Source organism: Carcharhinus amblyrhynchos, chromosome 7, assembly GCF_965287045.1.
Source record: "Carcharhinus amblyrhynchos chromosome 7, sCarAmb.v2.hapA, whole genome shotgun sequence".
In the NCBI taxonomy this organism is placed as follows: domain Eukaryota; kingdom Metazoa; phylum Chordata; class Chondrichthyes; order Carcharhiniformes; family Carcharhinidae; genus Carcharhinus; species Carcharhinus amblyrhynchos.
The window spans coordinates 66,837,185-66,907,979 of record NC_137330.1 but is presented as its reverse complement, the minus strand read 5'-3'; the positions used below and the strand labels follow the sequence as shown (position 1 = coordinate 66,907,979).

The 70,795-nt window shown below is 41.9% G+C and overlaps 2 protein-coding genes across 3 annotated transcripts; both read left to right on the top strand.

Annotated features, from left to right (window-relative positions):
• The first annotated feature begins 14,325 nt into the window (after positions 1 to 14,325).
• On the top strand, positions 14,326 to 16,331 carry fabp7b (fatty acid binding protein 7, brain, b). Its single transcript, XM_080192525.1, has 4 exons — positions 14,326 to 14,829; positions 15,266 to 15,438; positions 15,734 to 15,835; positions 15,954 to 16,331. Exons 1-4 carry the CDS (start codon positions 14,688 to 14,690, stop codon positions 16,002 to 16,004), a joined length of 468 nt encoding a protein of 155 aa, XP_080048651.1. The 5' UTR covers positions 14,326 to 14,687; the 3' UTR covers positions 16,005 to 16,331.
• A 1,155-nt stretch (positions 16,332 to 17,486) lies between these two features.
• Positions 17,487 to 55,506, top strand: smpdl3a (sphingomyelin phosphodiesterase acid like 3A). Of its 2 annotated transcripts, XM_080192522.1 has the most exons (8): positions 17,487 to 17,600; positions 30,940 to 31,153; positions 36,314 to 36,458; positions 39,422 to 39,518; positions 41,988 to 42,166; positions 46,009 to 46,189; positions 48,018 to 48,142; positions 55,009 to 55,506. In XM_080192522.1, the coding sequence occupies exons 1-8, from the start codon at positions 17,495 to 17,497 to the stop codon at positions 55,312 to 55,314; spliced, it is 1,353 nt and encodes a 450-aa protein (XP_080048648.1). In that variant the 5' UTR covers positions 17,487 to 17,494; the 3' UTR covers positions 55,315 to 55,506. The 2 variants fall into 2 exon arrangements, with proteins under 2 accessions (XP_080048648.1, XP_080048650.1); XM_080192524.1 differs by lacking the exon at positions 30,940 to 31,153 and having other exon boundaries at positions 17,513 to 17,600.
• The last annotated feature ends 15,289 nt before the right edge of the window (positions 55,507 to 70,795 follow it).

Here is a 70,795-nt window from a genome sequence, read left to right as displayed (position 1 = left end):
CTGGCACTTCCCCCTTTATTACTGCATTCACCATTAACAGACATGCTCCACAAAAGTCCAATTCGGGCACTCCAGTTAGTAAGGAGGTAAGTGCTGAGCGTCTGACGTCTCTCTGCTTGAGATCAGTGGAGGGGTGGGAGGAAGGAAGGTCAGCTGCCACTTACCCGAGATCAGTGAGGCTGGGGGGTGGTGGTGGGGGGGGGGGGGGGTGGTGAGAGATGGTTGGGGGGGGGGGGACTGGGGGGTGCTGCTGCCACTCTGTCTGAGATCAGTGAGAGGGAAGGGGGGGGGGTCTGCTGCCACTCTGCCTGAGATCAGTGAGGGGGAAGGGGTTCTGCTGCCACACTGCCTGACACCAGTGGGGGAAAGGGAGGATCTGCTGCCACAGTACCTGAGATCAGTGGGGGGAAGGGGTGTCCACTGCAACTCCTCCTGAGATCAGTAAGGGGGAAGGCGGGGGGTGGGAAGGGACCACAATCGGTCTGGGTGGTGCAGAGTTGGGGGGATAAGGGGGTCAGTAATGTTGTGGGGATGGGGCAATGTCTGTGGGAGCCGGGAGGCCTTATCCAGCCTGGGAGCCATATGGCAGGGAAGCAGCATTCTATCATTTTTTTTGCGCATGCACAGTTGGAGGCATCAATTGGAGCAACAGGGTTTTGGGCACGTTAAGCCCCACCCACAGGCTTGTGCAGTGCGATTCAGAATTGCTGATATTTTTTCAGGCAGAGTGCGTAAGGGGCACCTGAGAAGGGGTCTAAAAATCGGATCTGAAACACTCCCAGTTTCAAGTCCACCTGGCACTTAGAATCAAAATGGTAAAATAAGGCCCATACCTTAAATACCAACTGATTCCTTAGGAAAACTATGTGGTGGGGTGGTATGGCGGGGGGAGAGGGAATGGAGGTCAAGGAAGATTTGGGAGATGGGGGGGTGTTGAAGAGTTCAGAAGGGGTCTAATGGGGTGGGGGGTGTGGGTCTTGGACTTCTCGACATTAAATCCAGACTACATGAAATCTCATAATTTCAAAACAAACATATATGGCGAAGGAAACATCCTGCTGGTTACAATCTACCTCGCTCAACTGATGAATCTCTCGCCACTTGGAGGAAGAACTGATGTAACAAGAGCACAGAATTTACTCTGGTAGGGAACTTCAATGTATATCCATCGCTGTCTTGAATATGCTCAATGACAAAGCATCAACAATTTTCTGCCAAAGGTAGAGACTAAATGTCTCTTTGTCGCAATCGTAAATAGCCAACCTTTTATTCTGAGACTATATCCTCCAGTTCTAGCTTCAGTTTGGGACAGTATTTTTTTTCTCAGCAACTACCCTGTCAAATCCCTAAAGAATTTTCTACATGTAAATGAAATTCACAGAATCACCTCTCATTGTCTCTTGTTCTTCTAAATTCTAGGAAATATGGAGCTCATAACTTCTGACTACAGGGTGGGCTGGAAGATTATACTCAATAGGTAGCTGAAGATGTGTTGGAATCCCCCACCTCACAGAGGTTCCCACCCAAGGACTCCCTGGGAAATTTAAACTTCTGATAGGCAATTACCCTGCACTGGGAACCATCTGGGATTCTTATTTAAATCGGAGATTTGGGATGGTTCTGATTGTCTTAACAGAATAGTTACCAAGGAAAGGTTATAAAAATTAAAACCATTTCTAATTCTTGATAACTATAATACTGACATTCCCTGACTATCACCACCCTCCCCCCCCACCACCCTGCCCTCCCAACCCTCCTTCCACCCTCGACCCCTCTTCCTCACCCCCCTAACCCACCAACCCCCCATGCTGCTCTCTCCACTGGAATCTCTATGCCTGATAATCCCAATCCTCACTAATGCATTTATGTTGGCATCAGGGCATGCTGACGTGAATCATGATACGCCTCCTATGGTGTGTACCTGGCAAGCAGAACCTGTCAGAGGAGTTCAGGTGAGTGCATCACTCATCAGAGAAAGGATCATGCCTGGCTATTGCCCACTGATCCTTCTCCCCCCCTCCACCCCACTTACATCCACTCTCCCCACCTCAAACGATGCACTTATCTGAACTCCTCTAGCAGGTTTTGCTCACCAAGTGCACACTGTGGGATTTCATACATACCTCTACTAATCAGAGTATGTCAACTATAGATAAATATGATCATCAAAATAACAAGGTGGAGACAACAAGATGCACATAGGTCCATTCAGTCTCTTTCAATCATTTTGTTACCTGATTATATGTCCCATTTCATTTTATTACTGCAAATACTAGTGACCAAATCAAACTCTGGATAATCTGAAGTTCCAAAGAGGAGTCATATTTAACTCAAAACATTAACCCTGTTTCTCTGATGCTGCCAGACCTGCACTTTATTTTTATTTCTGGTTATCAACATCCGCAGTATTTTGCTTTCATCAGAAGACATGGCTGAGTGGCTTTCACACATTCCATTAATTCCTCATCCTTGCCTTTGACGCAGGGTGCAACTAGAGGGTATACAAAATATGTCACGGCTTGGGGGCCTCAACTTGACAGATAAGTAAATAAAATGTTTCAAAAAAGTAGGCTTAAAAAGGTTACATTTTAGCTTCATTTGAAGCCATTTTTAAAAGCAGCATCTCAGCCTTTTGGCTAAGATGCAAATGAGATCAAGCTTTGGAGGAGGAGCTATGCCTACTCCAATCAGTTTGGATCATGTAGATCAAGCCCAAGACAGGAGGTGAGAGCCCTGTCTTATCAGCTTGGATCGGGAATGTCCCAACTTGTTGAGACTCTGAATTGGACTTGATTGGATTGAATTGGAATAAAAACAAAAGAAAAAATGAAAATGGTTCTATCTGAAAATATAGCACATAAAACATCATTTAGGTGTTAGCCACTGAACGCCACACTCTAATTGGCATTTTTCTCTCCAAATAACTAAATGATATGATTGCTATCATTTTATGGCACTTTCAGTCAGAGTGCAGGAATAAATATGATATGAATCCATTGAAAAACATAACCAGACATGATTAATGTTAAGAACATCCTTCAGGGGTTCAAAAACGAATCAAAAAAAATTCAAGAGGGTAGTCAGAAAAAGTTGAAAACGTTGATTACAATTGGGTTGTCCAATGCTTATGTAAGCAAAATGTCAGTAGTAGCAGCTCATGCATCAATTCTATAATGTTTCAAGTTTATTTATTAGTTACAAGTAGGCTTACATTAACACTGCAATGAAGTTAATATGAAAATTCCCTAATTGCCACACTCCAGCGCCTGTCCGGGTACACTGAGGGAGAATTTAGCATAACCAATGCACCTAACCTGCACATCTTTTGGACTGCGGTAGGAAAGCGGAGCATCCAGGGAAAACCCATGCAGACATGGGGAGAATGTGCAGACTTGGCATGTGACCCAAGTGACCCAAGCCAGGAATCGATCCCGGGTCCGTGGTGCTGTGAGGCAGCAGTGCTGACCATTGCACCACCATACCGGAAAAAAGCTGTCGCTAAATGATGACAGGGATGTCCACGGGGACACTAGCACTGAAGCTAGCATGGATAAGGTTACAATGGAGTTGGGGTCATCCGGATCAAAAACAATTCCCACCAATGTTAACAGTTAACAGCACTGAAGCTAGTATGGATGCTACAGCCACGAATGACAGTGGGATGAACGCAAACAGGGAGAGAATCGTTACCTGAAATTTTATCATTGTCAGTGAAGACAGCCAAGAAAGTCAGAGTTACAGACAGCCAGACATACTTACATGCTCAGCAGAAGCTGTTTTAGCTCATTATGTGCTGATCCGTAAAAAGCTTAGTGCAATTCGATTTTCAAGTTTGCTGACGACATAGTGGGACAGATCTCAAACAATGACGAGACAGAGTACAGGGATGAAATAGAGAATTTGGTGAATTGATGCAGTAATAATAATCTCTCCCTCAATGTCAACAAAATGAAGCAGATTGTCATCAACGGCAGGAAGCATAAAGGAGAAAATGCCCCTGTCTACATCAATGGGGACAAAATAGAAAGGATCGAGAGTTTCAAGTTTTTAGGTATCCAGATCGCCAACAACCTGTACTGGTCCCCTCATGCTGACATTATAGTTAAGAAAGGCCACCAACGCCTCTACTTTCTCAGAAGACTAAGGAAATTTGGTATGTCAGCTATGACTCTCACCCGCTTTTACAGATGCACCATAGAGAGCATACTTTCTGGTTGTATCATAATTTGGTATGGCTCCTGCTCTGCCCAAGACCGTAAAAACTACAAAAGATTGTGAATGTAACCCAATCCATCACGCAAACCAGCCTCCCATCCATTTACTCTATCTATACTTCCTGCTACCTCAGCAAAGCAGCTGGCATAACTAAGGATCCCGTGCACCCTGGACACTCTCTCTTCCATCTTCTGTCAGGAAAAAGATACAAAATTCTGAGGTCACGTATCAACCGACTCAAGAAGATTCTTCCCTGCTGCTGTCAGACTTTTGAATGGACCTATCTTGCATTAAATTGATCTTTCTCTACCCCTAGCTATGACTGTAACACTACCATCTGCACTTTCTTGTTTCCTTCTTTATGAACAGTATGCTTTGTCTGTATAGCGCTCAAGAATCAATACTTTTCACTGTATACGAATACATGTGACAATAATAAATCAAATCAAATCAAATCAAAATCATGTGAAGCTATTCCAACCTGACATCCTCAAAGTAGACAAGTGCAGAAGGTTGACAAAAGTTTTGATCACCCATCTGTATGATGGATTAAAAAAATCATTATGCTTCAGTGTTTGATTTACTGAGCAACCTATGACTCAATCTATCATATATTGCTCCCAACATCTCTGCTTGAGCAAAGAACTTCATCCATCACATTACTTAAGTTGGATCTGTGTATTGTACTTCATACATTTTGTACAATGCTTGGGTATTAAAGGGGTTAAAATAGCAAACTTGTATGCTGATTGGGGTGTGAGAGCCACTGGAAGAAAGTATAGAATTAAGTAAAGTTTGGGAACCTCTGAAAGTGAAAATGGCATTCAGCTGTATTTTCCAGTTGCCTCTACTGTTTTCTATTTCATTTCACAACACCACCATTGTTTCACATTTCTACCAGCCTTTTGAATAAAGAGATTACTTAGTTCAATTACTTAGTTCAATAAAGGTTTAGCACCCCAATCACCTGATTGCCTTGCCTGCCTTCTTGCTGAGGTTGAATCCAAAGCTGTGTATCTTCAGTCTCTACTTAACCCCGAAATGAGCTTCAGATTAATATTTTATCAATTACCAAGATACTTGCTACCTGTCTGGATGAGAATAATTATACCAGGACTGGGTATATACAGGGTATTTGAGTAAAATGATCATAAGTACAATGAGAGGATGGGAGTGCAGGCATGCATGGTAGTGAAAAGGAACAAAGTAATGATGGAAACAGTATAGTCATGGCAATAGGTACAGCACTATTATCTACAGTCATTAGCAGGAGTCTGAATGTTGTGTTGTCTGCAAAGCCAGGATTAAAAACATATTGCGATGAGAGTCAAATTTGAAGTTGGAGAGGGAAGGACCAGTTGCTGTGGTCCATCCAGGAATCAGTGACATAAGTAAAATTAGGAATCATTTTCTGTTGAGAGAATTTGAAAAGTAAGAGTCCAAAATCAAAAAGCAGAACCCCAGATGTAATCATTCGATTGTTAACTGAGCTACACACCAATTGACACAGTGATAAACTGTGTAGAAGTTTAAGTGAGTGACTGAAGGAGCGGTGTGGGGTAAAAGAATTTTGCTTTAGAGTCTCTGGCATGCACTGAGGAACGAGGGAGCTTTTTTTTGGGACAGGCTTCACTTACACCACACTGGCACGGTGTCCTGATGAATTGAATCACTTGGCTAGCAGAAAGGGAGGGCCTTGTATTTGGGTGGAGCTAAGAAACAAGAAGCAGAAAACACAGGAATCATTTCTCAAACCTGTACAAGTAATTGCAGTGTAGGACAGGTATAAATCAAACAGTTAGAGGCACATATAATGCAGGTAATATAGTGATCCGAGGGACTGAACAGAACTGTCATATTGTATACATAAAATCAAATCTTAAAAAGTTGTTTTTCTTCCATATTCTCTTGTTTAAATTCTGTTTTTAAAAATGGACAAAGATTAACTCATCAGCTTGTTGGAATATGGCACCCCTTGCATTATATGACAATTCCAGCCAAGCCAACGCAGTTGCTAGATGAGATGTCTGCACCACCCATCTCTAGACAAAGGCAGTGCTATTTGCGACTCCTCATCTCCTACGTTGTGCTTAAGGTTTCACAGGGGTGGCACAGTGGCACACATGGTTAGCACTGCTGCCTCACAGCACCAGGGTTCAATTCCAGCCTTGGGTGAATGTGTGGATTTTGCACTATCTTTCTGGGTCTGCGTGGGTTTCTTCTGGGTACTCCGGTTTCCTCCCACGCTCATTTCGAAGATGTTAGGTTAAGTGGCCATGCTAAATTGCATCTTAGTATCAGTGGACTAGCAGGATAAATATGTAGGATTACGGGGACAGGTCCTGGGTGGAATTGTTGTCGGTACATGTTTGAATGGTCGCCTTCTACACTGTAGGGATTCTATGAACATAAGAACATTATCTGCCTCAAATTACAATTGGGATTTAATGAGAGTTCTTGAAGTACCCCGTAGACTAGCTTAACCTGAAACCACTCTGTCACAGGACTGAGACTTGAGCTGTTTGAATTCCTTTAATTTTGTTTTTGGATTCTATCTTCAGTAGCCGTTTAACCTCAGAAGAGAAAACTGAACTCTAGGTTAACTCTGACCTCTGTCTCTCTCAAATGAATCCTGTATTTTATGTCTCTCTGTCTGTCTCTCCAGAATGAATCTGTATTTTATCTCGAATGAAGTAATTCCCTGAATAGAAAAATACTTTGCTGCATCTTCAACCATGTTTCGAGAAAAAGATCAGGAATTCAGCCCTGTGCTTCAGGACTAGCCACTCATCTAGTCAAGCTGTTCCTTTACAGCTCAACACTGACATCTACTTGACAATGTGGATATTTCCCAGATATGTCCTATCCACAAAAAAGGAGGACAAAACAAATTGACCAATTACCACCTCATCAGCATCCTCATGAACATTAGCAAATCATTAAAAAGTGTTGTCAACAGTGCTATCATAGGGCACTTAACCAGCAATAATTTTCTCACTGAAGCTCAGTTTGGATTCTGCTAGGGCCACTCAACTCTTGATCTCATTACAGCCTTGTTCCAAACATTGATGAAAGAGCTAAACTCAAGAGGTAAAGTGAGAATGACTACCCTTGACATAAAGGCAACATTTGACTGAAAGTGACCTGAATGAGCCCCATCAAAATTGAAGCCAATGGGACTCATTGGTTAGAATTAAACCAACACAAAGGAAAATTGTTATGATTTTTGAAGGTCAATCTTCTCGGGCCCAGTACATCAGGTAAGTAACATTCAAGTGCCAGGCAATAACCATTTCCAATAACAGAGAATCTAACCATCTCCTCTTGACATTCATTGGCATTATCATTTCAAAATCCCCCACTGTTAACATCTCAAGGTTACCATTGGCTAGAAACTGCACTGGACCAGCCATATAAATGTTACAAGACCAGGTTAGACACAGGGGAAAATGCAGCAAGTAACCCACTTCCAGAATCCCCAAAACTTGTTCACCATCTACAAGGCACAAGTCAGGAGTGTAATGGAATACTTCCCATTCGCCTGGATGAATGCTGCTTCAACAACATTCATATAGCTGGCTATTATATTGTTTCTCAGACTTTGAGGCAAGTTACGCGGAGAACCTGAATGCTAGCATTCCCATTGATGTCTCCATTCTTCCGGTAGCCTGGTGTTGAAGATTGATAATTCAATCCTGACTGTGCTTGTCCATAACTTGAACTGTACTCACTTTGACCGTGACCATGTACTGCTCATATCTACCATAACCCTGTGCAGCATCCCATAACTTATAACTTACCATCGAGGACAAAGTAGCCCCCTTGATTGACACTCCATCCATCACCTTAAACATTTATCCCCTCCACTAGTGATGCCAAGTGGCAGCACTGTATACCATCCACAAGGTGCCCTCCAAGCTTCCTTCAAAATCACCTTCCAAAGCTGCGACCTCTACTACCTAAAAGAACAAGGGTAGCACATGTTTGGGAACGTCGCCAACTGTAAGTTTCTCTCTAAGTCATACACCATCCTGACTTGGAACTATATTGCCAATCCTTCACAGTCACTGGATCAAAATTCTGAAACTCTTTTCCTAATAGCACAGTGGATGCACCTACACCAGATAGATGGCAGCGATTCAAGAAGGCAGCTCACCAACAGTAACAATAGGCAAATATGTTAACCTTGCCAGCAACATCACATTCCGTGACAAAATGTAAAAAAAATCTTTATCAGTTTGCCAGGGAACTACCCAAAGAACAGATTTGAGGTCTCGAAAACAGCTCACTTGCGTAGGGTGAACTTGCCTCTGTTATACACTTTTGCTTTTATATCTTCCCTTATCTGAACTGACCTTCTCAGGAGTCATTTTTAATTCATTTGTAAATTCATCTTTTAGAATGGAATTGTGAAATCCACACCCCATCTTCTGTTTTGAGCTTGTAACATTTTTACTTAAACTCTTGATAGAGACATAGAAACTAGAAGCAGGAATAGGCCATTCAGCCCTTTGAATCTGCTCCGCCATTTTGATCATGGCTGATCATCAAATTCAATATCCTGATTCCCCCTTACTACCATGTACCATAATCCCTTTAGCCTCCAGAGCTATACCTAATTTCTTCTTGAAATCAGTCAATGTTTTGGCCTCATCAATTTTCTGTGGTAATGAATTCCACACATTCATATTTCTCCTCACTTCAATTCTAAAAGGTTTACCTCTTATCCTCAAACTATGACCCTTTATTCTGCATCTCCCACTTCTGGGAACATTCTTTCTGAATCTACCCTGTCTAATCCTGTTAGAATTTTATAATTTCTATGAGATCCCTTCATTCTTTTAAATTCTAGTGAATGTAATCCTAACCAATTTAGTCTCTCCTCATATGACAGACCAACCGTCCCAGGAATCAGCCTGGTAAACCTTCACTGTACTCCCTCAATAACAAGGACATCCTTCCTCAGATAAGAACACTAAAACTGTACACAATATTCCAGTGTGGCCTCATAAAAGTCTTAAACAATTGCAATAAAACATCTCTATCCCTATACTCAAGTCTTCTCGTTATGAAGGCCAACATACCATTTGCAGTCTTTACTGTCTGCTGTACCTGTGCACTTACTTTCAGCAACTAATGCATGAAGACACCAAGGTCTCGCTAAGTATCCATCTCTCTCAATTTACACCCATTCAAGTAATAATTTGTCTTCCTGTTATTGCTAACAAAGTGGATAACCTACATTTATGCATCTTGTATGCATATGCCCACACAGTCAGTCCGTCCAAATTGCGCAGAAACATCTCTACGTCTTCCTCACAGCTCATCCCTCCCACTCAACTTTGTATCATCTGCAAATTTGGAGACAATATATTCAGTTCCCTCTTCCAAATCATTAATATATAACGTGAACAGTTGGGGTCTTAGCACAGAAGCCTGCCAATCAGAAAAAGGCCCATTTATGCAAACTCTTTGCTTCCTATCTGCTAACCAGCTTTCTATCTATCTCAAGACATTACCAGCAATCCCATGTGCTTTAATATTACCTAGTAATCTGTTGTGTAAGACCTTATCGAAAGCCTTCTGAAAGTCTAAATAAACCACATCCATTAATTCTCCTCGGTCAACTCTACTAGTTACATTCTCAAAAAATTCCAATAATTAATCAAGCATGATTTCCCATTTGTAAAACCATGTTGACTTTGCCTGATTATACCACTGCCTTCCAAATGCTAAGTAATGAAATCCTTGATAATAGACTCTGACACCTTTCCAGTGCCAACATTAGGCTCACTGGGCTATAGTTCCCTGTTTTCTCTCTACCTTCTTTTCTGAATGGCGGGCTTACATTAGCTACCCTTCAATCTATAGGAACCAGTCCAGAATCAAAAGAATTTGGAAAAAAAACACCAATGGATCTACTATTTCTAGGGTCACTTTCTAAAGTACTCTGTGATTAAGAATATCGGGATTCGGAGATGTATCCACCTTCAACCCCATCAATTTCCCCAAAACAATTTCTCGACTAATTCTGATTTCCTCCAGCTCCTCACTAAAACCTTTTTCTCTCAGAACTTCCGGTACATCATTCATGTCTTCCATTGTGAAGACTGAAGCAAAGTACAAATTTAATTTCTCAGCCATTTCTTTATTCCCCATTTTGAATTCTTCCATTTCTGACTGTATGGAGCCTACATTTGTTTATGTCATCTTTTACTTTTTACATATCTATAAAAACTTTTACAATCAGTTTTTATGTTCCTTGCTAGTTTACTTTCATACTCTATTTTTCCCTTATCAATTCCCTGATCCTCCTCTGTGAAATTTTATACTGCTCCCAATCCTCAGGCCTATTGCTTTTTCTTGCCAATTTGTATGCTTCTTCTTTGAAGCTGATACTATCTCTGATTTCCCTTGTGAACCATGGTTTGACCACAATTCCCTTACCACTCTTGTGCCAAACAGGAATAAACAACTTCTGGAGTTCAGCTATTCATTCTTTAAATGCCTGCCATTGCCTGTCCACTGTCTATCCTTTCAGTAATGTTTCCCAGTCCATCATGGCCAATTCATGCCTCATACCATCATAGTTACCTTTATTGAGATTCAGGACTCTGGTCTCAGAATCAATTACATCATTATTCACCTTGACAAAAAATTCTACTATATTATGGTCACTCATCCCTAAGGGTTCCCTCATGGCTAGATTGCCAACTAATCCGTTCTCATTGTACAACATCCAGTCAAAGATGGCCTATTCCCTTGTTGGTTCTTCCATGTATTGCTCCAGAAAACCATCCTGTATGCACTCCAGAAATTCCTCCTCTATTGAACTGTGACTAATTTGACTTTCCCAATCTATATGCAGTTTAGAGTCACCCATAATCACAGATGTTCCTTTAACACATGCATCTCCGATTTCCTGTCTAATGCTTTTCCCAACATTAGCACTACAGTTTGGTGGTCTGTATGCCACCCCCACAAATGTTTTTTGCCCCTTTTTGTTTCTTACCTTGACCCATGTAGATTCCACATCATCTATGCTAATATCTTCCCTCAGTATCGTATCAACATCATGTTTGATTAACAATTTAACTCCACCAGCTTTTCCTTTCTGTTTGTCATTCCTAAACACTGAATAGCTCTCAATGTTTAGTTCCCGTCCTTGGTCACCTTGGAACCCTATCTCCATACTGCCAACCAAATCATACCCCTTTACATCTATCATGTGCAACTAATTCATTCATTTTGTTTTGAATGCTCCAAACATTCAGATACAAAATCTTAAGATGAGCACTTTTAATATTTCTTTTCCCTTTCTACTTTTTATACTCAGCCTTTATCTTATCTTGTCTATCTATCTATCTATTTATCTATCTATGTATCCATCTATCTATCCATCCATCAATCTATCTATATCTATCCATCCATATATCTATTTTCTTTTTATCTATCTATCTATCTATCTATCTATCCATCCATCATCTATTCATCCATCTATCTAATTATCTATTCTATCCTCCATTGCCACTAACTTGCCTTAGATAGACATTTGTTTATAGCGTGGCCAGGCTTATCAATATATCAAAATACTAGTTCCACCAATTCAGTCGACCTGTCTCCACTACACTTTCCATGACACCTACCAGGACATATTCTCAATTGCTGGATTTTTGAATTGAGTGTGACATATCAAAGTTTGTTGTTGATATAAAGTTAGATGGAAAAGTAAACAGTGAAGAAGAGAAAATTAGATGAAAAAAGGGCAAGAACATGGCAGATTAAATATAATGTGATGAAGTGTTAAGTTATACACTTAAGTATGAAAAATAAAAAATAATCTTTTTTGAATTGTGAGAGACAGGGAAATGTTTGCATTCAGAGGGACTTGGGTGTCTTTGCACATGAATTATAGAAAACTAACATGCATTTCTGTGGAATCCTCTTTTAAATGTGCCAATCTATGTAACCTGCCACCTATTATAGCTCATTACCATTAGTTCCAAGAATGTCAGAACATTGACAATGACTTTGGTACAATTGTTATTTTAATCAAAACCAATTAAGTGGGTACTCTAATAAAAACAGTAACTACTGAAAACATTCAGTACTTCTGGCAGAACATTTGAAGGGAGAAATTGTCTATCTGGAGGAGGGATATCAGAGGTGAGACCAAGCTAGTGAAACTGCACACATCTACACACTGGCATTCGTGCATCTGAAGTTACAAACTGCTTCTCTTCGCAGATACTGCCAGAAATGCTGAGTATTTCAATTATCTTTGGTTATTTTGGGTTTTCTGCATCCACAGCATTTTGCTTTTTTATCAGTATATGTTCTTCCCATGGTACACTTATGAGCATGCGTACAAAGTATGCTTTATGCACCTCAGTTGGCAGCACTCCTAATTCCAAGCCACAACATTGTGGATTCAAGTCCAACTCCAGAACCTGGAACACATGTCTAGGCTGAAAGAGCACGGCACTATTGGTAGTGTCATTTTTCACATGAGATGTTAAACTACAGCCCTGTCGGTTCTCCCAGTTGAATGCGAAATAACCTGTGACAACACTTTTGACAAAGAGCTTTTCTTGGGATTTTGTTTGCATCAGATGTCAATGCTGAATCTTTTCTCTTGTTATTGTTTTTCAGGTGTTAAGCGCTACACCAGCCCTTTGTAAGACATTCAACAAGATAACCTATCATCTTCTGATTGGGCACATTACAGTCTTTCGGGATCAACACTGAGTTCAACAACGTCAGACTGCGAACTTTCCCCTTCTTCGTGACCTTCTGCTTTTTTTGTTTTCTTGGCTTGTCCCAATACAATCTCTCTCCTCCACGGGGCTATTTTTCACCTGTTCTTCAATTTTGCTTTCACTGAACACTGACCTTGGTTCTCCTATTAACACATTCTGCTATTTTAAGTCACTGTCAGCACTCCTTTAGTCCTTAATGTCACCATTAGCACTCTCTTTGTTTGTGTCCATGACACCTTTGTCTATATCTCCTTAGCTCTGACCGATGTCTGACCTTCTGCCCCACCTTCTCCACCACTCCCCCGCCCCATCTGTACAACCTATTATATTTCTATTCTCCTTCAGGTCTGAAGAAGTCATATGAACTCGAAATGTTAACTCTATGTTTCTTTTTCCGCGGATGCTGCTAGACCTGCTGAGTTTATCCAGCGTTTTCTGTGTTCCTTTTCTTTCATTTCAGATTTCCAGCATTTTACTTTTATTTCAGTGACCTTGACTCTCGGATCTGCAACATGGAATTAAAGTGGGTGGTGCACGATTATCAGCAGCCCCCTGACCCTGAAGCTGTATTTCCAGGGTCCGACTCCTTATCATGACATGAGCTCCCCACACAGCAACTACCGGTGAATGGGAACTCTTCTCCCACCCCAGCTCATTGAAGACTGGGGAATTCAATGCTTCAAATAGAGTCTGATCGAAGGGTCACTGATTATTGTAACCGGCAAGGTTTGCACAACTGTTCAGGCCTGCCCACAGAACAGGCTTCCCTCTTCCAGTTCTCTCCTCGCATTCATCCCCTTTTCAGTACCCTCTATTTTCTCCTTCACTGCCATGCGTTTCCTTTCCATCTCCCGTCCGCTCTGCTCTTCGGTGTTTTTGCTCATAGAAGTAAGTCCAACTATCTTGGACAGTAACTTCTGGTGAGAAATTCTGCCTACAGTGGACAATAAATATATTGTAGATGCATTCGAATGGGAAACAGGCCATGAGCATTACCGCCCACTCCCAGACGGTCCTTCCCTCTGATCTCGATGTTTTTTTTAAACTGAACAACAGGTGTCGCTTGTACTGTCACAACTGTCCCGGACTCTCATTCATTCATTCCATTCCCGTACTGGATTTATCACAACCGGCTGAGATTCGTTCCTTTCAATTATACATATACATAAAAAGGAACCTTGGACCCAAGCAATTGGATTCAATCGTTGCAAAAATAAAATGCTGCGTTTAAATTTAATCAAATTAAATGTCATCATTACTCTGAGAGAACAATTCCATCACACAATAATTGAAAATGTGGAACAGGTTTTTAACGTCAACACTCGGAACGGTAACTGTATTAAAATGTTCACGAATAAAGCAGAGATATTTCCTGAGAGGACAAGAAGGTTTTTATCACTTCATTTCCCACTTAAAACAATAATTAGTGAATTGGAATGATAATTTGTGACGATGATTACATGCAATGATTCGTAAAAGCAACGGAGACAATAATTGTGAACAGACTTTATTTTAAATTACAATCTCACTCCGCTTCCAAAGTTTTGCTCTTTGCCACTCTTTTCCCCCCTTCGAATTCCTTTTTGTGAATTTTTTGTGAAACCATTGCTTCGATCACAATCGATGAAATGATCATCTCTCTTCGCTACGCCCCGCCGTTAACTCCTCCCAGCCAAGGCACCGTATATAGGGGCTCTCACTCAACACTGGACCATGGGCTTTGCGGTTTCACCGTCAATAGTTCCTAACGTGAAATCTCTTCCTTTCTCCGGTACCGTCACCATGGTCGATGCTTTTGTTGGAACCTGGAAGCTCGTTGAAAGCGATAATTTCGATATATACATGAAAGCTTTGGGTAAGCAGCGCATTGTAAACCCGCTTAAATAGCTGGGGGAATCGGTCTAAATCTTAATATCAGCGGTCAGAGCCGTAAAGGATGGCCGAATCTTGTGGAGATATGTGTTTGTGTTTGAAATAATCGAGTTTAGGCTTTGATTACCGTGTCACGTGGTCCATATTTTAACAACTCAGCTACAGGTATGTCTTGATGTTGCTAAATATGCCTTTATATTAAGCTTAAATTTCTCCGTGTTTTTTTTAAACTTTATTCCAATCCAATTCAGAGTCCCAACAAATTAGGATATTCCCGATCCAAGCTGACAAGACAGGGCTCTCACCTCCTGTCTTGGGCTCCGTGTTTTTACGGAGTCTTTTTACTAAGTGATGAAACTAGCCGCTATCTCACTCTGTCCAGAGAGCAGCAACTCCTGTATTTTCTATCTTTTTGGTAGGTGTGGGTTTCGCGACTCGGCAAGTTGGGAATGTTACCAAACCGACGATTGTCATCAGTAAAGAGGAGGATAAAGTGGTGCTGAAGACCCTGAGTACCTTTAAAAACACCGAAATCAGTTTCAAACTTGGGGAAGAGTTTGACGAGATCACGCCAGATGACCGAAACTGCAAAGTAAGTTGAGAAAAAAATGGCTGTGCCTTGTGTACATGAGGAGTGGGTGCAGGCCATTCTCCCAGCTCAGCACAACAGCCCATTATAAAGGTTGGACGGTGCGAGGAGTGAACAGAGGTCGTGCTGTAATATTGCACATTCCACCGTTATACGGGAGGGAATATGTTCTCTTACCTGGACTGAAATATTTACAACTGCATTAACAACTGTGCTGGTTGGCAATGAGTGGCCGACTAATTCTTTAACTAACTAAATGTGTTTGGCAGTCGGTAATTCGTATTTTTGGTGTTAATAGACGACAGTGACGTTGGACGGTGACAAGCTTGTCCATGTCCAAAAATGGGATGGAAAGGAAACCACTTTCTCCAGGGAGATTAAGGATGGTAAAATGGTTATGGTATGTCAACCCTGCAGTCACTTTTTCCTGGTGTTTTGTTCTGTGTGTGTGTGTGTGTGTTTGTTTGTGTGTACCCCCCTTGAGTTGTGTTATTGAATTATTTTCTATGTTTAAACAGACCCTCACGTTTGACGATATTGTTGCCGTTCGTACCTACGAGAAGGCATAACGTTCCGCGGGGAGGGAGACCCGTGCCCCTGTCAGAGCAATCAGGTCCGATTTATTGGACTCAATGACAATATTTGAAATCTGGAGCGGTCCTTCCTCTGCCAGTTCTGTAACTTGCAGGAATTTCCATTGAGGGAAACCAGTCTGCCAACCTCTTTTTTTTAACAAAATACTGCATTTTATGTTGTAAAGCTTAACAGAATAACAATTTTGTAATATCTGTACATCACTTATCTACCTTTTTATTTTTTATAAAACGGAGTTCAGCTGTGGAAGACCTGTCTTTTAGCCACAATGACAAGTTGAAACGGTTAATAAAAGTGTTGCTCTGGAACTGGCAGTTGTGGTGTTTCTTATGTTGACACTATTTATATCAATTATTGATCGGGTCGTCATATCACCTTAAAGACGTAGTTTGTTTATCCATTTTTTAAAGGGCTCTGTAGCTTCATTTTCGAGAAGTAGGTTTCACGGATGTTGTATTTTAAGGTGGGTGATACACCGTAAGGTACTTAAATACATCAGTGTACAGTGTACTCGTTGTCAGCCACTCAACAGTTCCTTGGCCTGTCTGAGTCGAGCTGAAGAGGCATCCATGGGCCTGTTTGCTGCAATTGTGTAAACTATGTCTGAGTGGATCCAAAGCCAATCCCATTCAGTACAATGGTCACAGTGAGAGCAGATTGCGTCTTTATTCAAAGATTATTTGACAAATAACTTCGAAGAGCAAGAAATTGCTCCACGTTAGTTTAAACATATAAAATGAGCTTCTCTATTTGTCCTTGAAGAAATTGATAATGTGCTCAGACGGTTATGAAATTAACGTTGCCGACAGTCGAACATTGTTCACAGAAACTGTAGGAGAGAAGGGGGGAAACTTTTCCAGCTCTTCTCCCTGTTTGGTTTGGCCCACTGCTCAGTGGGTGGAAGCATTATAATTGGAGAAGGGTGGTGGGGGATTTTCAATCTAAATTCCTGGGAATACAACTCGCCCTCACCTAGTCTGTTTTAAAACCATTCTCAACACATTTTCCAGGGTGTGAAGGGGAGAAAAAGCTTGTTTAAAACTAGTGAGCTGAAACAGTGCACTAAATAACACGGCTGTTTAAGTAGTTGTAGTTTACTTCAACTGTAGCTAAAACAAATGCTGTTCTGCTTCTACAAGCGTTGCAGAGACAGCCTAATCCTTTACCTGTATTATAAATGAGTTCTGTATGTGTCGAATTCAAACTCAGAAGGGAAAAAGGTCTCGCAGATTTTACAATGCAAAATGTAACCTTGGTTTCTGCATTTGACTGTGTGAGAATTTCAATGACCACAATGGACTAGCGATTCCTTTCCTTTGGCCGCCAATGCTTTCTTAATGTTACCCTTGTTGGGTGACAGCGGGACAGTAAGGCTGAGCTCAGTGAAGACTCCCCCACTTGTTTAATGAACGTGTTCGCTATCGACGTCGGTGACGTGGTGCCGCTGGGTTGTATCTGGCCAGCGATGGAGGCAAGGCTGACAGTGCTGTGCCTCTGCTTCGCAGGCAGTTTGTGTGCCTTCACTTCAGCCGCTCCCTGCCACCGGGAAAGAATCGGAGTCAGGGCCGCTGGTGAGTTACTACTGTCCTGGGGACTGCGATCTAAAGGAATGGGAGGAGTGTGTATCAATTGCAGCGAAAGTGCATTTGCCTTCGTTACATTTCCCCTCCCCCCTGCCACTGCCTAGTTCAAACTCTGCTGAGCCAAGAGGAGCAAGGATCACAGCGTCGATCTATACCGAGTGCTGCAATAGATCGGATCTGAAGTTATGTTGGGAAAATGTTGCTGACATTATGTTTTGTAACATTAATGTAGCCGCAGCGGTAAGATGTGCTTCTTGTCTTGGGACGAGTCGTCATTTGCGGATTGCCGTCCGGTTTCTCACAAAATAATCCCAGAATGTCGCTATGCCCTTCTCAAACTTACAACAAAGTTTGTTGTTTCGAAGCTGATCCGGAAATAAAACATTGGGAAGGAGGTGTGTGCCAATGTATTTCAGTGACGCTCCAGCAGTTTGGAGAAGGGACGATGTTATATTTCCAGGGAATGGTATCCAGCACACCCAGCAGTCCCTTACATTCTCCCAGCCTTTGCTCAACACCCTGCACTTGTTTTCTCTTGAAGCAAACATCCAGTTCTCTTCCAAATGCATCACGCCCTCAGGCGGGGCATTACTAATTCTAACCAATCCCATTGGGAGAAAATAATCTTCTCATATCGCCCTTGATTTTTTGATATTTACTGTAAATCAGTGTCTCCTGTTTTTCCGAACCTAATGGAAACAGTTTCTTTCTATTTGTCCTGACTGTCTTCGCTCTCATCCCGGATTTTGAACATCTTCACAAAGGAGAATATCCATTGACTGTAGTCCCTCGTCCTGGAACCTTTCACAGACATCTTTATTTGCAACCTCTCTAAAATCTTCACACCCTTCGGAAAGGTGATGCCCAGAATAGGACACAGTACTCCAGTTGAGGCTGAACCAATGTTTCTGGAAGTCCATCACAGCATACTTGCTCTTGTAGTTTATGCTTCTATCTGTAAAATCTAAGATTCTATATGTTTTTAACCATTTCCACAACTTGCCCTGCCACTTTCAATAATTTGTGCCCAGCGCTCCCAGTTCTCTTTTATTCCCATTAGAAATGCACCTTTTATATTGCATTTCCTAGATTTTCCTACTAAAATATATCACTTCACACTTGCCTGCCTTAAATTTCAGCTGCGGCATGTCCACCTAATTCACCAGCCTATCTATGCACCCTTGAAGTCTATCACTATCCTCTTCATAAATTGGAATACTTCCAAATTTTGAAGTTGCACACCCAAGTCCAGATCACTAATATAGATCAAGAAAACAATGGTCCTACTACTGACCCTGGTAGTATCCACTGTATATCTTCCTCCAGTCTGAGAAAACAATCATGATTCTCTGCTTCCTGTCACTCAACCAATTCTGTGTTTATGCTGCCACTGCCCCTTTTATTCAATGGCTTTCAACATTGCTGACATGCCTGTTACATGGCACCTTATCAACTGCCTTTTGGAAATCAATGTGTACCACATCACATCATTACCTTCATCAACCCCTCTGTTTCCTCATCAGAATAATCAAGTTAGTTAAACACAATTTGCCATAGACAAATTTGTGCTTTCCCTTAATTAATCCACACTTGCCTGAGTGACTGTTAATCTTGACTCAGATTAACATTTCCCACCACCATGGTTAAAGTGATTGGCCTGCAATCACTACTTTTTCCCTTACATTTAATTTTTTGAACATTTGCATTTCTCCAGTCCTTTGGCACCACCTTCATATCTCAGGAGGATGAGTAGATTATAACCAATAGCTTCATAATTTCCAGCCTTCCCACCTGCAGTTTCCTCATAAGCATCTCACTCAGTCCTGTTAACTTATGAACTTTTAGTACAGCCAGCCTTTTCAATATCCTTCTTTAACCAACCACTGCCTAAACTTTCATCCTCTTTCATGTGACTTGGACAGCACTTTCTTCCTTTGTAGATAGATGCAAGTAAATAATTGAATACTTTAGCCATGCCTTCCACCTTGATGCACGGATTCCCTTTTTGGTCTCTGATTGGCATCAATCCTTGTGACCCTTTCATTATTAACATGTCTACGCAAGACTTGAATTTCTTTTTATGTTAACTACTAGTCCCTTCTCATATTCTCCTTTTGCTGTTCTTATTCCTTTGTTCGCTTCCCCTCTAAAGTTTGTATTCTTAGCCTCGTTCTCATATATTATCAACCTGACATCTCTCATTCATGCTTTATTTTTGCTTCATGTTATACTTCATCTCTTTCATCATCCAGGGAGCTCCTCCTTTGGTTGGCCTTATCTTTATTCCTAATTGGAATATATCACTTGTACTGGTGGGTGGTGGGTGAGTGGAATCGGCTGCCGTCGATGGTGGTGGAGGCGAACTCATTGGGGTCTTTTAAGAGACTTCTGGATGAGTACATGGGATTTCATGGGATTGAGGATTATAGATAGGCCTAGTAGGTAGGGATATGATCAGCGCAACTTGTGGGCCGAAGGGCCTGTTTGTGCTGTAGTTTTCTATGTTCTATGTTCTATGTACTCAAACTGTCGCTCCTTTAACAGCAGCTCATTGTCTCAGGTTTGTTTCACAATCTTCCAATTTGCATTGGCCAGATCTGTTTTCACCTCACTGAAATTACCTCTCCTATTAAATCTATAAGACCATAAGGTAGGGATATTGTCAGTGCAACTTGTGGGCCGAAGGGCCTGTTTGTGCTGTAGTTTTCTAACTTCTATGTTCTATGTACTCAAACTGTCGCATCTTTAACAGCAGCTCATTGTTTCAGGTTTGTTTCACAATCTTCCAATTTGCATTGGCCAGATCTGTTTTCACCTCACTGAAATTAGCTCTCCTATTAAATCTATAAGTCCATAAGAGCAGAATTAGGCCACTCGGCCCATCGAGTCTGCTCTACCATTCAATCATGGCTGATATTTTTCTCATTCCCATTCTCCTGCCTTTTCCCTGTAACCCCTGATCCCCTTATTAATCAAGAACCTATCTATCTCTGTCTTAAAGACACTCAATGACCTAGCCTCCGTGGCCTCCTGCGGTGAAGAGTTCCACAGGTTCACTCTCTCTGGCTGAAGAAATTCCTCCTCATCTCTGTGTTAAAGGATCATCCCTTTAGTCCGAGGTTGTGCCCTCTGATCCTACTTTTTCCTACTAGTGAAAACAGCCTCTTCACATCCAGGCCTCCCAGTATCCTGTTAGTTTCAACAACATCTCTCCTCATCCTTCTAAACTCCAACAAGTACAGACCCAGAGTCCTCAACTATTCCTCATACGACAAGCTCTTCATGCCACAGATCATTCTTCTAGTCCTCCTCTGGACCCTTTCGAAGGCCAGTACATCCTTCCTTAGATTTGGGGCCCAAAACTGCTCGCAATACTCCAAATAGGGGCTGACCAGACCCTTATACAGCCTCAGGAGTACATCCCTGCTCTTGTATCCTAGCCCTTTCAACGTGAATGCTAACATTGCATTTGGCTTCCTAACTGCCAACAGAGCCTGCACGTTAATCTTAATAGAATCTTGAACAATGATTCCCAAGTTCCTTTGCGTTTCTGATTTCCTAAGCACTTTCCCATTTAGAAAATAGTCTATGCCTCCATTCATCCTTCCAAAGTGCATAACCTCACACTTTTCCACATTGTATTCCAACTGCCACTTCTTTGCCCATTCTCCTAACCAGTCCAAGCCCTTCTTGGACTGCACCCTCTACCCCTTCCTATTTTGTATCATGCTTCTAGTCTCCTTCTTCACTTTCTAAACTCTGCTTGTAGGTGTAGGGAGATGGTGGAATAGTGGTAAAATCAATGAATTAATTATCCTCAATGACTATTGCTTTCCAAATCTTTCCACCACTATAGCTCAGTCCCTCATGGTGCCATGGACAAGTCTGCACTATCAACATATCTAGAATTGAATCCAGGGAGGAACACCCAGAGTGTGGGATCTCCCACACTTTCTGCCTGACCCTATTTGTCTGTTTGACGGACACCCATTCCCCCTGTGCCTGCAGGTCTTTCAGTTGTGAGGTGATAATCTCTATAAATCTGCTATCCAAAAAAACTCACAAGTCTTGTGGATAGACAACAGTGATATTAATTACTGCTTAAACACAAAAATTGAATTGGAGTTCCCACACAAAGCAGGGTATGCATTCCAGCAGACTGAGGTGCCTTGCCATGTCTCTACTTATTAAAATAATAATTCTATTAGAAATAAACCACAAGACTTTTAAAATAATTTAAAAATGAACTCTTTTTTTTGAAAACCCAAAGGAATTATTTTCATTCCTTATCAGAGATCTTTTCCTCAATACACAGCCTGAATCATAATGTGAGTTTTCTTGTGTTCTGTTGCTTCCTGCTAATAAAATCCTATCTTACACCTTTAAAAATTTCTGCCTGAGTTAAATTACTTATCTTCACACTCCACCGTCTGGATTATACTCCAAGATTGTTTATTGATTGTGGCAATTTTAGAACAAAGGAATTGCTAGACAAAATGTTATCTAGTGCAAACCTGTTTGGTTAAAGGAACCCTTTGCAAATTGATCTCAAATCAGACACCCCTCTTCAAAATTATAATACAATAAACTTTTTCTACATTTATATTTCTGAATGTAAACTTCATCATGTCTTGCTGAAGAACTTGCATGAAACTTTGCTGGTGCTGTCCAAGACAATGAATGCTTATTGCCTTTATGCTGAAGTGAAAATACAATCTTACAGGCTTAAAGACATGCCTATTGAGAACATCACAATAGCACTTTTCTTCCGAGAGTGAGAATTGGTTTGGTGTCACTTGTCAGGTGAAATGACACTATTAGTTGTAATCCTCCATCTCCTGCCTACTCTTTGCTCAGCTGCTGGGTGTTTTCCCCCTCCTCTGTCTTTTACTGGCTGATCTGCACTAAATATCCCTGAAATGCTGTCTGGTGTGTGTCATTTCTACCATTGTGACAGTGCCAGTAACTTGGATAACTCACAGCGTGTACTAGACCCATACCATTCCAGCAACGGTGCCTATTCATATGATTTTGGTGACCCTTGTAAAGTCTCTTTGAACACATAAGAATCCACAGACTCTACTTTCCAAACCACTGATCTTACCCATTGCGAATCTTCAGCAATAATCAAAGCACTTTGCACATCTCATTTTCTCTTTTCCAGTGTGAGTATATTCCATCGAGATAATCACTTATAATTTTTCTAGTTTCTCTTTTCTTTATCCCTTCATTATCCAATATCCATATACACAAGTGCAGCCACACTAGTGATTTATAAAGGCACAGGATTATCTCACTCATCCACTTCAATAAGGGCCATTTGATATATAACTTTAGAAGTGAGTATAGTGTAAAGAGAAGAGTGGTCAGGAAGCCTGCTCTACTGTTCACTTGTTTTGGTCCATTTTACAGGTTTTTTATAATATCATATATCACATTTTTTAGTGAGCCTTGTGAAAGTGAATATACTTTGAGATGTAAGATGCCATGCTCCTAACTGACCAAAAAGAAAAAATTGCTTGCAGAAGAGTGACTTGAGCTCAACATAATTAGAATATACAACACAGTTGCTCAGCAACATGGCTTTTCTTCAAATTCTGGTTCAAAGAGCTATCTCTATAACAAACTGACAAGTAAAGCACTACCAACTGAACGGCTGCTGCATATAAATGGCAGGAGAATAAGCCCTTCTGCCACTCCTGAAGTCAGCAATTGCAAGAAGTGTTTTTGTAATGTAGAAAACCAGTAAAAAAGAATGAAAATCTGAATGGAAATTCAAGGTTGAAGGCACAAAATTGTGAGAGTTGTTTTAGGCTGATACTTCCTATTTTTAAATTTTGCATTAAAATTCCTTATAAGTCGCTTCCATATGTAGCTCTCGTTTTATTACACAATCCAACTCAATATCTACTTACAATAACTGTCTCTCCCTCTTCAATAGAATGTCTAAAATTGTAGATTTGTACAACAATAGTGATTGGGCCACCTTTTTAAACACATTGATGCATGCACCATAAATAAAATGCATAGATTCACCAGGATGAGGTCAGGGAAGGGAAACTAATTGCAGCAAAATACTGGAAATGTCTCATTTGGACTGATATTTGCGAGAAGATTTTAAAATTATGATGGAGCTGTTTTCAGGGTGAATGGAGAAGCACTATTTCCTCTATTTGAGGACTTAATAATGAATTTAAAATCACCACTGAGAGGGAGTGTGGGAGAATTTTATGCAGAGAGATGGACCATGGAATGGTTTGCAGCAGGCATTGGTTGACATATATTTCAAGTGACAAATGGTTAATTTCAGTGGAAGCAGACTCTGGGCTGTGGGGAGAGCATGGACAATGGGATTAATCTTTGGATTGGTCTAGCTAAGAGCAAACACAATGGGCTAAATAGCATCCTCCTGTGCTGTGAACATATCTGATGCTATTGAAGTAGTATCTGCAAAACATACCAGAAAGGTCAAGATGGGGGAAAGGAGAGGTTGCCTATCATACAGGACTTACAGATATATTTGCATTTTTATAGCTCTGAATAAAATATCCCAGTTGTATTGAATTTAGGTTTTATTAAAAACTTCTAACTGGAAAAGAGTTGCTGAGCCGGATTTTAGTCTATTGAAAGCATCTCTATCAATGGAAAAGATGGGTGAATGAAATTTTAAAGAGGTGACATAAACTAAGTTCAGGGTACAGATTTTGAGGATAATGAACAGTTACATTGAATTGCCAGTACAGAAATAGGCAGTGCATCCTAACTGGTCTATGCTGGCATTAATACTCCACATAAGCTTCCTACAATCTCTTCATCTAACTGTAGTAGCATTACCTTCCATTGCTTTCCTCATGTGTTTACCCAGCTTTCCCCTCAACATATCTCTGCTGGCAGCCTTAACAATTACGTGTAGTAGTGAGTTGCGCATTTCTGTAAGTAAAGTTTCTTTTGAATTCCCGATTGGAGTTTTTTTTAGTCTTATTTTTATTACTATCCAGCGTTATGAAATAGAAAATTGGGTCCAGAAAGACAAATTGAAGTCCAGAGAGCAGAGGGTCAAACAAACAAGGCAGGAAGAAAGCTTGAGTGGGGTCATAAACATTGAGCAGAATGGAGCAATGAGGGAAGGTTCTTCTTCAGGACCACAAGATTCACAACAAGCTGGAACCTCACTCAAAACAACAAAATTATTATGCTCATTTGGTGTTAAATAGAACACAAGAATGTGGAGTTTGCACATTCTCCCTGTGTCTGCATGGGTTTCCTTTGGGTACTCCAGTTTCCTCCATCCAAAGATGTGCAGTTAAGTGGATTGGCCATGCTAAATTGCTCTTTGGTATCAAGGGGACTAGCTAGTGTAAATGCATGGGGTTACCGGGATAGGGCCTTGGTGGGATTGTAGTCAGTGCAGACTCAATGGGCTAAATGGCCTCCTGCATCGTAAGATTCTATGATTCTATGAATTACATACAATTACACTAAATATAGCAATTCTGAGAAAAATTTTCCCCTGCATATAAATTTGTACTGTTAACAAATCCTGAATCCATGCCAGTGTATTATCTCCTATCCCATGTGTTTTAATGTTGTTAACCAACCTCTTATCAAGGACTTGGTCAAAAGCTTTCAGAAAATCCAAATATACACCAACTCCCCTTTTATCAAGTTTTTTATTAACATGCTCAAAAAACTCCAACCTGTCTGTCAAACATGATTTCCATTAAAAAATCCATGTTGACTATGTCCAGTCATCATTATCATCTAAGTGTCCATTTATCACATGCTTTACAATAGATTCTAACATTTTCCCTGTTACTGATGTAAGGCCAACAGATCTGCAGATCCTTGTTTTCTTTTTTCCTTCCACTTAAACATTGGAAAAGAACATAAGAGCATAAGAAATAGGAGCAGGAGTAGGCCATCTAGCCCTTCGAGCCTGCCCCGCCATTCAATAAGATCATGGCTGATCTGAAGTGGATCAGTTCCACTTTCCCGCTTTCTCCCCAAAACCCTTAATTCCCTTGTCTATCAAAAACCTATCTACCCGTGACTTAAATATATTTAGCAAGGTAGCCTCCACCACTTCAACAGGCAGAGAATTCCAGAGATTCACCACCCTTTGAGTGAAGAAGTTCCTCCTCAACTCTGATCTAAACTGCCCCCCAGTCTTGAGGCTGTGCCCTCTAGTCCTGCTATCCTTTCTAAGCGGGAAGAATCTCTCTACCTCTACTCTATCCATCCCCTTCATTACCTTATACGTCTCTATAAGATCCCCCCTCATCCTTCTAAACTCCAACAAGTACAGACCCAGTCTATTTAGTCTCTCTTCATAGTCCAACCCCCTCATCTCCGGTATCAGCCTAGTGAACCTCCTCTGCTCTCCCTCCAAGGCCAATGTACCCTTACGCAAGTGCGGCGACCAAAACTGCACACAGTACTCCAGCTGCAGCCTCACCAGCGCCCTGTACAGTTGCAGCAAGACCTCCCTTCTTTTATATTCTATCCCCCTCGCTATAAAGGCCAGCATCCCATTCGCCTTCTTGATCACCTGCTGCACCTGCAGACTGGATTTTTGCGACTCGTGCACAAGGACCCCCAGGTCCCTCTGCACCATAGCATGCTGCAGCTTTTCGCCTTTTAAATAATAATCTCTCCTACTATTATTTCTGCCAAAGTGGATAACCTCACACTTGCTAACATTATACTCCATCTGCCAGATCCTCGCCCACTCACTCAGCCTATCCAGATCCCTCTGCAGACTTTCCACACCCTCCACGCAATTTGCTTTTCCACTCATCTTCGTGTCATCAGCAAATTTCGTCACCCTACACGCAGCCCCCTCCTCTAGATCATCTATATAAATGGTAAATAGTTGAGGCCCCAGCACCGATCCCTGCGGCACTCCACTAGTCACCAACCGCCAACCAGAATGGCACCCATTGATACCAAGTCTCTGCTTCCTATTAGACAGCCAATCCTCTATCCACGCTGATGCCTTACCCCCAACTCTGTGCCCCCTAACCTTCTGTAGCAACCTTTTATGAGGCACCTTATCAAACGCCTTTTAAAATCTAAAAACACCACATCTACCGGTCCCCCTCTGTCTACCGCACTAGTCACATCCTCATAGAAATCCAATAAATTCGTCAAACACGACTTCCCCTTAACGAATCCATGCTGTGTCTGCTCGATCAAACCATTCTTTTCTAGGTGCCTTGCTATTTCTTCTTTGATGACGGATTCTAGCATTTTACCAACTACAGATGTTGAACTAACCGGCCTAAAATTCCCTGCCTTTTGTCTGCTAACTTTTTTAAACATGGGCGTAACATTAGCCGTTTTCCAATCTTCCGGCACTTCCCCGGAATCCAACGAATTTTGATAAATAATTACTAAGGCATCCATTATCACTTCTGCCATTTCTTTCAGAACCCTGGGATGCATTCCATCCGGTCCTGGGGACTTGTCCACCTTCAGTCCCATTAGTCTATCAAACACTACCTCTCTAGTGACAGTAATCGCATTCAGACCCTCAACTCCTACCATCCTTCTATCTTTAAGATCCGGCAAACTATTCGTGTCCTCCTCCGTGAAGACCGAGGCAAAAAACTTATTAAAGCCTCAGCCATTTCCTGACATTTGCTAAGTTCCAATTTGAAGAAGCCATTCCTGAATCTGTAGAATTTTGGAAGATGGTCCCTAATGCATCCACTTCCTCCATAGTAAGAAGTCTCACAACACCAGGTTGAAGTCCAACTGGTTTATTTGGAACGACAAGTTTTTGGAGAGCTGCTTCTTCACTAGATTCTCCTGATGAAGGAGCAGTGCTCTGAAAGCTCATGATTCCAAATAAGCCTGTTGAACTTTAACCTTGTTTTGTGAGACTTCTTACTGTGCCCACCCCAGTCCAACGCTGGCATCTCCACATCACGACCTTTTCCATAGATACGTCTTTCAACATTTGGGGACAGAGGTTGTCAGAGAAAGGATTTAACAACCTTTAGTCCCATTATTTTCTCCAACACAACCGGCTTAGTTCTACTAATTTTCTTTGATTCCTCATTCTCCTGATCTCTGATTTACCCTGCTAATCCCCCTGCCACTAAAGGTCAATTTAGCATGTCCAACCCACCTAACCTGCACATCTTTGGACTGTGGGAGGATACCGGAGCACCTGGAGGAAACCCACGCAGATACAAGGAGAATGTGCAAACTCCACAGAATTGAACCTGTGTCCCTGGCACTGTGAGGCAGCAGTGCTGGCTGCTGTGCCACAGTGCCAGCTGCCCCCAAACATTGAAATTTAAAACATTGGCTCTATTCCCTCTCCGCAGATCCTGTCAGACCTGCTGAGATTTTCCGGCATTTTCTGTTTTGTTTCAGATTCCATCATCTATTTTGCCTTTATTTTAGGAAACCATTACAGTTTTGTTTTAGAGGATTTGATTCGTTCTTCTTGGTGAATAGCATACATAACTGGTTAGAGCTTACTTCTGAAATTATGACAGTTCTTAATTTCCATTCTTTGCATTTAATATGGTTAAATCGGTAATAAAAAAGCTTTGAATTTCATCTTACTCTACAATATACAACTTGAGTTCATTCGCAAATTTGGGCGGCACAGTGACAGTGGTTAGCACTGCTGCCTCACAGCTCCAAGGACCTGGGTTTGATTCCCAGCTCAGGTCACTTTGTGTGGAGTTGCACATTCTCCTTGTGTCTACATGGGTTTCCTCAGAGTACTCTGGTTTCCTCCCACAGTCCAAAGATGTGCAGGTTAGGTGGATTGGCCTTGCTAAATTGCCCCTTAGTGTCCTGGGATGTGTAAGTTAGAAGGATTAGCGAGGTAAATGCATTCGGTAGCAGGGATAAGGCCTAAGTGGAATTATTATTGGTTCTGATTTGATGGGCTGAATGGCCTCTTTCTGTAATGCAGGGACTCTATGAATCTCTGATGTCCATATCCTAACTCACAGTAATCCATCCTTTCATCACATCCGTGTTCACAATTTACATTGGCTCCTTGTGTAGCAAGCAATGCCTCAATTTTAAAGTTCTCATCCTAGCTTTCAAATTCTTCATTGCCAACTCTGTAACCCCATCCAGATCTCCTGTTACCATACTCCACAATTCTTGATTCTATGAATTGTGGCTGATTACATAAGCCCCACAGCACTATTTTAAAGAGCAGAGGAGTTATTTTATTCCCTAATATCCTGAACAATATTCATTTCTCAACCAACACCACACCACCAAATTATCTGATCATTATCAAATTGCTGTTTGTGGGAGCTTCTGTGCAGATTGCCTGCTACATTTCCTACATTGCATTAGTACTTCACTGGCTGAAATGTGCTTTGGGAGGCCCTGTGATCATGAAAGGCACAATATAATTGTAGATTTTGTAACATTTTTCCTAACTCCCACTCATCTTGGAGCCAACTTGATCCCAGGGCTACTTTTTTTTTTACCCCTGCCCCTGTCACTCAAGGAGGAGAATAACTAATTGGGTCTTATCATTAATGTACTCTGTACTTGCACCTTTCTTTTTGCTGATTCCTTTGAAATCTCTTGGAAATCAGTAAGTATGACAGTATATTGCTCAACTTATCTTTAAACCAAGTATTTTAACATGCTGAATTGTTTGATTAGATATCTATCCTTGTACCCATGTGTCACATAGGTGAGCAACATATAGTGAGAAGCATTGGCAGTGGGAGGTTCTGGAATTTAAACCAGCTCCACAATAATTTTATTAATATGATGTTGCATTTCAACTGACAATAAATTAATCTCATATAGCCTGATAGAAATGTAGAGAGTGATTCTCCCATTGCGACCCGCAAATTTTCTGGAGCGTCTGGTCGGGAGAATTACGTGTTGGCCATTTTGTGGGATTCACACATGCATTCTCGATGCATGTGTATCTCCCAGAGCCAGGGAACAGTCGCAGCTGGGACCATGCTGGAAACTGGTAGGAAGAGAGGTAAGTGATTTAAATCTGTTTTTAATGTATTATATGTATTTTACACATGACTATCGGGCCCGGCACGGAACTTGCTGAACCCGATAGCATCTTCCACCCTGCCAGTACAGTTTCACTCTGGCGGGGTTTCGAGTAACTCCCACATTTGCGGAACGAGTGGAAGACCCTACCGGAGTGAAGGGGGGAATTTGGGGACCCCAGGGGGTCGGGTGGTGGGGAGGTCGTGATGCCCCAGGGCATGGGCACCCTGGCAGAGCCAGCCTGTGACCCCTGGCACTGCCCACCAGAGATCAGGCAGTGTCAAGGGGGTGGGGCTTATTGTGGGCAGAGCCTAGGGATGATCGATGGGGTTGGGGGTCCTGCTGCCATTCTGTATGGGGATCGGTCTGGGCTGGAGAGAGGCCATCGATCGGGGTGGGCTGGGGGGTTGTTCTGCCGGGAGGGAGAGGGGGAGGGGCTGCCTCTCAGGGGAGGGGGGTCTGCCTCCCATCGGGCGGGTCTGACCCGGGGTGTGGTGTCAGCAGGGTGAGGGGGCTAGGAGGATCGCCACTGCTGAATGCAGGGTGGGGGGGTGGGGGGGGCGAGCGCCAGGGCAGGTGGGGGATTAGGGCTGGCCCGGGAACTGTTGTGGAGACCACAATCGGGCTGTGGGAAGGGACTAGGCTGGAGGAGCAGCACTGCGGGAATCCCGGACTGGCCAGCAAATGGGAAGACTGACAGATCGGGGCCACTGCACGTGCACAGAGTTCCGGAGCTGTCAGACTCTGGTGCAAATAGGCCCTGCCCCTCCTGGTTTCTTATTATATTCACAATTATGACCTCTGCAGTGCACAGAGTGAGGAGATTTGTGTCTGAAGTTGCACTGAGAAAACAGTCGTGATCTAGACCAGTTTTCTCACCAATTCAGCACTTTCTGGGGAATCGCCAGTAACCTTGTGGTTCTTGACAAATTCCTTTTTCTTGAAGGAATTTGATTATCGTTTATTTTTAAATGTTGAGGCACCATTACACATGTTAGGGGCAAAACCCAGTTAAAGAGGAAAAAAGTTAGAGGAAGTAATTGGAGTGGGGCAAATGAATGGAGGATATAGACAAGTTGGAGCAAAAATAGATGGTCAGAAAACAAAGGGATAGTGGCTCGCAGGTACAAAGTGTGTACTGAGGCATGAGGGCTAACATTTTGAAATAGATCCAGTGGTGATATGGACCTCATTGAGCAACTGCAAGTAAATATATTGTTGTTTAACTTGTTTCACTGTTGAAGTTTTATTAGAAATTGAAATTTGCGTGGGAGGTTTTTGTTTAGTAAACTGCTAATTTTTGCATCTTATTTTCTGTTAGGACAATTCTGGCATATAAGTGACTTGCATTTGGACCCTACATACCACTTGACAGAGGACCCTACCAAAGTTTGCTTTTCATCAATGGGGCGTCCAGCAAAGCATGCAGGACCTTTTGGAGACTATTTATGTGATTCACCATATAATCTTATCCAGTCTGCTTTAAAGTTTATGAAAGATGCTAAAGTTCAACCCTCGTTTGTGATATGGACTGGGTAAATATTGACATAATGTCGAACTGAACCAAATGAGTCTTATTGCCAAGTTCTAACAGCGTGTAAAACCTTTGACCGCATTTAAAGTGACATCTATTGTAGCACAAAGGCTGTGCTGCACTATTAGAAATGTCATCTTTTGGATAAGATGTTGAATTGAAACCCTGTGTGCCCTTTCAAAAAAGTGGATGTAAAATATTCAATTCGAAGACAAGCAGTGGAGCTGTCACCAAATCTTACCGAATACAAAGAACAAAGAACAAAGAAAATTACAACGCAGGAACTGGCCCTTCAGCCCTCCAAGCCTGCACTAACCATGCTGCCTGATTGAACTAAAGCCCCCTACAGTTCCAGGGACCATATCCCTCCATTCCCATCCTCTTCATGTATTTATCAAGAAGTCCCTTGTAAGTTCCAGGCATCCAGTGTAAAAAACTTGCCTCATATATCTCCTTTAAACCTTGCCCTCACGCTTAAACCTGTGCCCCTAGTAACTGACTCTTCCACTCTGGGAGAAACCTTCTGACTATCCACTCTGTTCATGCCCCTCATAATCTAGAAGATCTATCAGGTTGTCTGCCCCTCATCCTCCATCATTCCAGTGAGAATAAACAAAGTTTATCCAACCTCTCCTCATAACTACCTAATCCATAATGTGAAATAACCTACATGTTGCTGAAGATTTTCACCTTGCACTCATCAGGATAAACACAAAGAATGCCAAATTTTAAACTATCACAACAATTCATAATTCATAAACGGCTAAAAGAGTGCTGATTAGTTGGAAAATCAACTCTCCAGTTTGGCTAATGGGGAACTGGAAATAAGACGCCATAGTGAATAAAGGTTTAAACTCCAGTTTTGTTTTGAAAGAAAGCTCAACATTCACACACTGTTGCTTATTCTTGTTTTTAGTGTTATTTTCGTTAGATTTAGTGATCTGCTCTCCCTCAAGTCCTAAGCCACCCACCATATCTAAATTCCCCCACCCCTCACTCTGTTCAATGTCTACACCAGGACTGCAGTGCCAGTAAAGGCTACTCTTTTCACTGCTGCAGAGATGCTCTCAAGGTATCAGGACAGATCACTTGCCACCTGCACTCACTGACTTCTTATTGTTTCATTGGTTGTAAGGCATTTTGGATCATCCTGGCGCTGTGAAAGGGACTCTAGCATCAAGTTCTTCATCATGTTCTTAACCTATGCAGGAAGTAACCATAAGACAAAGGAGCGGAAGTAGGCCATTTGGCCCATCAAGGCTGCTCCACCATTCAATGGGATTATGACTGATCTGATGTGATAATTCTCAAATCCACTTTCCCGCTTTATTCCAATAACCCTTGATTTCCTTACTGGTTAAAAATCGATCTCGGCCTTGAACATACTTAACGACCCAGCCTCTACAGCCCTTTGCGGGAAAGAATTCCACAGATTCTGAGGCAGGAAATTCCTCCTCATCTGTTTTAAATTGATGACCCCCTTAGTCTGAGGTTATGTCCTCTGGTCCCAGACTGTCCTCCAAGATAAAACAATCTCTCAGCATTTACCCTGTCAAGCTCACTGAGAATCCAAAATGTCTCAATAAAGTCGCTTGTCATTTTTCTAAGCCCTACTGAGTACAAACCCAACCTACTCAACCTCTCCTCATAAGAAAATCTCTCCATACCCAGGATCAACCTTGTGAACTTTCTCTGGGTTGCCTCCAATGTCAGTGAATATCATTTAAACCGTTTAGTTGATCATTTATCTTTTTTTGCTGTGTGGGGTCTTTCTGTGCACTAATTGACTGCCTTGTATCCGTACATTCCAACAGTGCTGACTCTTAAAAATCACTTGGTTAGTTGTGAAATGCTTTAAAATGTATTGCGATCACAAAAAACACTGCATGACTGCACGTCTTCTCTCATAATTCTGAGAAAAATGCTGCAAGAAGTACCACAGGTCCAAGCAATTATATTGCAGGCCCTGTTGAGATTGAATGTGCATTGGAGAGTGGTGTCACCTTCAATAAGGGATCCAGTTTTAATCTAGGTAGGTACAAATTAATATTTATGGTAGAGAGAACTTTAGATTTTGTGATTAAAGTTGAATTTACTAAAAACATAAATTTTCTTTGGGTAACTTCACACCCACACTGTTTTTCCCTTTGGCGATTTGGAGGGGGTGGGGTGCTGTGGCTGGGAGGAGTGGAAGGATTCCTCAGCTGATTGTCAGACATTGAACCACACTGAGTACTCCTTCCCTGGCTAACAAATCCTGGTGTTGGACTCGTACCTGGAGCTTCTCATCCAAGTGTAGGGCGCTACCTGCTACACCACAAGAGAAAATAGAAACAACCAACATGGATTTTGGAAAGGAAGGTCTTGCTTGACAAACATGGAAATAATGAACTGGACTTTTAGAGAGCCTTTGGTGCAATACCACATAAAAAGAGTATTCAGGAAGAGCAAGTGGTATGGAATTTCAATACCGAAGATGGCAGCTCACCACTGTCTTTTCAATGACAATTAGGGATGGGCAATATATGATGACTTAGCTATTGTTGCCCACAGCCCATGAACAAATAAAAAGTGCAGGAATTAGAACGTTTATTAAAAATAGAAGGGCGGCAGAGTGGAATAGGTATTAAGGGCAATTTTACAAGAATTGGAAGTATGTAAACGGAAGTACTGTTGGATTCTGTTCTGGCACCAAAAATAAATGTCATCGTCTAGCAGTGAAGCTTTGTTTAAAAACATAGTAGGACTGCCATTGGAGTACTATTATTGGTCCCACTGATAGGCAATATGTTAAGGCAATCAGAAGGATCCAGAGCAGACTCACTAGCATGCTGCCTTGGATAATGAAATTCAGGCTGTTGGCAGGGAAGATTGTGGTGTAATTTGATAGGAATGTTTGAAAATTCTGAAGATCTGGGACAAAGTGCAGATAGAAATTAACCCTCTCCAGTAATTAAAGATATTTTAATATAGTTAGCATGTTTGTAACAGCAAAGGCAAGAGTTAGATAGAGGACAGGAGCATTATTTTCATGAATACCATGAGCGTGGTACTGGAATTGGAGGTTTAAGCAGAAACCATGTCAACATTTAAAATAGATCAGTGGTTGAAAGAACATGGTTTAAGACTGTTCTTGTGGAGGATAACCAACATGTACTAGTTTGGCTGAATGGTCCTGTTGAAATTTTATGGATCTTTACCTTTAAAGTCTACTAGTTGATCACCCATGGCATTACTCATCCAAAGCTGATATCAAATGCAGTGTTCAGCTCAAGAGTGGGTGGCAAATTGAACCCAGGTGAAAGGGTGATAACAGCAAAGAAATTATCTTGTCGGATAATTGAATGAAATTTGATGAATTATTCAGATGGTCATATTTTCCTCTTCATGGGTAGGAGGAAAATTTTGCCAACTTGATTTTTCCTCATTGGATGTTACAATTTAACGGAGGCGGAAGACATGGGTGAGGGAGAGATGCTCAGCCAGGCTTAATGATCACTGAGTCTGATTTGACCCATAGCTGATGTTGCTGTAGGGGTGAAGTGGGAGAAGAGCATAGGATTCTGTGGACCATTCTACTGTTCAGATGGATAAGACGGTTTCCACTGATGGAAGGTCACCCTTCCCAGCTCAACAAAATGATTCTTTGTTTGGAATTGAACACACTAGAGATGGCTTCTTAAATACTAGGGCACAATATATATTAAAGCCAAACCATTCATTTGGAAGAGAGCAAAGCAGGAGGTTGGAGGGGAAAGGCCAATAATGTCAGGAGCAGAATCTAATCATGTTACATGTAGGAGTGGTGGCATTAAGAGAATTGGCAGTCAGCAAAAACAAAGTTGATCAATGAGCTGTCCATATGACAAAAATAGAATCAAATATATATAGTAACCTTCTTAGACTTTGCACACGTTAAAGAATGCCTTGCATTTTGCTGACTGAAAATAATGATGGCCTTTCCCACAATATATCACAACCCAGTGGATGGACTCTACAACTGTGGGCATGCTAAAAACACTTGTTTTACCAAACTGCTATGGATTCCCTCACTGTGTAAATCCTCAGTAAAAACATAGCTATTCGAATAACGTTCAAAAAATAAATGGACTTGCAATTTTTGATTTTCGTTCGATTTGATTTATTATTGTCACATGTATTAGTGTACAATGGCATGTATTGTTTCTTGCACACTATACAGACAAAGCAATACCATTCATAAAGAAAGAAAGGAGAGGGTGCAGAATGTAGTGTTACAGTCATAGCTAGGGTGCAGAGAAAGATTAACTTTATATAAGGTATAAAGTTTAAAAGTTTGATGGCAACAGGGAAAAAGTTGTTCGTGAGTCAATTGGTTCATGACCTCAGAATTTTGTATCTTTTTCCCCGATAGGAAAAGGTGGAAAAGAGTATGTCTGGGATACTTGGGGTCCTTGGTTATGCTGGCATAATCAAGGATCCCATGGCATATCCTGATGTTGTAGGATGCTACTTATATAGTACCCTACAACATCAGGATACCCTGGTACTATAATAACCGTTATAATGAAAGAAATGTGGCAATCAATCTGTGCACAGCAAGGTTCCACACTCCAAATAAGATAATGACCAGATTTAGTGATGTTGATTGAGGGATAAACATTGGTCAGACCACCAAGAGTAACTTCCCTTCTCTTCATTGATGCACATCATGTGACCTATTATGTTCATTAGCAAGTGAAGTCGGAGTGCCTGTTTACCATCTCTTCTCAAAGCTGACATCTTCAGCAGTGCAGGCTCATTTGACACTCCACTGAAGTTGTTAGCTGGTCAAGTCTTTCCAGTGATACTGGAACCCAAGACCATCTGATAAAGGGTCAGGAGTGGGAGTGGTACCATTGAGACAAAACTGAATTTACTTTGCAGGAGGAGCAGTTAATTACTTTGGAAAATAAACTCCACCATTTAACATTGGAAGTGCCTGAATTTATGAGACATTTTGGAATGGAATATTCTGACCCACTCGGTATTTTCAATATATTACAAATCAACCCTATAAATATCTAAGGATAAGAATATAACATTTTAACCCTTGTTGTAGATGGTTATCAAAATATTGAGTACTGTGAGTCCTGCGACCATTCACATTATTATTGCTTTTGATTTCTGTTTGTGATTGTAGAGATAGTCCTCCCCATGTACCAGTTCCAAAGCTTTCTACAAAAGCTGTGATTGACATTCTCCGTAATATGACGCAAACTATCCAGGAATACTTCAGAGATCTACAGGTTTTTCCTACATTGGGAAACCATGACTATTGGCCACAGGTAGTAACTTGGTTTGCCTTTGGATTGTAAGAAACATAGCAGAATATATAGGATAACATAATACTTAGCAAAACAAATAACAGCTACTTGATGTGCATTTATGTACTTGTATTTATATTCACAAGAGAGAAATTCTACAAGCTCTAGAAGCTATATAGTCTAAAAATAAATGTATAATCTTGACCAGCTTCACCAGATGTTTAAATTTTTTGGTGCTGTTTAAAAAGAATCTGTCAGATCCATGGAATGGAAAATAATGGAAAATAATGTCTATGTTTGATTTATTTTTAATACCAAACAACAAAATTCACAACTGAGATTACTGAGCAAGTCATTTTGAATTCATCATTACCAGTTTTAAAGGACGATAATTACACATTTGTTGTAAAAATCAAAAAGAATAAAAATTAACATGTTTTTGAAAAAAAAACAAGAAGCCAAATATAGCAAGTATTCCAACTTCTCTCCCAACAAGTATTGCTCAATATTGTTAATATTGGAGGGTAAAGCTTCTAGTGAAAACCTTAGACCAACAGTGTAAATGAAGAAATTGGTCAGCGAGGTCAGTGTGCCTGATTCACCGTGTTTCCAGTTTTCTGGCAATTGAAATGAACTACTAAAACAAAATCACAAGTGCTACAAAGTCTGTTTTAGAAGGGCTGCAAGGAAAAGTCTGGGAACTACAGGCCTAACTTCTGTAGTGGGTAAATTTTTAAAAGGTATCCTGAGAGACAGAAAATACAGGCATTTAGAGAGACAAGGACTGATTAGAGACATGGCTTTGTGAGTGAAAAATCATGTCTCACAAATTTTATTGAGTTTTTTGAAAGGATAACCAAGAAGGTAGATGAGGGCTGTGCAGTCAGACGTTGCCTACATGGACTTTAGCAAGACCTTTGACAGGTACTACATGATAATTTGTTGTATAGGGATAAATCTCACGGGATCCAGGGTGAGGTAACCAATTGGATACAAAAAAACTGGAGTCCTATGACCAGCAGTTTGTCTCAGGAATCAATGCTGGGTCCACTGTTATTTGTCATTTATATTAATGATTTGGATGAGGCATGGTTAATAAGCTTGGAGATTACACCAAGATTTGCAGCATAATGGGCAGTAAAGATAGTTATTTATGATTGCAACAGGATCTTGATCAATTGGGCCAGTGAGCTGGTGAATGGCAGATGGAGTTTAATTTAGATAAATGTGTGGTGATGCATTTTGGTAGAGCGAACAAAGACAGGACTTACTCAGTTAATGGTAGGGCACTGGGGAGAGTTATAAAACAAAGAGATCTAGGTTCATAGCTCCTTGAAAGTGGAGCCATAGGTAGACAGGATGGTGAAGAAGGCATTTGGCATGCTTGGTTTCATTGGTCAGAACACTGAATAGAAGAGTTGGGACGTTTTGTTAAAGTTGTACAAGACATTGGTAAGGCCACACTTGGAATACTTTGTACAGCGCTGGTCGCCCTATTATAGAAAGGATATTATTAACTAGAGAGAGTGCAGAAAAGATTTACTAGGATGCTACCGGGACTTGATGGTTTGAGTTATAAGGAGCGCCTTGATAGACTGAGACTTTTTTCCCTGAAATGTAGGAGGGTTGGGGTGACCTCACAGAGGTCTATAAAATAATGAGGGGAATAGATAAGATAGATAACATATTTGCCCAAAGGTAAGGGAGTCCAAAACTAGAGGGCATAGGTTTAATGTGAGATAGGTGTGATACAAAAGGGTCTAGAGGGGCTGTTTTGTTCACACAGAGGGTGGTGTGTGTCTAGAACAAACTGCCAGAGGTAGTAGTGGAGGCAAGTACAATTTTGTCTTTTAAAAAGCATTTACATGGGTAAGGTGGATATCGAGGGATATGGGCCAAATACGGGCAATTGGTACTAGCTTAGTGGTTAAAAAGAAAGGGTGGCATGGACAAGTTGGGCTGAAGGGCCTGTTTCCATGCTGTAGACATCTATGACTCTACGTCAGGCACTAGCCTCCAATTTTGAATATTCACTTTACATCTCTCTCATTCTTTGCAATTTGTTTGGAGTTTGAGGATTCAGCCACATTTTTGGTTAAAGTTGAGGGAACTTTCTGTTATTTTCAGTGTATTACACGTGAGCTGATTATGGTTGATGCTAAAACTGGAGCTTTGAAACAGAGGTGTCTTCCATTCCTTGATTCTATCATCCCTAGAGTAGATAAGCAGGACAGTCAACTGATAAGAACAATTGATTTTTTAGAGTGTCAGAATTCCGCTTGTGATTATTGGTTTGAATCACAATACCATTGTTTCCCCTGATGGATAATTGACTTGAAGATCCCATTCTTGCTTGCTCCAAAAATGAAATTCAAAATCCAATTGAATCAATTAATGGTCCCCACAAGAGAGATAAACAAGATCCAAGTTGACAGGATAAGGCATTGCATTCCATTTTGGACTTGATCTGGAGCTGGATTTAAGCCAAAAGGCTGAGAAGATGGTGACTCTCTAATCACAGACCATCCTTGAAGATTCCTCCAGCACAGACAGTAAGTGCCAGGTTTAAGTAATTTATGCTTCAGTGAGTAATCCTGGCTTGTCCTAATTGGAAGAGGGGTTGGAATGATATAGTTGACATAGACAAACAGGTTGTGATAAATACTATTTGGAGTTTCCTCCCTTGATTTCCATTCTGTGACTCCTGCTGAAAACACAGATGTCTGAATAATTTTTGAAAATAGGCTTGACTGTGATGATGTCCACATAACTCATGAAGAATACCTTCTAAAGTCACCTATATTTACTTTCTTCTTCAAAATGTCTTGCCAAAAATATATCCCAGCAAAGGTAGCATTTTCAGCAGAAGAGCTGAGGAATAGAAGAGGAAATAAAATAAAAACCCCAATACATTCAAAGTACTGCTTGATATAGTTTTCTTTTAAAAAAAGATAAATGTGTTTGTGTTTTCCTTCTTTTGCTAGGACCAGCTTCCTGTTAATGCAAGTGATGTCTACAATGCAGCAGCTGACATGTGGGAACAATGGTTGACGGATGATGCACGTAGGACCTTGCAAAAAGGTTAAAATTTGATCCTTGTTGCTTGGATTATAGTTTTAGATGAAAGGGGAAATCACATTTAACTGTAAAATGCCATTTAAAAATGCTTTTTGAAGTCAACAGTGTGTATTTTCTTCTACAAAGTGTCTTGCCAAAGGTGACTTGATCATACCCTCAGTAGCCTTGACAGGGCGGATATGGAGAGGATATTTACTCTTCTGGGACATCTAGTCAGAGGCCACTGTTTCAAAACAAAGGGTCACCTATTTCAGGCAGAGATGAGGAGAATTATTTCATTGTGAGGATCATAAGTCTTCAAAATTCTCTTCCTCAAAAGGGGGTGGAGGCAAAGTTCTTGAATATTTTTAAGGCAGCGGTAAATCGAATCTCGAAAAACAAGTGAGTGAAAAGTTATCAAGTGTGGGCAGGAACATGGAAATGATGTTGAAATCAGATCAACCATTAATCTTATTGAATGTCAGAACAGGCTCGAAGGGCTGAATGGCCTACTCCTGCTCCTAATTTGTCTGTATCCTTGAAGAAGCAACTAAGTAAAGTGACATAGAGTCATTATGATACAGACAATGGAATTTTCCTATCCTGTCCACCACGGGTGTTGTGGGCAGGACAGAAGATCTAGTGGACCATGTAAAGATCCATTTACCTTGGGCAGGAATTTCCAGCCTTAGGGCAAGCGCGGCTGAAAAAACCCACCCAGAAGTAGGCAATCAAATGCATGGATTTCATGCAATTCCCTGTACAACAATCCAGTCAGTACCATTCTGCTGCTCTTCCCCTGTAGCCCTGAAAGGTTACTTCCCCCAAGTGCCCATCCAAATAGCAGTAAGTTCCAGCTCATTGTCACTTGCTGTGTAATATATTTCTTCCTTACTGTGGAGCTAATTTGTCTAATGGTACTAGAATGAATGTGAGTTCTTGTTAGCAATAAGAAGCTGTGAGTGAAATGGTGGATAGTTGGTCATTAGGAGATATGCAAGGGCTAGTTTTGGGGTGACTCTCCCTCTCTGTACAAAGAATGTTTCAAAGATTAGATGAGAATGGAAACTCATGAGGCTTTAAATGTGCTAATTCATCTCTCTGCTTTATTATATACACGCTCAAAACCCACTCTGATGCTCCTGCGCTAAGTACAATTTCAGAATTCCCTCTCATTCTGTTAACATGGGTATGTATGAGATGAAGTTATCATGGGGAAAATTGAAGGTTTGGATCAGTTTTTCACATATTTTAACTGGATATTGCGTGCAACATCTACTTAGTCTTGAGATTGACTAAATATTTGGCCAGCAGTTCAGTTACAGACTTCAATGATTTTTTTTGTAAGTTCTTGATGCAGTAGAGACTGTCAGAGGTGAATCCACAATTATAACACAAAAAGATTGGTCTAATAAAAGACCTAACCTGAAATTCTTCTTGCATTGTGAGACTGGATTATTCTTCCTTCAGTTATTCTGAGAGAAGGAAAAGCAGGAAGTGTTCCTGAGCGTCAGCTGAACAGTTGATCACTGATTTGGGAGCCTCACATGGCTGGCAATTTTCGCCTAGTGTGATTCACATGGGAGCATTTTTCAGCTTTAAACTAATTAAATCCCACCAAGGTAGTGTTGCCAGTGCCAGCAGGAAATGTACTGAATTTCCCACGGGTGGCAGCATCTGGATTTAATTTGGGAGAATCAGGCTGTTGACTTGACCCTACAGTGCAGAAGAAGGCCATTCAGTCCATCAAGTCTACACCAACCACCATCTCACTCAGGCTCTATTCCTGTAAATTCATGACTCTGGGGTTAATTTAGTATGACCAATCCACCTAACCCACATATCTTTTAGAAACAGTGTCGAAGAAGTGAAGTGGAAATATTTCAGAATTAATTGTATCTTTATGTAATCTTCCTTCCAATTCCTCCAGTTTGTTTCCTAGTGCACAATAGTTCTCCATTCTGAATTAATTTAATCAAAATCAGAATGATAGTATTCTACCCTACCATTTTTATGTTGTGTTCAAAGTCAAGCCGTAGTGAAGTTTCTTTCTATTAGAAACAGTCTTGCTATTAAAATCAATAAGGAGTGGTATGGTGACACAATAATTAGCACAGCTGCCTCACAGTGCCAGAGACCTGGGTTCAATTCTGACCTCGGATGACTGTCTGTGTGGAGTTTGCGCATTGTCTATGAGGGTTTCCTCCGGGCACTCTAGTTTCCTCCCACAGTCCAAAGGTGTGTGAGTTAGATTGATTGGCTGTGCTAAATTGCCCTTTAGTGTCAGGGGGATTAGGAAGATAAATATGTGGGGTTATAGGGATGTGACGTGGGTGGGATTGTTGTCAGTGCAGGCTGAATGGGCCAAATGGTCTCCTTCTGCACAGTAGATTCTATGAGTAGCACCCTTTGTAAATCCATTTAGTTTTCTGGAGTTTTTTGTTAACTAAGTTACTTTGTTACATTCCTGAGTTTGCTTTCTTCTTTCTATAGGTGGATTCTACACCCAAGTCTTTAATTGTGACATTACCCAGCAAAGTCTCAGGATAATCAGCTTAAACACAAACTTGTACTATAGTCCCAATGCAGTGACTGAGGGAATCCCAGACCCTGCAGGGCAGTTTGTCTGGCTTGAAGATACATTGAAGAAAGCTCAGCAAAACAAAGAGAAGGTAAATCTGTTTAACAATCTTTCAAAAAAGATATGAATTTAAACTAGTAGGAGCAGATTTTATTAATATTAATTTATTAATATTAATAAAATTGACTTAATTTATTAACACTTCCTTACAGCATTGGAGGTTCTGCCTTTCAGATGAGACTTTAAGTGAGATCCTATCTATTTGTTGAGATTAATGTAAATGACTTTAATCATAAGATCAGTGACTGAAACTTCCTAGCCATTCATGCCAGCAGGATATTCTGCAGCGACGAAGAATTCATTCAGTGGAAAACCCCACTGACAACAGCAGGACTGAAAGATCCTACTGCTGACCAATGACAGGCTGCCTCTCGCCTCTCGCAAAAATAGAATCCTTACAGTGCAGAAGAAGGCCATTCGGCCCATTGAGTCTGCACCAACCACAATCCCATCCAGGCCCTATTCCCATAACTCCCACATATTAACCCTAATAATCCCCTGATATTAAGGGGCAATTTAGCATGGCCAATCAACCTAACCCGCATGCATATCTTTGGACTGTGGGAGGAAACTGGAGCATCGGGAGCAAACCCACACAGATATGGGGAGAATATGCAAACTCTGCATAGATAGTGACCTGAGGCCAGAAATGAATCCAGGTCTCTGGTGCTGTGAGGCAGAAGTGCTAACCACTGTGCCACCATGTAGCGGATTACATGGTAAATCTGACTGAGTATCAACACTTCAAATCCGTTATTTATACGCTACTTTGGAATGGCCTGAGGACACAATAAGATACACAAATATGAGATTTGTTAGCACGTTAGAAATCACAAATTAAGCTTATAACAGTATTTTTTTTACATTTGGATGTGTCCACATGCTGCTGATTTAGTGGGAAAATAAAGCCAGTATATATTTTTCTAAAAAAGCTTTACAGCTGGGGAGTCTACATGATTTCCCCTATTGTGTCTATAAGACATGGCCTTCATGTGTGAGCTTCCATTCATTTCTTTTGCCCTAGGAATGAGTCACAACACAAGATGTTCCACAGCATGAGAGAAATAAACTTTCCAAAAACACTGCATTCCTATATTTTGTTTTGTAAATTCCACAATTTCTTCCAGGGTTTTTGTTTCTTTTAAATCAAATATACTGAATAATGCCTTTTTTTAAATATCAGTAATGGAATGTGGGAAACTTGTAATATTTGTGAAGTATATTAAAGATTACAATTCACTAACACCTTACAGGCTAAATAGATACTTTCCTTGAAAATGTGAAGGCAGACAAAAACAAAAATGCAATCACTGGCACTGAATAAAAACTGAATTGCTGGATAGAATGTTGATTTCACATCATCAACAGCAAGTGGTTACTGCAGAATGGATGGCATTATGACACAGTCGTTAGCACTGCTGCCTCATAGCACCAGGGTCCTAGGTTCAATTCCTGGTTGGGTTACTGTCTGTGTGGAATCTGCCTGTTTTCCCTGTGTCTGTGTGGGTTTCCGCTGGCTGCTCTGGTTTCCTCCCACAGTCTGAAAAATGTGTTGGTTAGATGCATTAGCCATGCTGAATTCCCACTCAGTGTACCTGAACAGGTGCTGGAGTGTGGTGACTAGGGGATTTTCTCAGTAACTTAATTGCAGTGTTAATGTAAGCTACTTGTGAATAATAAATAAACTTCTAAAAAAATTATATTTGCAAACTGTTTGCAACCTTCGTGTAATGTTCACCCCAAATTTATTTTTCACCTACTTGTCATCACTGTTACTAGGACTGTTTATTATTGCCCTAATTCACCGTCTCAGCTCAACTGCTGCTCAATCCCTCATTCATATCTTTGTTAGCTATATAGCTTCTTTCCCCCATTGTACACATCTCCTCCAGTGCACACACCTCCCCCAACGCACACACCACTCCAACTGCACACATCACTCCTAGTGCACATATTTCCCGCAATGCACACACCTCCCCCACTGCACACACTTCCCCCAATGCACACAGATCCCCGCTGCATACAGCTCCCCACTGCATACTCCACTTCCATGCACACACTACTCCCTCTCACACACTTCCATCAATGCACACACCTCCCCCATACACACACACCGCTCCCATTGCACACACCTCCCCCATTGCACACGCCTTCCCCCAGTTTGATTTGATTTGATTTATTATTGTGGTGTGTATTGGGATACAGTGAAAGTATTGGGGGTGGTTCTCCCAGCCCGCTGCGCTGCTCTCGTAAGCTGGGAGACATCATCTGAGGCTGTTAAGCAGGCTCCCCACTGAGCGCCACGTCCTTCGCATGTCTCCAGTTCCATGATCTTTAGAGTAATCTGCTCCTCACAGGAAATCAGCATGGAGCTGATTAAAACATTTAAGTTGCCATTTCAATGTTATTAGAGGACCCGGGACTGAAATCTCCAGGCCCACGAATAGTTTCCCCCACCCCACCTCCCTCCACCCCGCCTCTGGCCAGGAGTGGTTCTCTCCAGTGGAGTTTGCAACTGCTGCCCACTAATGGGGAACAGGTGGCCAACCCTGCTGCAGGAAGGAGAGGCAATGGAGGCCCCCCCAAGAGATCGGTGGTAAGTGGGCGCCCCTTGGGCAGTGCCAGCCTGGCAGTACCCAAGGTGCAATAGGCCAGCCCCCTGATTTTCAGAGTGAATCGCACTAGGGCACTGTGCAGTGCTCAGGGTGTGGGAGGTTCATTTTGAAGATCACGGTAAAAAATCGGCAGGACGTGCTCCAGTTTTCATACGATTTCAGCACTCAGAATTTTTTTGGGAGAATCGCGCTCACTGTTTCTTGCACACAATACAGACCATTCATAGAGTACATAGGGTAGTAGTAAAGGAAAGAGTGTAGTATATAGTGTTACAGTCACATTTAGGTGTAGAGAAAGATCAACTTAATGTAAGGTGGATCCATTCAAAAGTCTGATGACAGCAGGGAAGCAGCTGTTCTTAAGTCAGTGTACACAGCTCCCCCCATGCGCATATACCCCCTATGCATACCCTCCATATGCACCCCACCCATGCATGCCACTGCCCCATGCGCACCTCCACTCATGTGCACCTTCCTCCCATGTGTTCCTTCCCCTGTTACACACCTCCCCTCTCCCCTGCACACACAATATAGAGGGCTGAGTGTTGCAAAGAGAGGCAACCACTGGGTAAATCTGGAAGATGGGGACTGTTTTCACACTCCTGGTTTTTCTTGGAATATGTTTCTCAGCTTTGTACCAGGGAGCGGACCTTAAAAAAACCTAAACACTTGCATGTTCTCGGTAATCAGCCCAGCCATCTGACTGACAGCTTCCAGTGGAACTGTCACAGTGAACTCCTCTGTATCCCATTCAGGGGCTCCACAGTGCCTGGATTCGAATGTCACAGGGCTCCTCATCAGTTGTGGTGCCATTGGAGTCCTCAGTAGCGGCAAAGCTCTTGCTACAGTGAGCACAAGGTCCAGGTCTATTTGTCATTGTGAGCTGTTTATGCCTTTTCTTGCAGATTCCACTGAAGTTAAAGCTGGATATTGGGAGAACTTCTACTTGAATCTCAGGCTATCGTAAATAAAAGAAACTGTTTATCTAATGAAAACCTCTGCCAATTTGACATATGTATTAAGAAAATATTGGACTTCATTTATATTACAATTTTCAACTAAATCATACAAATCAAATCAAATGTTAGCTTCTCTTTGTTGTAGGGTGGGAGAGAATTGGGGAGTAGAAATATTTTAAAGCTACAATTCATTAATGCCTTGATTTGTAAGAGGTAAGGAGAGTTGGGTGACAACTTTTAGAAAAGATATTATGCCAAATGGGATTCGATTTCTTATAAATTAATGCATTTTCTTCTAGGTATATCTCATAGCACATGTTCCTCCGGGCTACTTGCCAGATTCATTGAGCACCACTGCAATAAGAGAGAAAGACAATGAGAGGCTGGTCCAAATTTTTCACAAATACAGTGGTATCATCGTTGGGCAGTTTTTTGGCCACACGCACAAGGACAGCATCATGGTCCTTCTGGATAATCAAGGTAATAGACTCTAGTTCCTTTTCCCTGTTGCTGCCAATTTCCTTCCAGTTCCATTCATCTTCTCGAAGGGAAGCATAAATTCCTTGCTGGAATATAGTTCTGAGGATGCGATTGATTCTCTCTCAACTTGTTCATGTGCCTACTCATATATGAGTCCAGAAAATGGATAATCAGGTTGTGGGAGAATAGATTTGTGTTCAGTCATATTGCATGTGGCATCAACAAACTTCACTCGAAGGTTTATGAAATTAGGAATCAAGAGCAAAATTTTCAAAGTTTCAGCCCAGTTCAATGTTAAAGCAATAGTGTGTTGGTGCCCAAATGGGGGCTTTGCTGTGGCTCTTCAACCGGATCACAGTATTGACATCTCACTTCTGAGTTCCTTGGTTCAGCAGAAAGGATGCTCGAGCTGTCAAAGATAGGATTCCTGATTCTCGAGACCCGGCAGAGTTCAGGAAGATTGAATTGTGCATGGGGCTTTGAGGTTTAGCAACCACAGCAATGGAGAGGAGGTCTGGGAAGTTTGTCTGACTCCTGCTGTGAGATCTGAGGGACCATAATGAAGTGAACTTGACCAAAAAAAGCCAGGAGGATGAGGAGAGTCTACAGAAAGTGCACCATGAGGATCCAGAACCTCAGGAAAGTGAGAACGTTGAATAGCGTGGCATTTTCCGGTGCAGGGCCTCACATTTCAGCATTCCCAACATTTTCACAGCACAGAACAGCATGCTGTACAGCGCCACTAATTCTTCGCTCTTGCCCGACATCTCCTCACATCTTCATCTGCACAGCCAACACTCACATTCACTATCATTCTCTCTCACCCATATGGCACCTACAGCATCAAAAAATGTCCTAACTTTCAATCCAAACCAGCCATCTCGAACAGCTGTGATCCTTTGCTATCTCTCCTTGAGGTAGAATGGAGAAGCCTAGTTCAGGAGAGACAAACACTCTGTGCTGTTGCAGGGAGTGACCTCCCAGTGATGGCCACTGGCAAACCTGCCTACTGGAAAGAGGTCTTATCCCAGCAGGTTGCAGATGCCAGCAGCAACCTGCCATGAAAACCTGAGTCTCCTGAAGCACTGCTGTTCAGATAGATCAAGAGAACTGATCGTTTGCTTCACTGAGTACTAACATTTGTTCTCCCATTAACACATTTTGCTATCTTACTTTTATGCCACTATCAGAGCCTTCTATACCTCATCACACTGTCATTAACACTTCCGCTATATCGTGCCTGCCACATTTTTATTGCAGTCCCTCCTAGCTCCCATCTATAACTGCCCTTCTGCCTTTCTTCAGCTGCATCATCACATTTCTCCCTTTCTCTAACTCTGAAAAAGAGTTAAAGTGACTCGAAATGCTTCACTCTGTTTCACTCCTCAAAATGCTTGAAATCTGCTGAGTTTTTACAACATTTTCTGTTTTCACTCTGCTGGTAGTTTTTGTTTTAGGGGCCTCACCTCCTTGGAGCCACATTTGTGTCTCCATGCTACCTGCACCTTCCCTGGCAGTTCATAAAGACTGAGAAGAGAGTATTGGTGAAAACACATCATCACTGGATTTCACGTTTGAGAGGTAGCATTTGTCAATGTGCAGAGGACACAGTGCATCCTATATTACAATCAAATAATGCAAGTTAAATGTGTCTCACAATACCCATGCCTGATTTCAAGTGCAGGTTCCAATTTAATCCCCATATTGATTTAGACCTCTTTAAGTGTACTGATAATTCCAGGAATATATTTCAGAAGTGTAAGTATTAATGTTGCAACATTTTGGAAAGATTAAGTTATTTTATTTCATATTCTATGTTCTTCACCAGGGAATCCTATCAACTCTTTGTTTGTTGCACCAGCTGTGACTCCACAAAGAAGATCTTTAACTGGTGTAACCAATAACCCAGGAATACGCTTGTTCAAGTATGACACAAATGACTACAGGTTGTTGGTAAGTGTCTTTTAGACACAAGAACTTGGACAAAAAGTGAGGCAGTGCTTCTGTTTAGGCCATAATCTGCAAGTTCTTCTTCAAATGTGCATTATACAGAATTGGTAGGGTCGGGCTTCAAATTTGTGCTGGAATGAATTTGTTTAAATGTAATTGTAACGTGTTCCATAAGCCAGAACAATTGGGCAGAGTAACATGACGTAATTGCTTCTTGTTTTTTCCTTTAAGTAGTGTCTCAAGTTCAGCCCCTGTGACTGTACAATCACTGAAAAAGACAAGAGCAAAACGTACTGACCCATTTAATAGATTCATTGCTACACAGTAGTAGATCCCTTGATAAATTCATTTTTGAATTGGAAAGCTTTTCGGACATGCCTTAGCAGCTAAGATAATGATGCAATCTAAAGAGCTGTCCCAAACTAGTGATGAGTGGAGTGCCGCAGGGATCAGTGCTGGGGCCTCAGCAATTTACCATTTATATAGATGATCTGGAGGAGGGGGCTGAGTGTAGGGTGACGAAATTTGCTGATGACACAAAGATGAGTGGAAAAGCAAATTGCGCAGAGGGTGTGGAAAGTCTGCAGAGGGATCTGGATAGGCTGAACGAGTGGGCGAGGACCTGGCAGTTGGAGTACAATGTTAGCAAGTGTGAGGTTATCCACTTAGGCAGCAATAATAGTAGGAGGGATTACTATTTAAAGGGTGAAAAACTGCAGCATGCTACGGTGCAGAGGGACCTGGGGGTCCTTGTGCATGAGTCGCAAAAACCCAGTCTGCAGGTGCAGCAGGTGATCAAGAAGGCGAATGGGATGCTGGCCTTTATAGCGAGGGGGATTGAATATAAAAGCAGGGCGGTCTTGCTGCAACTATACAGGGCACTGGTGAGGCCGCAGCTGGAGTACTGTGTGCAGTTTTGGTCACCGCACTTGGGCAAGGATATTTTGGCCTTGGAGAGAGTGCAGAGGAGGTTCACTAGGCTGATACCGGAGATGAGGGGGTTGGACTATGAAGAGACACTAAATAGACTGGGTCTGTACTTGCTGGAGTTTAGAAGGATGAGGGAGGATCTTATAGAGACGTATAAGATAATGAAAGGGATGGATAGGGTAGAGGTAGAGAGATTCTTCCCGTTTAGAAAGGATAGCAGGACTAGAGGGCACAGCCTCAAGATAAGAGAGGGAGCAGTTTAGATCAGAGTTGAGGAGGAACTTCTTCACTCAAAGGGTGGTGAATCTCTGGAATTCTCTGCCCGTTGAAGTGGTGGAGGCTACCTCGCTAAATATATTTAAGTCACAGGCAGATAGGTTTTTGACAGACAAGGGAATTAAGGGTTATGGGGAGAAAACAGGAAAGTGGAACTGATCTACTTCAGATCAGCCATGATCTTACTGAATGGCGGGGCAGGCTCGAAGGGCTAGATGGCCTACTCCTGCTCCTACTTCTTATGTTCTTAAACTGGTTAATCTCTCAATTTTTGCCTAGGGCATGCCTGACCACATTTTTATGTGGTTTTAATCTTAAGCCAGCATAAAAGATCACAAAAAGCATGAATGTAAATGTTTTTGGCTGTTGACCATTTACATTAAAACAGTGGTTTCCTAATTCCATGTGGTCGTGTACCCATACATTAGCCAACTTTTGCATACTCCCACAGACAGTATTTTCTTTTTAACTGTCCCTTTAATGAACATGTTATATAAATAATTAAAATTACCCATTACAGGTAAACAAATGTTTTTTGTTTTACAATTAACATGATGGATGAATTTGTTTATTGATGTTTATGCACTTGAGGTTGGGAACAATATATTAATTAACCCCCTTCCCCAATCAATCCTCCAACCCAAGCTCCTTCCCTTCCATTGTCTCACTCAGCTTGCCCCCCACCTTCCTGGTGCCTCTCCCCTTAACATCTCACTCAGCAACTCCTAATTCCAACCTCTTCTCCTACTCATTCATGCATTCAGCAGTCTCTCTTCCCAATCCCTTTCCCCATTACTCAATTACCTCTCTTCCGAACCCCGCCTCCTATTCTCTCAATCACCAGCCCTCATTCCAACCCCTGCCTCACTATCTCACTCAACAGCCCCACTTCTCACTCCATTTTGTACCTTTGAAAGATGGCTCCACCAGGGTGATGGCCTCAGCCAGGTGGGCGAGGCCTACCCAATAGCCCACAGACTAAGTGGCTGTGCCTCCCATTCAGCAGTGCTTTGGCTAGCAACTACTGGTCTTCCAAAACCAGTGCGCCAGTGCTCAGATTCATGCGCCTTTTTGCTGCTTCTCCAATTTCTCATCAATAACTGCTGTTAATAGGCACAACCACATCTTAATAGTCTGTCTGTTATTGGCAACGAATTGGAGAGAAACAACCTGTGGTTGAAGGAGCAATGGGAAGGTGAGAGGTGGCATATTGACTTGAGCATAGAAACATTTGTATTTACGAGCCATTGAACAATGGAGAGGGGAAAGCAGAGTCAAAAAAATGTTCTCATTACTGAAAATCCGTCATTACACAATTGAGAGAAAGTAACCCTGAAAGACATCTGCATACCTACAGGGACACGCACACTCCATTTTGGGAGTGACTGCATTTAAAACAAGTCTCAGAAATTTTGTGCAGAATTGCCTGCTTCTGGCTGGATTCCACTGATAGAACTCCTGCAGTAATGTCCCAGAACTGAGATGATTGATCTCCAACAACCACAAACATCTTTCCTTGTGCTAGGTACAACTCCAAGGGGGAGAGTTTCCCCTCTTATTTCCAATGACACAAGTGCTCCTTGATGCTACACTCAGTCAAGTGTGGCTTGGATGACAACAGCAGTCACCTCACCTCTTGAGTTTCGATCTTTTGTCCATATTTGTACCAAGACTGTAATGAGGTCAAGAGCTGAGTGGCTCTGACAGAACCCAAACTGAGCAAGTTGCTAAGTGCGGCTTGACAGTACCATCAATGATATATTCCATCATATTGCTGGTGACCGAGAGTTACTTTCTGTATTAAATTCCATCTCTCAGTTTTCTGTCCTTCTGCTGGCCTATCTGTCATTTTGCAGATGATTCGTATCATCTTCACTATTTGTCACTCCTTCAAATTTGGCATCAAAGGCACATTTTGAAATGTTACCCTATACTCCAAGATCCAAATCATTTATGTATAGCACAGAAACACTATGGTCTGAAAACTGGTTTTTGGGGAACACCACTGTTTACCATCTTCTTGACTGAATAATAACCATCTTTCAACTCGCTGTTTTCTTTCCTTAAGCCATTTCTTAATCCAATCGAACACAGATCCTCATTCATAATAAAAGCAAATTACTGCAGATGCTGGAATCTGAAACCGAAAGAGAAATTGCTGGAAAATCTCAGCAGGTCTGGCAGCATCTGTAAGGAGAGAAAAGAGCTGACGTTTCGAGTCCAGATGCTTTGACAAAGGGTGGTCTGGACTCGAAATGTCAGCTCTTTTCTCTCCTTATTGATGTTGCCGAACCTGCTGAGATTTTCCAGCATTTTCCCTTTTGGTTACAGATCCTCATTCCATGAGGCATAATTTTGTTAACCAGTCTTTTAAATGCTACGTTGTTGAACAATTTCTTAAAATCTACATAAAGAACATCAATGGTGTTCCTCTTACTTCTCTGACTGGCTCCGTTATACATAGGGCCAAGACGATCATGCAGAAATCTGGGGTGTTTGAGAGGTACTCATTGTAACACTTGCGTAGGTCTACATCATGCAAATTAGGATCCTTCACACCTCGAGAAATGTAAGGATCTGTGAGTTAGAATACATTGGTGCCTTTTAGGTACCAATGCTTACTCCCTTTTACTTCTCTATCTATATCTAATCTACAATCATACAAAAACTGATTAGAAAAGACCAGTTTGATCTTTAAGCCTGTCTCAGACAGTCATGACATAGCCAAGTACCAATAATTCTCTGTGTTCACTTGGAAGTTGCAAAAACAAAATTAAACAAATCTAGACCAATTCAGGAATGAAATCTAGGAAATTCCTCTTCCAGTCTTCCATTCTCTAAAGGTAAGTTCCAGAAGGTCAATGACCATGAGGTACATATTCTATGTTCCACCTACTTTTTGTACGTGATGATAATGCGACAGAAAGAAACCCATGCAGCTCTTTCTAGAACTTTTGCAACAAATTTACACTTAACATGTGAGCTGATAACATAATCTAATTGTCAGTGCACCTCCACTTAAAGAAAAACATCTTAACTTCTCTTGCGATTATATAGATTATATACACAAGCCCTAATTTTTCTTAGTTTGATAGTCTGTCCACATAGACAAGATGCTGTTATAAACTAACTTTTTAAATAAAAAGCTATTTTCACATGACGTTCCTTTGAGACTTTAATTTCGCTGGTGTAGACTGGAAAGTGCTTAAGGCTGGGGGTCTGGATGGTGAGAAATTTATAAAATGCATACAGGGAGGTTCTTTGGAACAATAAGTAGATAGCCCAACTAGAAAGGGGGCTGTACTGGACCTAGTACTGGGTAATGAGCCCGGTCAGGTCATCAAAGTTTCAGTAGGGGAACATGTGGCAAATAGTGATCATAACTCTGTTAACTTTAGGATAGTAATGGAAAAGGATGAGTATTGTCCTAAGGGTAGGGTGCAGAATTGGGGGAAGGCTAACTATAGCCGGATTAGGCAGGAATTGGTGGCCGTTGATTGGGAGAGGCTAATTGAGGGTAAATCCACATCTGGCATGTGGGAGTCTTTTAAGGAGCGGTTGATGGGGCTGCAGGACAGGCATGTGCCTGTATAAAAGAAGGATAGGAAAGGTAGGATTCGAGAGCTGTGGATAACCAGGGAAATTGAGGATCTGATCAAAAGGAAAAGAGAGGTGTACATTAGGTCCAGGCAACTAAAAACAGACAGAGCTCTAGAAGAATACAGAGAAAGTAGGAAAGAACTCAAACGGGGAGTTAGAAGGGCAGAAAGGGGACATGAAATGTCCTTGGCAGATAGGATTAAGGAGAATCCTAAGGCATTTTATTCATATGTTAGGAACAAAAGAGTTGTCAGGGAAAAAAATCAGACCTCTCAGGGACAAAAGAGGGGTATTATGCTTAGAGCCCAAGGAGGTAGGGGAGATCCTAAATGAATACTTTGCATCAGTATTCACAAAGGAGAAGGACGTGTTGACTGGGAGTGTCTCAGAGGGATGTGTTCACCCGTTAGAGAAAATCTCCATTACAAGGGAGGAAGTGTTAGGTTTTTTAGGGAACATTAAAACTGACAAATCCCCAGGGCCTGATGGCATCTATCCTAGACTGCTCAGGGAGACAAGAGGTGAAATTGCTGGGCCTCTGATAGAGATCTTTATCTCTTCATTGGACACACATGAGGTCCCTGAGGATTGGAGGACAGCGAATGTGGTACCGTTATTTAAGAAAGGTAGTAAGGCTAACCCGGGTAATTATAGGCTGGTGAGCTTGACGTCCGTGGTAGGGAAATTGTTGGAGAGGATTCTTAAAGATAGGATGTATGCGCATTTAGAACGGAATAATCTCATTAGTGATAGACAGCATAGTTTTGTAAGAGGGAGGTCATGCCTCACAAATTTGGTGGAGTTTTTTGAAGAGGTGACAAAAATGATTGATGAGGGTAGAGCCGTGGATGTCATCTATATGGATTTTAGTAAAGCGTTTGACAAAGTCCCTCATGGCAGGTTGGTTCAAAAGGTTAAGTCTCATGGGATAAAAGGAGGGGTGGCTAGATGGGTAGAGAACTGGCTTGGCCACAGAAGACAGAGGGTAGTAGTGGAAAGGTCTTTTTCCGGCTGGAGGTCTGTGACCAGTGGTGTTCCGCAGGGCTCTGTACTGGGACTTCTGCTATTTGTGATATATATAAATAATTTGGAAGAAGGTGTAACTGGTGTGATCAGTAAGTTTGCGGATGACGCGAAGGTAGCTGGACTTGCAGATAGCGATGAACATTGCCGGAGAATACAGCAGGATGTAGATAGGCTGGAAAATTGGGCAGAGAAATGGCAGATGGAAATTAATCAAGATAAATGCGAACTGATGCACTTTGGTAGGACTAATATAGGGGGGAACTATACAATAAATGATAGAACCATCAAAAGTACAGACACACAGAAGGACCTGGGAGTGCAAGCCCACAGATCCTTGAAGGTGGCAGCGCAGGTGGAGAAGGTGGTGAAGAAGGCATGTGGCATGCTTGCCTTTATAGGACGGGGTATAGAGTATAAAAGTTGGCGTCTGATGTTACAGCTGTATAGAACGTTGGTTAGGCCACATTTGGAGTACTGCATCCAGTTCTGGTTGCTGCACTACCAAAAGGACGTGGCGGCTTTGCAGAGAGTGCAGAGAAGGTTTACCAGGATGTTGCCTGGTATGGTGGGTCTTAGCTATGAGGAGAGATTGGGTAGACTGGGGTTGTTCTCCCTGGAAAGACAGAGAATGAGGGGAGACCTAATAGAGGTGTATAAAATTATGAGGGGTATGGATAGGGTAAACAGTAGGAAGCTTTTTCCCAGGTTGGAGGTGACAAACACGAGGGGTCACGGGTTCAAGGTGAGAGGGCCGAGGTTTAACTCAGATATCAGAGGGACATATTTTACACAGAGGATGCTGGGGGCCTGAAATACACTGCCAAGCAGGGTGATGGAGGCGGACATGCTGGGATCGTTTAAGACTTACCTGGATAGTCACATGAGCAGACAGGGAATGGAGGGATACAGAAGAATGGTCTAGTTGGACCAATGAATGGCGCAGGCTTGGAGGGCCAAAGGGCCTATTTCCTGTGCTGTATTGTTCTTTGTTCTTTGTTCCAGGTAATAAAATGGAGAAAATACTATTTTCCTTGCAGGATTTCTGGCAATATTACATGAATCTTACCGAAGCCAATGAGGAGAAAAAACCAGACTGGAAGCTGGAGTACATCATGACAGAAGCCTATGGCATAAAAGATATGCAACCACAATCTTTGTATGATTTAGCTAATCAATTCACAGAGCCATACAGTAAAAAATTTCAAATGTATTATGATCATTACTTTGTTAATTACAGTAACAATGTGAAATGTGTTGACCTTTGTAAGGTGAAACAGATATGTGCTATAAAACATTTAGATCATGCTGCATACACTAACTGCATTTTAAAGAGAATAAAGTAAGACACTTTCAAGGAAAATGTTTATGTTGAACTCTGTTACCTGTAATTAAAAAAAACTCTTTTTTCAAGACAGGCTGCTTCTATTTTGCTCTTCTTAAATTAATTTTCCAAACTTTAATTTCTTCTTCTCTATCTTTCAATTGCACTCTGCTTATTTTGCTTTCCTTTTATGTTTCCACTGTTCTGCTTTCCACTATCTGTGTTGAATATTATGTTTCCAGAGCTTCAGTGGCCGTTTCCTTATTCTGAGGATCAAAGACCACATAGGTCCATTTCAGTCCAGTTTCCAGTGGTGTTCCACAAGACTCAGTGTTGGGGCCTTGCTGTTGGTTGTATATATTAATGTGGAAGGGATGATTGGGAAATGTGCAAGCGCACAGAGTTGGCTGTGTAGCTGATAGTGAAGAGGATATTGTCGACTCCAGAATTGTATCAATGGGTTCTTGAGTAGACAGAGAAGCAGCAGATGGAATTGAATCTGGAAAAGTGTGAAGTAATTTATTTAGGGAGGGCAAACAAAATAAGGGAATCCACAATAGTTGGGAGATATGAAGTGGGGTTGAGGAAGGGAGAAACCTTGGAGTTCCCTTTTTCACTTGTTTGGTCTGTGTAGGTTCAGTGGGCTGAATGGCCATTTGCTGCACCATAACTTTTCTTTGGTTCAACGGTTCCAAAATCAGACAGTACAGAAAACAGTTATTTGACCTATTGTATCAGCAATTTGAAAAAGCTGACTGATTGGGTGGCACAGTACTTAGCACTGCTGCCTCACAGCACCTGGCATCTGGGTTCGATTCCTGGATTGGGTCACGTTCTCCCTGTGTCTGTGTGGATTTGCTCCAAGTGCTCCAATACCTCCCACAATCTGAAACATGTGCAGGTTAGTTGCATTGGCCATGCTAAATTGTCCCTCAGAGTACCCAAGCAGGTACTGGAAAGTGGCAACTCGAGAATTTTCATTGCAATGTTAATGTAAGCTTACTTGTTAAACTAATGAATAAAACTTTAAACCTTAAATTATCTTAAAAGTTCAGCAAATTATTCCAAGTTGAATATTTATCAAGATATACATTTGAATCTACTGCCACCATCTCTTAATGTATTCCAGATCAGTGTAACTTGCTACTGTGACGCTATTGTGGCGTGAAGAAATGTATTTTTTAATCATGTTCTCTGCAGTTATAAGCAGCTTCATTTTAATTTTCATTGTGGCACTGGCTACCTGATTTGAGGTCCTTTTATTGCAGCTTAAATGGTTTAAATGGGGTTGTGTTTATTTTCACTCAGGGCTAATTCACTTTTTGGGAGTCTATGACCTTTTGAATTGTTGTGGGAAGAATAATTGACAGGTCAGGAGGGACAGATGTTTTTCTCTACCAGTGAATTTGTTCATGTTCAATTCTGGATGCTGGCTAGTTAGAAGGTGTTTGGACTTCAGGCTGGATGCAGTGTTCTGTCCTTCTCTCCCTCGTGTTTTGAGAAGCTGTTCTGACTTAAAGCTTGTCTGGGTATGCGTTAAGAAAGCTGTAGAATCCAACAACAAAATGTGAGCATACGAGCTTCCTGTGCTAATGCCGAAAAGGTTGTTTGTTTATGGGGCTTGTTTGATTTAGTTGTTACGATTTATACAATATCATGGTTGTTTTATTTTCATGTTTGCAGTTGGTAAAAATTATTGTTAATTTTCTTTCTGTGTGAATTGTATTCTTAAATAAAATCTGTTTGATAAAAGTTCCCTGGTGAGTCATTTGAATCATACCTTCAGTGAAGCATCTTATGCTTACTGTAGCCAAATTCAAATTGCAAAATGTATGGTCGAGGCTGACTCCATAAAATACCTTGGATTATAACAACTGAGGTTCTTTGTGGGATTAAAATGTAGATTTGATTGACTTGGGATGATTGGACTCAAAGACAGTGAGTGGTACGCATACTTATGTTTTCTTTTCAGGTGTTATACTCAGATTTAAATAGGGAGCAGTTTGTGGAAGAAAGGGGGAAAGGTTTGTGTGGAACCAGAAGAAATGGCGGAGGTGCTTAACGAGTACTTCGCCTCAGTATTCACGGTGGAAGCCGATCTGGGAGATTTTGTTATGGATGTGCAGCAGATGGAAAGGATTGAGTACGTGAATATTGAGGAGGAGGATGTGTTGGAACTTTTGAATTCTATCAAGGTAGATAAGTCGCCGGGACCAGATGTGATGTACCCCAGGATACTGTGGGAGGCGAGGGAAGAGATTGCAGAGCCCCTGGCGATGATCTTTGCGTCGTCAATGGAGACGGGAGAGGTTCCAGAGGATTGGAGGATTGCGGATGTAGTTCCTATTTTTAAGAAAGGGAACAGGGATAGCCCGGGAAATTACCGACCGGTGAGTCTGACCTCAGTGGTTGGTAAGCTGATGGAGAGGCTTCTGAGGGACAAGATTTACGAACATTTGGAGAGGTTTGACATGATCAGGAATAGTCAGCATGGATTTGTCAAGGGCAGGTCGTGCCTTACAAGCCTAGTTGAGTTCTTCGATAATGTGACTGCACACATTGACGAAGGAAGTGCCGTGGACGTAGTGTACATGGACTTCAGCAAGGCGTTTGATAAGGTCCCCCATGCAAGACTTCTTGAGAAGGTGAGAGGGCATGGGATCCAAGGGCCTTTGGCCTTGTGGATCCAGAACTGGCTTGCCTGCAGAAGGCAGAGAGTGGTTGTGGATGGGGCTTTTTCTGAATGGAGGTCAGTCACCAGCGGAGTGCCTCAAGGATCTGTTCTAGGACCCTTGTTGTTTGTCATTTTCATAAATGACCTGGATGAGGAAGTGGAGGGATGGGTAAGTAAGTTCGCTGATGACACGAAGGTCGGTGGTGTTGTGGATGATCTGGAAGGATGGCAAAAGTTGCAGCAGGACATAGATAGGATGCAGGACTGGGCGGAGAAGTGGCAGATGGACTTCAACGCGGATAAATGTGTAGTCGTCCATTTTGGCAGAACCAACGGGATGAACGAGTACACTATCAAGGGCAGAAGTCTGAGTAGTGTTGAGGAGCAGAAGGATCTTGGGGTCCGGGTCCACAGGACTCTTAAATCGGCCTCGCAGGTGGAGGAGGTGGTCAAGAAGGCGTATGGTGTACTGGCCTTCATTAATCGAGGGATTGAGTTTAGGAGTCGGGAGGTAATGCTGGAACTTTATAAGTCCCTTGTCAGGCCTCATTTGGAGTATTGTGCGCAGTTCTGGTCGCCTCACTATAGGAAAGATGTAGAAGCTATTGAAAGGGTGCAGAGGAGATTTACAAGGATGTTGCCTGGACTGGGAGGCATGCCTTATGAAGTTAGGTTGAGGGAGCTGGGACTCTTTTCCCTGGAGAGACGAAGGTTGAGAGGCGACCTGATAGAAGTTTACAAAATGTTGAAAGGAATGGATAGGGTGGACTCTCAGAGGCTATTTCCCCGGGTTGAAATGGTCGCTACGAGAGGACACAGATTTAAGGTGCGGGGAGGGAGGTTCAGAAGTGATGTTAGGGGTAAGTTTTTCACTCAGAGGGTGGTGAGTGAATGGAATCGGCTGCCGTCAGTGGTGGTGGAGGCGAACTCGCTGGGGTCTTTTAAAAGACTTCTGGATGAGTATATGGGGTTTAATGAGATTGAGGGTTATAGATAGGTCTGTAGGTTGGTAGGTGATGTGATCGGCGCAACTTGTGGGCCGAAGGGCCTGTTTGTGCTGTAGTGTTCTATGTTCTATGTTCTATGTTCCTGGGAATGGAAGAAGTCATGCAGGTTGATTTACAAAGGTGAATAAAACAAATCTTTTGAAATTGGCACAAACATTGCAGTTGACATTACCTGACAGTATTAGGAAGGGGGAGAAATTTATGGCGATAATTCAGCATTTAAAATCACTAGAAACACAGTCAAAATCATTGGAAATGGCTAAAATTCAATTACAATTGAGACAGCTTGAACATGAAAAAGAATTGAAACAGTTTGAATTGCAACTAGAAAAAGAAATGAGACTGCTTGAATTGCAGGCAAGGGAGAAAGGAATAAAAGGATAGCCCTTACAGAAGAAAAAGAAAAAGAATTTAAAACTGGCAATAAAAAGTGAACATCAGTTTAAATTTGTGGAGGTAAAGGGAAAAGTATAGGTTGAAAATAGTGATGAGGACAGTGTAAGGAAGAGCAAGAGTATTGTACAAAGGCCTGGTGGGATCAATTTAAATATGTTCAAGTGTTGCCAAGGTTTGATGAAAAGGATGTAGAAGCCTTTTTCATTTCATTTGAGAAAGTGGCTAAACAAATTAAATGGGCACAGACCATGTGGCTATTACTGAGTCAAACAAAGTTGGTTGGTATAACTAATGAGGTTTATGGATCACTATCAGAGCAGGTATCTGAAAATTATTATGAAGAGAAAAAACTATATTAAGTGCATATGAACTAGTGCCAGAATCCTACTTAAACCTGGTCAAATGTACAAAGAATTTGAAAAAATCAGAGTAATTTTGATAGGTGGATAAGGGCTTTGAAAATAGACCAGATGTATGAGGCTCTTAGAGAAATTATTGTTTTAGAGGAGTTTAAAAATTAACTGCCTGACATAACGAGAACTCATGTGGAAGAGCAGAGGATTAAAAGTGCAAGGTTAGCAACAGATGATTATGAATTAGTTCATAAATAAATGTTTGGTTTCCGACATCAGTTTCAAACTGTGAATGATAGAAACTGGAGAAAAGAGAGATCCTCAGGTGGTAAAAGTAAAGGAGATCTTGTGGGAGACAACAAAGATACTGTATTTCAGATTAAAAAGGAAATACAGGAGGATGGAAAAGAAATGAAAAGCTTAAGATGTTTTAACTCTAATAAATTGGGCCATGCAAAGTTGTAGTGTTGGTGGTTTAAAAAAAGCACCGGGAAGGTTGGTGTGGTAAAACAGGATAAGCCAGGGGGGTTTGTTAAAGTAGTGAAGATAACCCAGTTGAAGCAAAAGAGGTACAAAAGAATGTACAGCCTGGTCAGGAGTTGGTTGATAAGGAGGTGCCAGATCTTTTCAAATAATTGTCTGGGTAAAGTTTACTTATGCTTACCAGGAGGACTAGGTAAAGAAGTTAAAATTTTAAGAGATACGGGAGCAAGTCCGTCTTTGAGGGTAAGAGATGAGGAGTTATGTAGTTTGGAAGGAGTATTGTCAGAAAAAGTAGTAACGTGGAATTCAGGGTGAGAAGAGTAATGTTCCATTATATAAGGTAAGACTGGAGAGTCCAGTGAAGTGTGGTGAAGTTGTGGTAGGAGTAATAGAGAAATTATCTTGTCCAGGAATATATCTTACCTTAGGTAATGATGTAGCTGGATCATAGGTGGGAGTGATGCTTACTGTGGTTGAAAAAACAGTGGAAAATCAAACGATTGAGTTGTTGAAAGATGCATATGCTGGGATTGTACCTGATTGTGTAGTAACATAAGAAATAGGAGCAGGAGTAGGCCATCTAGCCCTTCGAGCCTGCCCCGCCATTCAATAAGATCATGGCTGATCTGTTGTGGCTCAGTTCCACTTTCCCGCCCTCTCCCCATAACCCTTAATCCCCTCTCTTATCAAGAACCCATCAACCCGCTTCTTAAAAATATTTAGCGAGGCAGCCTCCACCACTTCAACGGGCAGAGAATTCCAGAGATTCACCACCCTTTGAGTGAAGAAGTTCCTCCTCAACTCCGTTCTAAACCGCCTCCCCTTTATCTTGAGGCTGTGCCCCCTAGTCCTACTGTCTTTTTTGAGCGGGAAGAGTCTCTCCACCTCTATCCTATCCATCCCATTCATCATCTTATACGTCTCAATGAGATCTCCCCTCATTCTTCTAAACTCTAACGAGTACAAGCCTAGTTTATTCAGCCTCTCCTCATAGCTCAATCCCCTCAACTCCGGTATCAGCCTAGTAAACCTCCTCTGCACTCCCTCCAGGGCCAAAATATCCTTGCGCAGGTGCGGCGCCCAAAACTGCACACAGTACTCCAGCTGCGGCCTCACCAATGCCCTATACAGCTGCAGCAAGACCTCCCTACTTTTATATTCAATCCCCCTCGCTATGAAGGCCAGCATCCCATTCGCCTTCCTGACCACCTGCTGCACCTGCAAGCTGGGTTTTTGCGACTCATGCACAAGGACCCCGATGTCCCTCTGCACCGTCGCCTGCTGCAGTTTTTCGCCACGTAAGTAATAATCCTTCCTACCATTCTTCCTACCAAAGTGGACCACCTCACACTTGCCAACATTAAATTCCATTTGCCATTTCCTGGCCCATTCGCCCAGCCTATCTAGATCCCTCTGCAGACTCTCCACACCCTCCGCACAATTTGCCTTTCCCCCAATCTTGGTGTCATCAGCAAATTTCGACACCCTGCACTCGGTTCCCTCCTCCAGATCATCTATGTAAATGGTAAATAGCTGAGGCCCCAGCACCGACCCCTGGGGCACCCCACTAGTCACCAACCGCCAATCCGAATAGCACCCATTGACCCCCACTCTCTGCCTCCTATTTGACAACCAATCCTCTATCCACGCTAACACCCTACCCCCAACTCCATGTCCCCTGACCTTCTGCAATAACCTCTTGTGAGGTACCTTGTCAAACGCCTTCTGAAAATCCAGAAAGACCACATCCACCGGCTCTCCTCTATCCACTGCCCTGGACACATCCTCATAGAACTCCAGTAAATTTGTCAGACACGACTTCCCTTTAATGAAACCGTGTTGCGTCCGCCCTATCAAGCAATTCCCTTCAAGATGCCTCGCAATTTCCTGCTTAATGACGGATTCTAACATTTTACCTACCACAGACGTTAAACTAACCGGCCTATAATTCCCCGCCTTTTGCCTGGCACCCTTCTTAAACAACGGCGTAACATTAGCCGTTTTCCAATCTTCCGGCACTTCCCCGGAATCCAGCGACGTCTGGAAAATAACCACCAAGGCATCCACTATCACCTCCGCCATTTCTTTCAGAACCCTCGGATGCATTCCATCCGGTCCTGGGGACTTGTCCACAATCAGCCCCTCCAGTCTGTCGAGCACCACCTCTCTAGTAACAGTAATGTCATTAAGACCCTCCATTCCTACCACCTTTCCATCGCTAACACCCGGCAAATTATTCACGTCCTCCTCCGTGAAGACAGAAACAAAAAAGTTATTCAAGACCTTAGCCATATCCCCATCCCCTACCACTAGCTCCCCTTTCTCATCCTCTAAAGGACCAACGTTCACCCTAGCCAGCCTCTTCCTTTTTATATATTTATAAAAACTCTTGCTATCCTTTTTTATATTAAGTGCTAGCCCAGCCTCATAGCTTCTCCTACCCTCCTTTATCAACTTCTTTGTCAATCTTTGTTGACATTTAAACCTTTCCCAATCCACAAAATCACAGGTTAAGACAAAAGGAGAAATCAAAGAGCGAAGGTAAGAAAGCTGAAGTTCCAATTACCAGAAATGATTTTTGATCAGATGGTTGGAAAAGAACAAGAACAGCTGGAGGAGGTAGGGCATATTTTTAGTTTGGGAAAGTTGGCATAGTTACAACAGAAGGATCTAGAAATAAAACAGTTGCATCAGAAAGCTTGCAAAAGAGGAATCTAGGTGTACACAGGAATGTTATTACCTTAAAGATGTTGGTGGCAATTCTCCCATCCCACTGCGCTGCTTTATCAGTGTAGCTGGTCAGGAGACTTTAGCAGAAGCCATTTAATGGATTCCCTCCTGGGCACTACATCCTCTGCCAGCACCGGATTTCCGGTGCTGTCAGCTCTGTGCCAAAAATTGCCGCATTGCTGAATAATTTATGCAAAAGCTCATTGCCATACCGTTTTAAATATCATTAGCCAGTCTGGGACAGAAATCTTTAGGCCCACTAGCCTCTCTCATTCTGCCAGGTGTATTTCACTCCAGCAGGGTTTAGTATAGTTCGTACTTGTGGGGAACTTGTTTGCCCGATCTTGCTGGAGTGAAGGGAGGCAATCGAGGCCCCCCATAGGGTTGGGCGCTGGGAGGGTGCGCCCTGGGCATTGCCATATTGGCAGTGCCAGCCTGGGCCCCCTGGCACTGCCCAAGGGGCAAAGTGCCAATGCCCAGGGCCTTTTGGCAATGCCCATCGGGCATGGGGCAGTGCCAAAGGGATGGGGCCCAGTAGGTGTCCGGGCTTGATGGGGGGCTGGGGCCTCTGGGGGGGGCCGATTGGTTAGGGGTGAGGATTTCACTGCTACTCTGCACTCAGGCTGAGTGACAGGGGGAGGCCAACGATTGGGTCTGGCTAACAGGGTGGTGGGATGCAGCTCGCTGGGTGCGCAGGGCTGCAGAGGAGGGATCAGGAGATCAAGGCAGGCTGGGAGGTTGGGGGGGGCGGCAGACCGAACATGTCCGGAGGCCCATTGATCGGGCTATGGGGGGATCACACAGCCAGTGATATTGGGGTCACGGGGAGGCTGGCAGGCAGGGATCATTGCACATATGCCAATCTTGGTGCTGATAGATCAATGCAGGCACAGTGGACAGCTCAGCAGTGTGCTGCCAGTTTCCCCAGTGGGAATAGGTCCCATCCACTGATTCCTGGAGTGACTCACGCTAGTGCAGTCTGCAGTGCACGGAGCGTGGGAGATTCATTTTGAAACTCCCACTGAAAAAAACAGCATGAAGTACTCCAGTTTTTACGTGAATTCGACACATAGAATGTTTTGGGGAGAATCACCCCCGATGTCTTAATAAGAAAATGGCAGATGAAAAATGGATAGAAGTTCATCAAGTGGTATTGTCGGTAGGGTATAGTAGTGTTGTGGCTAGCACATGTGGTACCAGTAGGATGTCATTTGGGAGTAAGGAAAAACTCAAGCCAAAATACAAAAAAAACTGCATAAAGATGTGGTTAAATTATGCCAGTCATGCCACACATGTCAGGTCATAGGGGAACCTCAAGTGGTGATAAAACAGAAACCTTAATATCCATTCCAGCACTTGCGGAACATTTTACAACAGTCTTATTTGATTGCGCATGACCCCACCCCAAAATGAAAAATGGAAATCAATATCTATTGATTCTAATGAATGTATCTACCAGGTTTCCAAAGGCCATTGCATTGTGTAATATTACAGCCAGAAGAATTATAGAAGCTACTTAAATTTTTTTTTACAAGAAATGGACTACTCACAGAAATGTAATCAGATTGGGATAAAGGAATTTCATTTGTACCCTTTGCACCTAAGAGTCAAGCAAATTCAGTTCATTTGAATTGAATTTTGGCCATGAGGTAAGAGGACCACTTAAATTAATCAAAGAGAAACTGGTGAGCCAGTGTTCTAATACTACATTATTGGACGTGTTAAATTTGAGGGAAAGGTTGAATGGAGCAGGTGAATTGGCAATGTTTAAAAGTGGCAAAGCATGTGATGAAACAGGAAGCAGACAAGAAACCAAAAGTTTGCAGTTTTGCTACTAGTGGTACATGAACCTTTAAAAGCAAGGTTTTAAATGTTGGCATCCACGGGTGAGATGCCGGATGATTGGAGGGTAGCTCATGTTGTTCTGTTGTTTAAAAAAGACTCAAAAAGTAATCTGGGAAATTATAGGCCGGTAAGTTTGACATCAATAGTAGGTAAATTATTGGAAGGAGTACTAAGAGATAGGATCTACAAACACTTGGATGGACAGGCATTTATTAGGAAGAGTCAACATGGCTTTGTGCTTGGTAGGTCATGTTTAACCAATCTATTAGAGTTTTTCAAGGAGGTTACCAGGAAAGTGGATGAAGGGAAGGCAGTGGATGTTGTCTACATGGACTTCAATAAGGCCTTTGACAAGGTCCTGCATGGGAGGTTAGTTAGAAAGGTTCATTCGCTAGGTATACATGGAGAGGTAGTAAATTGGATTAGACATTGGCTCAATGGAAGAAGCCAGAGAGTGGTAGTGGAGGATTGTTCCTCTGAGTGGAGGCCTGTGACTAGTGGTGTGCCACAGGGATCAATGCTGGGTCCATTGTTGTTTGTCATCTATATCAATGATCTGGATGATAATGTGGTAAATTGGATCAGCAAGTTTGCTGATGATACAAAGATTGGAGGTATAGTGGACAGTGAGGAATGTTTCCAAAGCTTGCAGAGAGATTTGGACCAGCTAGAAAAATGGGCTGAAAAATGGCAGATGGAGTTTAATGCAGACAAGTGTGAGGAATTGCACTTTGGAAGGACAAACCAAGGTAGAACATACAAGGTAAATGGTAGGAAACTGAAGAGTGCAGTAGAACAGAAGGATCTGGGAATACAGATACATAATTCCCTAAAAGTGGCCTCACAGGTAGATAGGGTCATAAAGAGTGCTTTTGGAACATTGGCCTTTATAAATCAAAGTATTGAGTATAAGAGTTGGAATGTTATGGTGAGGTTGTATAAGACATTGATGAGGCCAAATTTAAAGTATTGTGTGCAGTTTTGGTCACCTAATTACAGGAAGGACATTAATAAGGTTGAAAGAGTATAGAGAAGGTTTACAAGGATGTTGCTGGGACTTGAGAGTTACAGAGAAACGTTGAATAGGTTAGGACTTTATTCCCTGGAGCGTAGAAGAATGAGGGGAGATTTGATAGAGGTGTATAAAATTATGATGGGTATAGACAGAATGAATACAAGCAGGCTTTTTCCATTGAGGCAAGGGGAGAAAACAACTAGAGGACATGTGTTAAGAACATAAGAACATAAGAAATAGGAGCAGAAGTAGGCCATCTGGCCCTTCGAGCCTGCCCCGCCATTCAATAAGATCATGGCTGATCTGTCGTGGCTCAGTTCCACTTTCCCGCCCTCTCCCCATAACCCTTAATCCCTTCTCTTATCAAAAACCCATCAACCCGCTTCTTAAAAATATTTAGCGAGGCAGCCTCCACCACTTCAACGGGCAGAGAATTCCAGAGATTCACCACCCTTTGAGTGAAGAAGTTCCTCCTCAACTCCGTTCTGAACCGCCCCCCCTTTATCTTGAGGCTGTGCCCCCTAGTCCTACTGTCTTTTTTGAGCGGGAAGAGTCTTTCCACCTCTATCCTATCCATCCCATTCATCATCTTATACGTCTCAATGAGATCTCCCCTCATTCTTCTAAACTCTAACGAGTACAAGCCTAGTTTATTCAGCCTCTCCTCATAGCTCAACCCCCTCAACTCCGGTATCAGCCTAGTAAACCTCCTCTGCACTCCCTCCAAGGCCAAAATATCCTTGCGCAGGTGCGGCGCCCAAAACTGCACACAGTACTCCAGCTGCGGCCTCACCAATGCCCTATACAGCTGCAGCAAGACCTCCCTACTTTTATATTCAATCCCCCTCGCTATGAAGGCCAGCATCCCATTCGCCTTCCTGACCACCTGCTGCACCTGCAGGCTGGGTTTTTGCGACTCATGCACAAGGACCCCGAGGTCCCTCTGCACCGTCGCCTGCTGCAGAGGGTGAAGGGGGAAAAGTTTAAAGGGAATATTGGTGGGGGGGGTGTGGTTCTTCACACAGAGAGTGGTGGGAGTGTGGAATGAACTGCCAGATGAAGTGGTAAATGCGGGCTCACTTTTAACATTTAAGAAAAACTTGGAAAGGTCAATCACAGTAAATCAAGGTCAACCAAAAAGGTCAACCAATAGTCAATCACATAAAGTTGGTGGAGTTGGAGAAGGAAAATCAGTTGTTGAGTAATAATGTAAACCGTATAATTTTAGTAGATCTCTTTGGCATCCTTTTAAAGGCTTTAATAACCTTCCTAGTGCTACTGATGCTGCAAGTTAGTTAAAAACAAATAACTAAAAGGACAAGCAATACAGAAACTTCGATGTACAGCAATTAAAAATTACTGAGGTACATAAAAAATCAATATATAACAATGATTGATCTGCTAAACTTGATGTACCAATATACATGTTACAAAATACCATATTCTATTAACACATTACATGTGCATGAAAACAGAAATCATAAAAGCTACATAACTACAACACTATTACAGAAACTGATGATAAAAACACGGCAATACACAAAATTTGGTGTATAATTTGAAGGAAAATGATTATTTCTCCTTAAGGCACTTTAAGTTAAAAAGGCAATACAATTTAAGACATATAACTGTAGTTTGAGACCAGCTATTTTACTTCGCGTAACATGTATTTTGAGAAAAACCACTTCCGGAAGCCTTACCTCTATCTCGTTTCTGCAGCATTTGCTTTCACAATTAATCTACAAGAGACTTCACCCTTATCCTCTAATCAAGCCATAAAATGTGAGCTTCCTTCAACATTTGTCCAGTGATAAAACCATAAAGTATATCTTTAACTTTGGCCGAAGGCAATATGGCACACATCATTTGTCAAGTAAGATAGCACCCAAAGACAGAGACTCACATAGCATGATACCAAGGCTAAAAATTTCTGGCTGTTTGCGCCAGTGAGATCTTCTGGTCTTGCCTATGGTGCGTCCCTGCTGCAAGTTTCCCAGTGGCATGGGGTGGAACCAAAGGGAAATCCCATTGATTGTGGCTGGACCAGAAGATCCCACTGCTGGCCAATGGTGGGTAGCCTCCCACTGCTGAGAAACACAGTGTGGGAGGCCAGAGAATCCTGCCCTATATTGATTATTACACTTTTATTCCTTGCTAATTGAACATAACTAAACTATAACTATTAAAATCATTGAACATGGATGTCCCCCTACAGAGGAATAACAACTCCTGGTCACAATAATTTGTGATTCTAATTTGTGCCACTAAAATGCTGTGGATGGGGCAAAAACTTGACTAGCTTCAAACATGGAGTTGTGGGAATGATGAGAATGGATTTAGGAGGTGAAGAACTTTGGATAGAAAAGGGAGATTGGAGATGCTTAAGGCAGCTTTAGACTGCCGGCTGACTGATGTAGCTGGTAAATGCCGTAGCAGTCTGAGGAGAAATGATAACATTCAGGGTTGAAGTGACCTTGACAGACACTGGAATCTTGAAGCATGTAGCTTTATGAAGTTCTTGTCACCACTTCCATCAGTAATGATAAGCTTGGCATATGTTACTCTGCATAAGGCAACTTTTACGTTACAACGCCAACTTTTACTTAGCAATGATGTATAGCTTTTTAATAGCTGCCCCGCCAAATTTTCTGATTCTTCAGCCAAATGTGTTGCAGGCCAAGCACCTTGGGCAAGCTTTTCCTGTACACATAGCAAATTCAAAATAGCCTTTCACTGCACTGAGTGCATCTCCAGGGAGATGTACATACCCCCAGAATTTTCAGTATCATAACATTACTGTTCTTATTTCATCATCTTTAACCTATCTCTCAACCTCTGATCAAATCAGTCCATATGTTAGTTAATATTTCAGGTTAAAAATGAACAGAGAAAAAATATAGACAATCTGTTTTACTTCCACTGCTTACCTACAACACAATGCTGAGAGACAAAAACAATCCTGTTCTGGCTTGTCTTGTGCAAGACATGGAAATCAGCATAATGTTCTGATAGACCTCGATATAAAGGAAACAAAGCACAACATGCAGCTTTCTATCCTCGTCAATTCAGATAAAAATAGAAACTGAATGGTATCCTGGTAAAGTTGAATAAAAATTAAACATAATATAGACAACAGCATCTGTCTTTGAAAACTTGGCTAAGATGAAACTAACATAGTATTAAAAGTTGTGTTTTAGTGAGGATCTCATTGTTGTTGTGTCTACGTTGGATGCTGTGAATTGCAAAAAATCTTTTGTCTGTGAATCCCATATCTTTAGCTTGTTTCCAATTTTTCTGTGCTGTAATATTCTACTGCCCTTTTTTAAAAATAAGATTGGACAAAATAGTTGCATAATTTGATGTTAAATCAAAATCTTTTTAGAATTGAAGATAATCAGGACTGTTGGTGATGTTGGAATGCAAGTCAAGCATAAGAGGTCCAGCAGACCCAAGATTTCAGATGGGATCCAGGGGCACTTCTCAGTATCACACTTTCAGATCAGTTTCAGAAGAGGCCTGAGGCAGGTGGACTTCAGTTCACTACAGACATGGGCCTATAACATTAAATAGTGAGGAACTGACTTTGCCAGGGAATTAGTCGTTTTGGTCTGCCTATTGTGCAACCATCTGAATGGCAGGATGAATCTGCTGTGGGTGATGGCCTGGTAGAGCCCAGAAAGTGTCTGGAATACACACACACACACACACACACACACCAGTACCATGAACATCACTCATCAATCCATGGCAGCATTGGAATTAAGTAATTCCATTATGTCCTTAATAGTCTAGTTGCCTCTGTACAGCAGTGATGGCTAAGGGCCTATCACCATACAGATTCCTGGTCATGCAAGAGACATGGCTGACAGCTGAGATATAGCTGAAGTAGGATTGAACAAAGACTGAGACATATAAGGGGAGAGGACCCCAGAACACTCCTAATGATGGTAGGACTATCTGACTCACCAGAAACCAAGCACTCAACACAGGCAGATCATGGTAGACCAGCAGCATGCCAATGCATTTGCTCGTCTCACAAAGTGGCATAAAGAATGAGCTGTTTTTGTTTACTTTGGCGTGATAGAGTATCTGACTCAACTGTTTTCTTTTTCCCAGCTACACAAATTAAAAAACAATTGAGAAAAATACAGAGGAACTGCACCAGATGTTGCTAAGAATGGAAGATTTTCACATTAAGGAAAAATTGAAAAGGCTGGGATAGTTTTTCTTCGGAACAGAGAAGGCAGAGGAAGATTTAATTGCTGTGTGTAAAATGACGAAGGGCCTAGATTGAGTATCGAGGAAAGATCTATTTCCCTTAGAGGTCAATAACCAGGGGACATAGATTGAAAATAATTGGTACAAGGATTAGAGGGGAGTTGAAGAGAATGTTTTTCACCCAGAGGGTGGTTGGGGTCTGGAACTCACTGTCTGAAAGATTGGTTGAGGCAGACACATTCACATTCAAAGATGTTTGGATATGCACTTAAAATGCTGTAACTTACAAAGCAACAGATCAAGAGTTGAAGGTGGGATTAGGTTGGATTATTTTTTCTCACCTGACATAGACATGATGGATTTAATGGCTGCCTTCTGCACTGTAAATTTTCTATGATGCTATGGGTGCACAAAAGCAACTTTCCTGGAGTAATGTCTAAGCAGGAGATTGAAATCTCAGAAAGCTTCATATTAAAAAGCTGAAGTTTCTGGATACATATGAATATGTGCTGAAGAACTTTAATAATGAATGTGGATACAGCTTCTGCCCTGCTGCCATCAGACTTTTGAATGGACCTACCTCATATTAATTTGATCTTTTTCTACACCCTAGCTGTGGCTGTAACATGACAATTCTTCACTCTTCCCTTCCCGATGTATGGTATGCTTTGTTTGTATACCGCACAAGAAACAATACTTTTCACTGCATACTAATACATGTGACAACAATAAATCAAATTAAATCAGAAGAATCACATTCTTTTGAACTTGTGTAGATTTTA

Excerpts from the sequence above, each read along its gene's own strand:
- smpdl3a (XM_080192522.1), top strand. The coding sequence starts at position 17,495 with ATGGAGGCAAGGCTGACAGTGCTGTGCCTCTGCTTCGCAGGCAGTTTG. Across the intron at positions 17,601-30,939 it reads AATCGGAGTCAGGGCCGCTG|GACAATTCTGGCATATAAGT; the intron begins GTGAGTTACTAC and ends ATTTTCTGTTAG. Across the intron at positions 42,167-46,008 it reads CTCAGCAAAACAAAGAGAAG|GTATATCTCATAGCACATGT; the intron begins GTAAATCTGTTT and ends ATTTTCTTCTAG.
- fabp7b (XM_080192525.1), top strand. The coding sequence starts at position 14,688 with ATGGGCTTTGCGGTTTCACCGTCAATAGTTCCTAACGTGAAATCTCTT. Across the intron at positions 14,830-15,265 it reads TATATACATGAAAGCTTTGG|GTGTGGGTTTCGCGACTCGG; the intron begins GTAAGCAGCGCA and ends TCTTTTTGGTAG. Across the intron at positions 15,439-15,733 it reads CAGATGACCGAAACTGCAAA|ACGACAGTGACGTTGGACGG; the intron begins GTAAGTTGAGAA and ends TGGTGTTAATAG.